The sequence below is a fragment of the Sycon ciliatum genome, chromosome 5 (genome assembly GCF_964019385.1).
Source record: "Sycon ciliatum chromosome 5, ocSycCili1.1, whole genome shotgun sequence".
NCBI classification, from domain to species: Eukaryota; Metazoa; Porifera; class Calcarea; order Leucosolenida; family Sycettidae; genus Sycon; species Sycon ciliatum.
This window is the reverse complement of record NC_088647.1, coordinates 21953814-22025902: the sequence shown is the minus strand read 5'-3', so window position 1 is coordinate 22025902 and position 72089 is coordinate 21953814. Positions and strand designations below refer to the sequence as shown.

At 47.4% G+C, this 72089-nt stretch overlaps 4 protein-coding genes and 1 long non-coding RNA gene across 5 annotated transcripts in view; 2 read left to right on the top strand and 3 right to left on the bottom strand.

Moving 5' to 3' along the window:
- LOC135818048 (GTPase HRas-like) overlaps positions 1-8123 on the bottom strand; it is an 11103-nt gene extending 2980 nt beyond the window's left edge. The window contains exons 1-7 of the mRNA XM_065331369.1: positions 7850-8123; positions 7657-7705; positions 4143-4171; positions 3649-3698; positions 3347-3381; positions 1166-1268; positions 339-387 (exon numbers count right to left, since the gene is read on the bottom strand). Coding sequence (XP_065187441.1) covers positions 339-387; positions 1166-1268; positions 3347-3381; positions 3649-3698; positions 4143-4171; positions 7657-7705; positions 7850-7883 — 349 coding nt within the window. The 5' untranslated portion in view covers positions 7884-8123. The remainder of the gene's footprint in view (positions 1-338; positions 388-1165; positions 1269-3346; positions 3382-3648; positions 3699-4142; positions 4172-7656; positions 7706-7849) is intronic.
- A 2962-nt stretch (positions 8124-11085) lies between these two features.
- On the bottom strand, positions 11086-18723 carry LOC135818047 (ras-related protein Rab-11A-like). Its single transcript, XM_065331367.1, has 6 exons — positions 18564-18723; positions 18317-18478; positions 18192-18225; positions 17884-18077; positions 15533-15613; positions 11086-11961 (listed from the first exon to the last, which is right to left on the bottom strand). The coding sequence occupies exons 1-6, from the start codon at positions 18601-18603 to the stop codon at positions 11819-11821; spliced, it is 654 nt and encodes a 217-aa protein (XP_065187439.1). The 5' UTR covers positions 18604-18723; the 3' UTR covers positions 11086-11818.
- Positions 18724-42444: 23721 nt separating this feature from the next.
- LOC135818046 (uncharacterized) lies at positions 42445-44810 on the top strand. The gene is made up of 3 exons (XR_010553616.1): positions 42445-42659; positions 43184-43314; positions 44260-44810. It is a non-coding gene; the product is annotated as an uncharacterized LOC135818046 (long non-coding RNA).
- A 14359-nt stretch (positions 44811-59169) lies between these two features.
- Positions 59170-66072, top strand: LOC135818045 (CD109 antigen-like). Its single transcript, XM_065331366.1, has 2 exons — positions 59170-59557; positions 61258-66072. Exon 2 carries the CDS (start codon positions 61324-61326, stop codon positions 65848-65850), a length of 4527 nt encoding a protein of 1508 aa, XP_065187438.1. The 5' UTR covers positions 59170-59557; positions 61258-61323; the 3' UTR covers positions 65851-66072.
- Positions 66073-66720: 648 nt separating this feature from the next.
- LOC135816906 (uncharacterized) lies at positions 66721-70770 on the bottom strand. Its single transcript, XM_065330007.1, has 2 exons — positions 70312-70770; positions 66721-70047 (listed from the first exon to the last, which is right to left on the bottom strand). Exons 1-2 carry the CDS (start codon positions 70768-70770, stop codon positions 66721-66723), a joined length of 3786 nt encoding a protein of 1261 aa, XP_065186079.1.
- Positions 70771-72089: the final 1319 nt, after the last annotated feature.

The window sequence follows — 72089 nt, the reverse complement described above, 5'->3', positions numbered from 1 at the left end:
ACACAATACGAACTTAGACTCGTTGGAGCAATCAACTTCATGACTCCGTACACAAGTTCAAATAATTACAGTAAACCTATGTTATGCAGTACGAACACCAAGGGACCGATGGTATTGGTTCTCAATTACCAGAGTTCTTCTTATCCATGTTCTATCTATCCAGGAGAGCTATGATTCTTCTAAAGCGAAAGTTTGCCTTATCAGTGTTGGAGGTTTCACTGCATATGTATGTTGAACCATGGCTTAATCGCTGGGATGACTAGTCACCAGGTCTCATACCACAGGCGGGTGATCTGCTCTGCAGCAACTATTCATTCGGCAGATTCCACTGCACTTACGAATCATCGGTACGCCTTCGTGCTCTGCCTTGTCCTTGACACGTAAGATCTACACAGAAGTGACATGTACAGTTGTGGCAAGTGAAATCCGACACTTGCCATAGGGGACAGCGCCACAAATGGACATCAATGATGTAATGCACTGCACCTAATTTGTACTATAGAGCCGTATGCATCCCAAACAGATCGAAAGGTCACAGCATAGATAAACACAGTACACAAATATTTTACACATAAGGAGTATTGGTATCCAATCCCCATTCATTTTTGCCAGCACCTTTTGAACCTTGACTGTGATGAGTACGAGTTTTGTCATCAGACAGATAAAAGTTGTATGTAACACATGTACTGTACGTATGCAGGGCTGCAGGGGCTGCAGACTGCATGGTGCAGTCCCTTATGCCAAGTGTCGGATTTCACTTGCCACAACTGTACATGTATACATACAGCTACACAGGCACACACGTGCGCACACAGACACACACCATGTACACCCATCGCAAGAGAAGCACGCAAGTCTAAATGTGCGCGCCACACACACACACACACACACACACACACACACACACACACACACACACAAAAGGAGCTGAGGACAATCACCGTTCACAAGTTGAAATAGTTCACCTGATCGAGACAAACAGGAAGACAGTTTCAAGATTTGCCTGCAGCGAAGTGCCTGCAATGTGTCCGCTTGAGGAAGGTCCAGATAAGTGGCCCTATACAATGTACTAATGGCAGGGGCGATCATATTTCACATACTGAAAACAGTACGGTTAAGCTACATGGGACAGTAGTATGAAGAAAATTCCAACTCTTGGACTCACCTGATCGCGGAAATTCCTAGCATCTTCAAAGGACTTCCGGTCGTTGAGTGCGAACACAATGAGAAAACCCTCGCCAGTTCTCATGTACTGATCACGCATAGCACTGGAAAGATGCAAAGCAATAGACATGTATGCTGATAAGCAGTGAGTAGAACATACTGGCATGTAAACGGTATTTTACTACTCCTCACTGATTACTGTAAAGCGACAAACTTTCACGGCATGCGAATTTAGCGTTTTCATAAATCGGGCTGGTTCACGATGAGAAACGTTTGCGATTCTATCTCCTCAGTAGGATTTTGAACTGTCTACAATTATTGTATGGAGAGGTTTGGGGCGATTTATATTTGTGAATGTGTGATGGTCGCAAAATAGCGAAATTTAATCTCTAGCGAAGTTTGTCACTTAACAGTAGACGGCTTTCAACATGCCGAATGACATGGCTGGTATTGGTCATTTCTCAAGATACACAGCCTCCTCAGATCGAAAACAGTAAACGGAACAGTGTACATGATTGTGCAGTACCGGAGTGGGAGGAAGGGGATCCGCATCAAACCCGGGGGCCGGTTTTCTTCTTCTTCTTTTCGTTACGTACTACAGTGACAGTCTATTACTATTGCGACTTACTGTAAAGCGTGACATTTTCGCGGCGTTTTTAGTTCGCGTTTTCAGAATCCGGACAGGTTTGCGAGGTTTTAATTTTGCGATTGCAGAATTTGCTATTGTGGCATTCATGCTAAACCTTTTATGGATCTCCTTTTCGCGCTGTCTAAATTTCGCGATTTCCACGCGGTTGCGAATTTCGCAGAAATTAGACCATCGCAATAATTTCAGGGCTCACAGTTGCGTAGAAAAGCGTTGATTAGATGGGGGCGGTGCACGTGCTCCAAAATGCCAGCTTGGCCAATCAGCAGTCAGCATTTCGTCGCATTTTTGCTCGAAGTAGGGGGTGTTTGAAGGAGTTAGCAGCACTTCAGCCTGGTTCTACGAAGCTGAGACTTGGCCCAGGCACAGTTGACAGGTGTTCCAAAAGATTTACCGAAACAAATTTTCATTACTCACACGGGTATGCCAGAGCATATGCGTAAACTTCGTGAGATATAGTACAGCATTCGAAAGGAATATCCAGAAACGTCTCGGTAAATTTCTTTGCCAGGATCTCCTGAAAATTTTGAGCCATAGATTGTCCAAATCGACCAAGGGGGAGATGCTCTGTACTAATTTTAGTAACCCCGAGTCCCAGCGGCGCGCAACCGCTTGCACGAAAATGTGTGAAGATCAAACAACAAGAAAAACGCATGCATGCAGCAGAACAGCAACGCGTGCCGTCGAAGAGAAAATCATTGTGCACAGATTGTTCAGTGTTCTCTCCTCAGTTCGCCCGCGGCGTTGGTTGCTGTGCTTTCGTTCTCGCTGGAGTTCTTGTGGCAGCGCAGTTCGCCATCATGGAGGAACTGGCACCCTGGGAAACCTGGTCTTCAGTGGCCCTCGACAAACGCCCGGTGGATTTGCTGGTCCCGTTCACCTCCATCCGATCACCAGCTCCGTGTGGTATTATCATGTTCTCGGCGTTACCTGCCTGGCGAGCTCTGACTCGTTTGTTTGTCTTCTTACCTGTGGAATCATCACGATCGCTCATTGTAGGATGAGCTCTTGGTCGAACATGGCATGTTGTTTTTACTGGGACTAGCACAGGTTGCGTTTCGCCTTCTCCTCCAAAATATCGCGAACATCGGCTCTAAAACTACGAGAGCAGTACACATGGTCCAAGTACAACTCGGGTTCTTTCCCTTTTCTGTGTGGGATGTACACACGATCGGTACTCTCCCGGGGTCACGCGACTCACGTGCACCAAACCCGCCCTCGCACGACGCTTTTGTCGATCCTGCATGCCTACTGTGAGCCCTGAATTTCACGGTTTACAGTATCCGGCATAACATTAAGCATCCAATCACGGAAATGTTCTCCTTACAGGTGAGAAAGAATACGGCTTCAGAAACTGGCGCACACGTGCACACTCGCCACAGACGGACAAACATGCTCACACATACGCAGAGAAATGTTCTCCTTACAGGTGAGAAAGAGTATCGCTTCAGAAACTGGCACACACGTGCACTCTCGCCACAGACGGACAAACATGCTCACACACACACGTAGAGATTTGTTTGTATGGAAACCTACCAGTACTCCTCCTGTCCGGCAGTATCCAGAATGTCCTGAAAATGGAAGAGAAAAAAAACCAAAAACTTAGAATGGATTTCCCCATCACAGTACGTAGGGGCAGGGGAGCAGCATTAGAAGTGAAACAAGGACTACAGTGTATGCAACGATCGGCTAGTACTATCTGCAGATGTTCAAACTTCAAAGCCCGACAGTGCAGCACTAACAAAAGCTTCAACCACAGGGATGTTTCCAGGAAGGGACACAAGATGAAAACCCCTGAGCACAAGTGCAATGCAGTAGCAGCAGCACAACAGTCATACCAATTCGCATGTCTCCTCGTCAACCAGCAATCTCTTCTTGTACGAATCCTCTGCAACAAGGAAGAGAGAAAAGCAAAATACTGTCACTTCAGGCCAAATGAAGGCGCCAGTAAATATATAAGAAGAGACTTGCCTGGAAACAAGTCAACTAAATCAAACTTTATTATCAAAAACAGTTCTTCTCCAAATCTGAGCTCAGCATGTCATTCCACTTCACTTCAAATGCACGTGTATTTCCCAACATACGGTCTTCTGCGGGTTGCATGCCTTGCGCCACCTCCCTGCAATATAAGGTACAGACATGTATGGCACGACATTCTGCTTCACGAATTGTCCACACTAATCACTTGGCACCGCAAAGGAGGAGAAGTAAGGCCAGGAATTGCCATTCCGGTCAGAAACCAAGGGGAGCAATTTGGGCAATCAATTCAAAAGCAGTGCGACTGGTACATGGCACAGCAGAAACAAAACACAGACCAGACTACGGTGCTCACCAATCGTGGGATCATATTCGGCGACGAATCTGCAAGGGGCAGAAGAGTAGGACATGACAGCTTAGCAAGTTAAGTCACAGGCCCATGGCATCGCACATCCATGGGTCAAGGCGTTAGCCAGCAAACACAAGAGAAACAGAAATCCAACAGCAAGGAGTAGCCACCTTCTTCAAATATTACCGCCAGTCACAGTGTCCTTATGCACAGTGTAGTACATACATGACCGTATCAAATTGACAATGATTGTGGCGGAGAAAAAGAAGAGAAGAGAAGAGAGAGAGAGGGAGAGAGAGAGAGAGAGAGAGAGAGAGAGAGAGAGAGAGAGAGAGAGAGAGAGAGAGAGAGAGAGAGAGAGAGAGAGAGAGAGAGAGAGGAGAGTAGGAAGAGGGATAGGATAGGGTGGGGCTGGGGGTTGCTAGTACTAACAGCAGCAGCAGGGTAACTATTCACCAGGCATCACTGCCTAATTCTAACATGACAAATTGATTGTATTTATTTTATTAGAATCATCATTGTGCAGACCCAAGGCAGGTACAAAATTATATTACAAAACTACAAATACCCAGTTCTGCACTAGCCAGTGTGCACATTAGTGCATAGTGAAAACAGCAGCTGCACAGTCACTGGTCACAGTCACTGGTCACACTAGAACACAGTCACATGACGCTCATTGCACTGAACTACAGTAACTCAAAAAGCTTCACCTAAGAAGTAGTTAGAACCCCTGACATGATGCATGGCTAGCTAGCCTGCTGGATGCTAACAAGAATGGTGTACTACTGCACACGCACCTGACTCCAGCTTGCCTGCGCAGCTGCTACCAATCCATGCAATAGAGCCACCTAGTACTAAGTCTTGTACTTGTAGCACTGACACACAGTGCTCTATGGGCATTACACAGCAGCATTCAATCACCATCACTTGGCCACCTAAAATTTGGCTAAAGTAATTTTAGTCTGCCCCCCCCCCAACACACATACTTGAAGTACAAACACACAACAACAGTGGATGCATAGCAAAACCTGCATGCCACTTGACCCCACTTTAGAAATTCAGCACTCCGTGACAGTTTGGCCAAAGGAACTAAAAGGTGTAAAGCAGCGGCCTGCAAAGTAGAAGCCAGGATGTGCTGAGTCAAGACGCCACTGGCTCACAAGCCGTCCCAGCACCAGCACCAGGAAAATCCGCTTGTATCCTTGTATTGCCTACCCATTTGGAATGATGACCTAGGCACACCAGCCGACCCATGCAAACTGCCAGTACATGTACAAGCAAAGAGTCTTACAGCCACCACATCTCAAGGAAACGAGTATTCGTTTAGGTAACATTAACCTCAGTTCCAACTTGCTTCTGGAGTGCTTTTCCATGTTGTCTATTTTCCAAGGGACATTACACAGCCTGATCCGAGCAGAACTAACTTCTCGAACGTACACAAGAACACATGTTGCAGCATACGAAACGTTACAATTTTTAAAAACAAAAACATCACAATCAGCATACACTGTCATTGACATAACAACCTGGTAGCTGAAGAAGAAGAAAACCACTGACAGGCCTACAAATAATTGATGACGGGAATATAAATCACCAGCGCCAGGTGCCATACATTATAGTACTCCCACAGTAATTGCAAGCAGTCATGGGTCAACAGACTCAACACACATCTCAAAGCACACTGCTATTCACTCAAACGTCTCCAACGTTCCACATACTACAGCCTAACAGGTGACCTTCTTACCTGACATGATCTACATAATTATAGTACATTTGAAGTGCATGTACAGGTTGAGAAAATTTCACTGGATAATAGATACCGTAATTGGATCATAAATAAGACCGGTTATTACGAGCACACTTGAAGTCCCTGGAGTAAAAGTTGATTGCTTCATAATAAGGGGGGGGGGGGGGGGACGAGAGACAAAGTTAGTTTGTTCAGCAAGTTTCTTCAAGGAGTAAGCTGATAAGATTGTTGAACGCGAAAAGAACAAAGAAACTTGAAAGGTTATGCGACAAGCGCGAGATGATCGTTGTCGACCTGTAATTGCTGCAGAGATCGATCCCAGTCTGGTAGTCATACACACTGTGTGGGTGATCTAGATATAAAAAGTTAGCCGGTTCTACCCGCATTGAACTTCGCTCGGCTCTTGCGGACATTGGTGGTTCCCGTTTTGTTACAGCAAGGCACGAGACACACTCAAAAATGGTCCCGGTACTGAATCCCAGTACACACACACACACACACACACCTCAGACCTCAAGACATGCCAATCGCGGAAGCGATGATAGCGAACAGCTATGTTAGACATAGCAACTTGTGCACACACACACACACCAGTGCCCCAGTGCAACCCTGCTGCAGACCCTGAGTGAACCAACCCACACCATGCACAGGGGGGAGGGGGGGGGGGGGGGGGCAGCCTTGCACCTTACAAGTACAAAGCTGCCCGCCATGCACCACATTCTATATTGTTGACCTCTACCAAGAGTAGATGAAAGTGTGCAGCTCAAATGGCTGTCAGGGTGAAATTCCTGGAGCCGACCATTTCAGTGATGCAGTGCGAGCGAGCAAGACTCCAGCAAGCCTCCTGCCCCACAATTGCAACTCAATTGTACACACTACGCCACTTCCCGCCATCGCCTACTGGCATTAACTACGAAGTCCCGCAGAATATCGCCGCGACATAACCCCATGCGGAGCCTGCACACTCTGGCTCTCGTGCACACTCGCGGCTACTCGCCACAGCCCGTCCAGTAACATGCGGCGCCAGCGGCACCCATGTGCATTGCTACGTGGCTAGCACGTGTTCGACGGGTCAGAAAGCTACATCACAGACACTATATGAGATATGTACATAAGCACGTTCTGTATTCTAGCCTGTGAAGGGCCTAGTTCCCACACGCACATGTCTACATGCACTGACACTTTGAGCATTTTTTTTTCAAAAACATCAATAACTCCGAGAGCACCACTAACACAATAGTTCACACTACCAAGTATTTGTTTGACACGATTATGGTGGTACACGTCTGTTCACACATGCACGCACACACACACACACACACACACACACACGCGCGCACACACACACCATGTACCACACACACACACACACACACGATTATGGTGGTACACGTCTGTTCACACATGCACGCACACACACACACACACACACACACGCGCGCGCACACACACACACACACACACACACACACACACACACACACACACACACACACACACACACACACACACACACACACACACACACACACACACACACACACACACACACACACACACACACACACACACACACACACACACACACACACACACACACACACACACACACATCAATGTACTAATAAATTTACGGTTCGACTGAGCTGAAGCCATCATGTTGCTACGATGGAAATTTCGTCACAAAGATTAAGGTCCGACTGAGCTGAAGCCATCATGATGCTACAATACAACTTTAGTTACAAAGTCATTTATTTCATTGATAATCCTTACTCGTTCTGGACAAGCTGGATCGTCAGTGCACTCTTGCCAACACCGCCAGCTACATGTGAAGAAAGGGCAGAGCGGAAATCCAAAAGAACGAACTTATATCAGACACTATCGAGCAAAGTGTATCTACACTATACCACTAAAATTAAAATTAAACCCATAGAGTGTGCGGAGAGGGGGACAAAACAAACCTCACCTCCCACAACAACCATGCGATATTCCACAGCCATTTTGAAATGCGGTGCAACTAATACTTCAAGTTCTACTGCGGACACTACTCCACCTCGCAATCAAACAGGAAAATATGAGGCTACTGGTGGTGGCGAAATACGCTCTGCCGCCTAGTTTCCAGGTTTATAACTGCTTGCGACTGTGCTTGCAACAAAGCATCAGCTTGCATTTGCGAAAGACGATGAAGTGGGTTGTGTTGACTTGTTTGTTGGACTGATTTACAGCTGCAGTACAGAGTAGTGTAGAACATCAGTGTGACTGCTGGCGCGAGGTCTTGCCAACTCTTGGATGAGCAGTCTGTTGCACAGTCATGTCAATCAACGATTTGCACCGGTTTGAGAGACGTTTTTGGGTTTTTTTAAGGTTTCCAGGCTATTTTTAGGTACCACCTCGAAGAATATGCAACACGGCATCTGCCTCAATGTCCGGGCGCGTGATGTCGCTTCCGTAAAAATCACCAGAAAGTTTAGAAAATGTAACAACTTACCTGGCATTTGACACAACACAGCAGATTTACCTTCGGCGTATCGCGTGTGACCTGTCTCCATTTTCGGACTCTGACATCATGATGTAACATGTTGTTCAGCTCACTTGAGCTCAGATGCAGTCCCACACGTCATCATGGTACTGCTCTCTTCTCGAAGACGATCTTGAACTGAACAGAAGTCTTTGGCATTGTGTCCAAAAATAGCTGTCTTTCCTGGTTGTGATGGCCGGCCTGGTCACCAACTAGATCTACATGACTGTACATGTACATGTGGACGAAACAGTTCTGTCCGCAGATTGAGTATGTACATGTATACTATAACAGTATAAAGCCACACGAGCGAGCTGCATGCCTGAATTATGTACTCGACAATTATTATTTTGATAATTTTTGCAATTTTGATGTTTCAAAGACTCAAAAGTGCTGCACTGGCAGATCTACAAGTACGACACTGTGACAACGTTAATAAAAAAATATGCAACATTCATTGAGTCTTTACTCGATGACGATTGCTGGATTTAATAGTACATAATTACAGTCATGTACATGTACTAAGGAGTAAGGTAGTCGACTTGTTTTTATTCAAAGCCCCACATTAAGTGAAGAATAGCAAGAAGGTACAAGAGAAGAGCTAGAGAGAAAAGGGAAACCAAGGAGGAGTCCAGGTGGAAAAGGAAAAGTAGTAGCAAGAGTTCATAACCTCTTGGTAGTAGTTGTAGTAGTAGTCAAAGAACTTTATTGAAAATCCATGATAATGTGATAGGAAAGATGATTGAAGAAAATCCAAACTGGATTCAAATCCAGGCAATTATTAGCAGTCACTACTATCAAAGCAGATCATTATAGCCAATAGCGCAAATAATTACTTGGAAAGCCGGGCCAAAACGGAACTTGAGATATTGAAACTTTAACCGAAGGCCTCCGCACGCAGCACATGGAGGGCCATATATTCCCACTCACAGCTGCAGCAAACGGCATTGGTCCAGGAATGAAATTGCTACACGTTTCGGCAGTATGAAGCTCTGCACCCACGAAAGCAAGTAATCAGCCAGCGGAGCAAAATAAAAGAGATCCTGCAGCGCAAATGCGACATTACTATTGCATAACTAAGCTCTGGCTGCTTCTCGACAATGAGCTGAAGAATGTTCTTTAGAGCACGGGTAGTAGTAGTACAGTGTAGTATTATTTCAGTTGAGTATTGAGTGTTCTATTTATTTCCGAAATTGGGTTGTCTTTTTGCTTTGACTCTTCCTTCATTGTGTTGTGAATAAAACCGTTCTCAAGTAGTAGTAGTAGTAGTACAGTGTAGTAGTAGTACCGGTACTAGCAAGAGTACTCTTGGTACTAGCAAGAGTCCATAAACAAAAAAACTGTTTATGGACTCTTGGTAGTCTACTTACTAGCAGTCTTGCCGTCTTAGTACTAATATAAAAATTTTAGTAAGGGGCCGTCCGGGGTTACCGATTGTTTTTACAAAACGAAAAGTTTTAGGGTGCGTTCTTAAATCCTCTCGGAAAAGTTGGAGACTCTCCGAAAAGTTCGAGAGCTGTTCTTATAATCCTCTCCGAATTTTAGGAGGCTCTCCAAAGCTCTCCAAGCTCTCCAAGCTTCAGAGGTGGTTGAAACTTGGAGATTCCCGCGGTTTGGGATCAGCGCATGCGAACTAGGCTAAAAGCCACGTGTTGATCATGAGTGTACGCATTTCCCTTTTCGCATACGCACAGCGCATACTATTTTCGTGGCACTCAAGATCGCGGCCCCTTTGGCGCTTCATTTTGCTTGACATCTGCAAAATATCTCCGAATTCTTCGAGACCCGTTCTTGAAGAATCCCAGTTTCTTCGACTTCTCTTTTCTTCTTCTCCTAGAAGCTAGAGAATTTAAGAACGCACCCTTAGTATTTTTCAACCCCCACCCACCCACTCACCTTTTCTGCAGGTACAACGAATTCCAATAAAATATTGATGTGATTTTTTGACACCCAGAAGTAACTGGGCATTCTCCATCTGCAATCAATAATTATTTTCAAAACGAAACTCCCTCAAACCCACCCACCCCCAAACGAAAACTTTTCGTTTTGAAAATATTATTGGTAACCTTGGACGGCCCCTAATCCATGCAACAATCGTATCCAGGACTACTACACTGTAGTATACAGTCAGACCTCGCTTATCCGGTCCTCTTTTATCCGGAAGAAAATAGCTGGTTACATATTTACAGCATACGTGATGCATCCAACACAAACGGTGTTCGGTTATCCGGTTCCCTCGCCTATCCGGATGTTTTTGTGGAAAACAGATGTGTGCGGTTATGCGAGGTCTGTACAGTATTCGAGCGAATAATCAGTCATGGAAATCTGCTTATATCAAGACTCTTGATACCGGTAACAATCCAGAACTGCAGAAGAGCAAGTGACAGGCACCCTGGAAGCTTATTAGGCACCGCGTACCGGCGGATTATGCCAGCAGAAAAATTGGCAGAATTCGGTACTTTTTCTGGTCAGTTTCCTGCATGTTTGGTATGTGAATAAAGAAATGGAGCAGAATTCGAGGAATTGCCCGCCAGAAGGTTTGTATGGTAGAGTTCGCACGCCACAACAAAACTGGAGCACACACACCACAACTACTCTTGCTACTAGTAGTACTAAGACACAGCTACCCAAACGGGTCACGCCGCGTGTACATACACACACACACACTTGTCCAAGCACAAGGCTGAGTTGTATCGACTTCTCACATCCATCAAAATGCCAACAGATATCAAAACTGCAAATAGAAGAATACAAGCGGGCTGAGGCAGTTCATATCTGCGACAAAGCAGCTAAAGCAACCAGTCAGGGCCTAGTTAATAACTAACATGTCATTAATGTTTCCCGTGAGAATTCAGCGAAAATTTACATGGCGCCTACAGGAAACGAAAAGATGAAATTTGAAATTATACATTAATACAATAATTGTATGCCAGCTGCATAGCTACAGCAGGCATGCAGCACGAACAAAGTTAACGCTTTTGTGCAGGAGAGACATAGAGGAGAAACCACCATGGACAAAGTATCATAGCTGGGGGACTGTACAAGAGAGTAATGATAAATGTGGCCTGGACATAGCGAGAATTTGGACCAGCGTGAAAAGGGGGCAAAAAGGACTGCGACACAAAAGTAGAAATGAAAAAAAAGGAACCAGTAATATTCCTAAAAACCAGAAGTCACAAACCAACGTTGAGCAAGGGCTTAAGCCTGCAACATCGGAATGGAGCTGTGCAATAGCAACACAACCGCAGGCCCGGAAAAGCAGGTTGCTCATAAAAGACCAACTGCAAGGCAAGCAGACGCCAGCTACACCAGTGAATCATGAGGAAAGGGGCATCTAGCAACACATCGAGCACGGCAGTATGGCACAGAGGAAGAGAAAGATATAGAAACCAGAAAGGCAAAAGTATGTACGGCTCTCTATTTAAGGCCACCACAGCACTTAGACTTTTGTGGGTCTTCCGTTGTTGGAGCAACAGTAATAGTCTGTACATCATTGCTTGGCTGGGGACCGTCACCATCACTGTCCCGGATCTGTTTCTGAGACACAATGTGGTAAATTTCTGCAAAGCAAGTCAAACACAAAGACAGAAGGAAAGAGCAAAGAAGACATTGAGGTACGGGTCATGCAAGCACAATGCACACAAGTTCAAAGGCAGTGCAGTTTTCCTTAAGTATAAGCCACACTATTTGCGGAAAAAGTGGCATGAAACCAGTCTCTTGGCAGAGGATAGAAGCCAGATTTGCGCATGCAAGACTGAATTCAATCTCAAGGAGGAATGCCAATTCAGTACATGCAAAGCCAATAAAGCGAGTACAATTTCTAAACCAATAGAGCGCATACAATTGTCGGAAACGTGGTGAAGGACGAGGAGAACAATAAAACGCTGGACAGCGAAAGCTGGCCGTCCCGGGTGAGGGTGAAACCGGGGCCAGGCAACTGTCCTAAAAAGTTTACTTGGAACTATACACACACTACTGTACAGGCATAAAATTTCGTCGGTCAATAATTTCGTCCAACTCCAAAGAAAGTTAGTTCGTCCGGTTGAAAATTTAGCCCATGGACCAAAAGAGTGTATTGAAAAGGTGGACAAATCAACATCAGTCCGGCATTCAATTGTCCAAAAGCTCCTTGGACAAAAAAAAAGACGAATATTTCGGTTTATACAGTACTTGCACAACCACAAACAGCACTATCTTCCTGCATCCCAGAAGTAACAGACACACACACACCTGCAACGTAGGGACACTGTCACAATAGCTTTACAACCATGCACCCAACTTCATGTGTCAGCCGATCTCAAAAAGACAGTGGGCGGGTGACTCAATCGGTCTTCCTCTCGGCATCCCGAGACACGGGAGGTGTAACGGAAATTACCATCCAAGCAAAGCATAATCCGTGAGAAACCAGCAGCTGCTCTTTTTTTGAAGTCCACACGACATTATCTAGTGACAGTTGTCCCTACAGGTATTACTACCCCCTCCGTTCCACATGAACCCCTCAGTAGATCTGCTAGTCCCATGCCTGTATGCTCAACTGGATTAGTTTGTGTTCTGGGGGCAACCAGCAAGGATGTGATAGCCATAGACCGCTTCCACCAATTTCTGCATGCCTCTTAAACGCGCAGTACTGTCACAAGGCCGATTGTTTGTCAGGATGCCTTAAATGCACCTAAATGAAGGTATGAGTTGGTGTGTGTCGCTTCCTGGTCACCCACCGGTGCTTCTGCCAAATTAGGCAGATCTACCATAATCTCCCAGTTACCAATGCTGCTCTGGGTGATCTTTCGCTGGCCAGATTCTTATTGATAGTTGCAGCAGACCAACCAGCGTATACTATCAACATCAATCTGGGGCAATTGCTTGAACCCACACACTCGACAACATGCTCAGCTCGGCGTAACTGGTGTGTTAAAAGTCGCCACCATTTACTTGTACCCAACGACATTGCCATTCACCGTCCATTCCATGTACCGTATTAACGCACATATAAGCACATGCGCTTATAAGTGAATTTTGCTACGAATCCAATTTTCAAAAATGAAATATTTTCACCTGAACGCGCATGCGCGATCACAGTTCGTTTGCCAGAATCTTTGTGTTTGACTAGGTCTTGTAGTGTCAGTTTTATGGTTCCTGTGTGCTGTTTACAGGCTTTTATCCGTGATTGTGTCAAAGTGATAATTTTGGTAGTGCTTTGCTTATAGGTGAGAGTGCGCTTATATCCGAATACAGGCGCATGCGCCTATATGTGCGTTACTACGGTATTTATACGAACATAATCTAGGGGTCATTTGCATGAGCTTTAGCATGAGTATAAAACCACGAGGAATGTGCAACTCCACTATGGGTGCTGTCCCGACCGAACTCCACAGTAACATCAGTCTGTTCTAAGATGCAATGTGCAGCATTATACACTTATTACCAGACGTATTCTGGACATGTGGCGGACAAATTTCCATTTGATAATGTACAAACTAGTTCAAGGAAACACGCGTGACACGTTGACACACCGTAGAAACGTAAATTGGGGGTGATGTGCATTGCACCAGAAAAAAATGACGTCAACTTGAAATTCAGCCAGCACAGCAGAGTATGTGGGAGTCGCACACTTGTGGGGGTTATGTACTCGAGGTTTCACTGCTACCTTGAACGCACACCAGTACACAGCAACAAGTACAGCCAAACATTATCAGGACGAATACTGATATAAGGTGAAATCTGGAATTGCACAGACAAGGGCCAATCCTATTGTTGGTCAGTCATGAAATCAAGTCATAATTGTTCGGGCCTCTTACGACGAACACGTGTAACACGAACTTTCGTGAAGGCAAGCTATTTTCAAACGGGATTTGAATAAAATCAGCGCGCAGTACAAACTATTGGGCCACGTGCACATGCAAGTCATGTATGTAGTCTAGTGTAGCGCACTTGACGTACATAGGCATTGCACTTTACAACTGTGAGTACAACATCATACAACCTTTCCACAGGGCTCAGCGTATGCGTCACTGGTGACTGGTTTACATTTTCTACAGCATGCACTTTAGCATCAATACAACCCCCCCCCCCATGCGAAACTTCCTAAGTTGGTTGTGTTTCTCAACGCAATTGTATAGCCGGTGGTAACGCGGACGTGCAAACTTTACTTTTTTACAACCCCCCCCCCCCCCCCCCCCCAGTATGTACATGTACTCTTGGTACAATCCATGGACATGTATATCAACTTTGGGGTCAGATCTGGACAAGCAGAACTCCAGACAAGACAAACAAACTTGTTCAGTCCCTTGAAGTTGGTCTCAAAGAGGATTGACTGAAACTGATCTTTTTTTTTACTGACAATAACACCAGGCCAAGAGGCCACCTGGTCTGCAGTACCACTATTCTTTGACACCAGACGTATGGAATGAGCAAGGGCAAGAGTACCCCCTCCCCTCAAAAAGTGTGCAACTCCCGCATAAGTTACCCTGCTGCCACGACAGGATTTCAAGTTGACGTCATCTTACTAATGAATGTATGGTGCAATGCCAGTTGCATCAGTGATTCACGACATTTGTACAGGGTGCCAACAAATCACACGTGTTTCCTTGAACTAGTTTGTACAGGATCAGATGGGGCATTGCCCATCACAGGTTCAGAATACGTATGATAATTATCATACGTAGGCAGTACAGTGCGCATCGCAACATTCTTGGCAAGGGTGACCCAGATTTAGAGACAACATACACAATCAAAGATCGTGCTAGCTGACTCCATGGGTGGCTGCTGAAACCATGCTCTACCAGAATGTTCCCTGCACTACGATCAGATTTACACCCCCCCCCCACATATTGTCGAACTATGGCACCAGCATCGTGTCAAACAACACTACAGAACACTAAGAGGCGCACTGTATTGTTATTCCAAAGTTCTGTCATGTGTTTACTGCTTTCGACATGAGAAAAATGGAGATGAAACGGCAATATCACATGCGGTGCACAGACCAGCATGACGCCACGGCTCATTTTCAAATACGGGTTCGAAGCACTCAGGCATTATTACTATCTCCTCCTCTGCCCCCAGCATGAGCAAACCACACTGTAATAAAACAGGAATTAGGGCAAGCATGTAAGTGAATACACAGACATATCTTACCTGTCAAAATATTTTGAAATGCAGTCTCAACATTAGTCGAATCTAAAGCAGAAGTCTCAATGAAGGACAAACTGTTTTTCTCTGCAGACACAAACCAAAAGCAGGGAAAAAGCAAGAGAACTGGTCAGATTCTTTGTCCACAAGTCACAAAAGGAACGTTTCAATACGGACTTGATTAGCTGGCTCAAAGAGCACAACAAACCGAAGCACGTGGAGGGTTGAAGTATGCCGATCAAGATCGGCAAAAGTACATAACCCCAAGCGTGTGCAACTCCAACTATGGGGCCTGCGAAGGCAGAACTTCACATCAAGTGACAAGCTCGTACACATTACTTGCACCCTGTGCATGATAGATACAGAGGTGTATGCAACTCTCCTGTGGTCACTTCGCACTGATTGCGAGCGTGACCCATTGAACAATGTCACAGGATGTGAAGTTCTGCCGTCGCAGCACTGGATAGGGGTTGTGCAGGCAGTCTTGGGGTAATGTACTCTTGGTATCGGAAAGACGAGCCACACAATAATTCAACCAACACCAGCACAGAATCACAGATGAAAAGCTGAAAGTTGGTCAAATACAGAATGAGCACGCAATGGCCACTGACATTTGCCCCTTGCGAAAGCCATGCCTGAGCACAGTTCAGTGCTCAAAGGGCAGGGTCATGTATCCAGTGCACAACGCTGTTTTATTAACACCGATAAATGTCCAGCGAAACCCGGCGCATTCGTCGTGAGGAGAGGTATGCATTGGATAGCAACTAGACGTATAAACATGCAATGGCCCAGTACAATTTACCTATTTTCTACAAGCAGGATAAGGTCGAAAATCCGAGAGTTCGAAGATGCCACCAACTATGGACAGGAGTATATGACCTCCAAAGTGTGCGCAATTCTGCATAGGGAATCTCCAACAGCGAAAACTCACATCACCTGCACAAAGTACGCTTCGCACTACATACAAGAACAGTTAGCGTGGATGTAGTCCAGATATCCCGCCAAGATCATGCTGATAACCTGGTCAAGGTGACTGGGTTTCTTTCAGGGAGTGCCACTTCACAGATAGATGAAAACTAGTGGTGAAACAAATGTCAAAACCTAGTAGCCGAATATTCTTTGGCTTAACGAACGAACGCACGAATATTCTTTTGGTAACACAGATGACATCACATGCCCTCCTCTCAGTCATTTGATGGATATTGTCATTACTATTAGGCATGACAAACAGTAGTGCCACATAAAATGCACCAGCATATAAGGCTACTTCGAAGTTCATACATGTTATGTGCAACATTGGCAGTCCAGTATGCACATACATGTGCAAACATGCAGTACAAAGTCACAAGCAGGCTGTACGCACTGTCTGTACTGTGTTTGGCATGCATGTATGTACATTCACTGCGTTTGAAGTGACGTCACGAATACTCGAATGCGACTTAAAGAATATTCGAATGTGACCAACCGAACGAACGTTCAAATGTTCGAATATTCGTTTCACCACTAGTGAAAACAGATCTGCACCCAACAAAGCAAAAGTGCACTGCGTGATGCGAGTTTTCGCCGGCGACGGAATATCGGGGGTTATACGATGTGTTTACCATGATACGCTGGAAGCGCATACTCTTTGTATAGTACAAGGTACATGTATGTACATGACATTGTACTGTGCACTACATCACTGATGTCCATTCATGGCGCAGTCCCTTGTGGCAAATGTGTGATACCACTAGCCACAACGGTACTACACCTACTTGTAGACAACAGCTACTACTAGGCAGACCCCAACCATGGAATACAAGCGTCAGTCAAATATTCTACAAAAAAAGAACGAGTTTAGGTACTGATTTGTGACGGCACATAGATACGTTCCAATGCTATGGCCAAAAGACCGTCCATCGTACTATCGATGCTGATTCCACCCCGGAAACATTTCATAAATACTTCTAACATCAGTCCAGGATGCCAGAGATTCAATTTATGTGTACAGATTCCAATCCATTTATGGATCACTGCAAATAATTGCAGAACATTCTCCATCAACGTAGAAACAGCTTACACAGCTGCACTGCTCTTCTGCCCTGCACATAACTACGGAATCACAGGAGCGCCATTATCAGCTTTTAGGAAGGGTCTCCTGCACCACTTCAATTCCTGTCGCTTTTCCAGCTTGAGAATCCACAGAAACGATAAATCACCTACTTCTCTCCAACTGCTTTGTCTGACAAATCCAACGTCCAGGAATCACTACTTGCATTGGCCACAAAAGTGCAACAAGCACTCACTGGCCTTGGATAGGCTAGGCTCCTTATTCCAATAGTACTGTGCCATCCACCAACACCGTCAGGAAAACTCACCAGCGAAGTCTCGTGCCTCGTCCGTAGGCACAGCTCGTAAATGGCGAAGATCGCTCTTGTTACCGACAAGCATGATGACAATGTTGTTATCGGCATGATCCCGAAGTTCTTTTAGCCATCTCTCAACATTTTCGTAGGTCAAATGCTTTGCAATATCGTATACCAATAGAGCACCAACTGCACCACGATAATACCTGAAAGCCAGGGAAAGATAGAAGTTCAGAGAGACGACATCAGCAAGTGAGAAAGAAGAGAGAAAAAAGGGAAGAAAAAACCAACGTGCATGAATACTGTCAAAGAAAACTCACGCGCTGGTGATAGCTCTGTACCGCTCTTGTCCAGCTGCAAAACACAACAAAATGTTGCAGACGATGATCAGCGCTGAGGATCTGAGGGCTGCCAAGAATTATAGATTTAGAAATCAATCACCAACCTGTATCCCAGATCTGCGCTTTTATCGTCTTGCCGTCCACCTGAATGCTTCGAGTGGCGAACTCAACACCAATCGTAGATTTGGACTCAAGGTTGAACTCATTCCGTGTGAACCGGGAGAGCAAATTAGACTTTCCAACACCAGAGTCACCGATCAGGACAACTGCACAAGAACGCCCCGGATAAAAATTGGCACAAATCCATGAGCCAATAGAGCCTAGCAGGAACTACATGCAGCTCATAAATACCTTTGAAAAGGTAGTCATACTCATCGTCCTTGGTACCCATGCTGCTCCACGGTATTACCGGTAAGGTTGCTTCAACAAAAAAAAACTTCTCCTTCCTTCTCTACACAGCAAGGCACGCCAAATAGCCTTGTCAGAGGTGCCTTTCCCAACCGCCTCTCAAAAAAGCGAATGTGTTGGCGTAGATCCGCTGTTGGCTGTCAGAGCGCATGCGCCCGGTATCGTGACGTAATGTGAATCCCGGCAGTATTGGAGTGTTTCAGACGGTTTCCCCCCTCCCATTACAGACAAACTCGCATAACCCTGGTCTAAACCTGATTCCAAGCAATAAATCTCTGCTGAATTGATGATTCCGTCTGTAGAATATGAATGAAACTGGAAGGTTTCGCAACAACTCACGGACCGTTGCCGTTGGCAGGTGCCAGCAGCCAGGGAGCCCTACACGTGACATACCGGTATGCGTAGGGCTCCCTGGCTGGCGTCCGTGTGGACGTGGATCTACAGCCTACACTGACTGTCTGTAGTCTGTAGATCTACACTCAGTACAGACTCAGTGCATGATGTACAGGTGGCGATCTGGGGTAGCTGGTACTTGGTAGTTTGACTCAGGGAGTAGTACTATTGTACTACTCCCTGGTTTGAAGGAGGGGGCTAATCTTCTCGCAGAAAAGGGGGAAAAGGGGAGAAAAAGGGGGAAAAAGAGGGGGAAAAGAAGAGCGGGAAATTGAAAAAGAGGGGGTAAAGAATGTTTGACTTGTGCCAGTTGAGGAACAGTACCTGGTGCCGGTAGTACAGTCAGTGCTGGCTGAACTTTTCCAAGAAGATTATTCAGTGGAAGACTGAAGTGAAGGCTTTTAGTTTTACTTGTGTGAAGTTGTGATTGACTTCTTCAAAGTCTTTCTCTTCCTAAAACGTAAAAAATTCTGTACTGCAGTTTAGGCACAGAGTAATCAGTTGACTTGCTGTGTAATAGTATTAGTATCACTGGGTTTTGTGAGAGCAGGACCTCCATACGTGAACTTTTTATCATGGCTGCAATTATTTTGCGGTGTCCGGCCGCCGATCTGCTAGTGCTACCCCAGACTCAGCACCTGTGTGAATGAAGCAACGGCTGCATGACGTGACGGTGTCTCTTTTCACGTGGGAATTGCTGATCTGAGTGATCTCCGACCCCGAACAATCTTTGTGGCGTGTAGATCTACTACTACATGTACTAGTCAGAATAAGGTACTTCTACTTCTGGGGTACAGTCATGTACATGTATGATGTATGGTCCAGAGTGCATGGCCGTTTGAGCCGTCGACTCTTTCTTACTGCTCAAGCCGTCAAGGACTACTATAATAATTATTAATTTTGCTTATCAATCGCCAGTGTCAGCAGTTTTCAAGCAAAAGACACAAGTCCTGTAAAGGTAAGATATCAGGAGGAAACTCTGTGTAAATGATGAAATAAATTATTCAAATAATTGATGCCAGCTAGACTCCACATCTCCAGTCAGCCCCAGTACATACATAGTATAATGTAGAGGCGACGGTTTCAAATAGGAAATACGTTGCAAACCGGAGCGGACTCAGTATTCACTTTCTCTCTTGGTATTTTGATTAGAAAACATTGTCATGGTGGGACTACGATGTGTTTTACTCCGAGCCAAAATTCCATGGTTCTGCGATGAGCAGAAGCGCCATACCAAGCAAGTGAGTTTTTGACGTGTTGCTTCGCACTGCGACTTGAGTTTTACGTCTTTTGAAAAATCAACTTCTTGTGGCGGGTAAACAGCGGTTCGCCTCTCGCCAATAAAGCACCTTATACCAATGAAAACTAATGGAAGCACACACAAGGCTTATTGTTACTCTGTACTGGCCGTCATGGAGCGATAGCAATTACCTAATTTCAGAACTCAGAGTGAATTTGACGTGCACTCTAAAACCTTTCCGGTTTGGAGCCACCTCTGATTTGAAGCGAAAAATTGGGCAACTTGGAGGCAATGGGCCAACACAAAGGAGTGGCTCAGTTCTCTGCCTCAGAGCAAACTTCAACATGCCAGTTTCCTTTCACAAACATACATGTATTTCGAGTGAACAATCCACGCTGATGATCGGTTTGGGTCAATACAAATTTGGCTGTCGAGCTGTTCCGGTATTGAACCGTCCCCGGCCTCTACCGTGTTGCAGTTTCCTGCAATGTCTACAGCACGGTCCATTCAGAAAAAGATGGATTTCTAGCTTTGGGCCATAAATGGGTCAAACGTTGAGTTTTTTAAGAATTTTTTTCTGCAATCCCCTATGGAATCCTCTTCCAATATATTATTATGTTTCTGAAGTCTACTAGTATTTCTCCAAAAAGCAGGCCGTAACAAGAATAGAATTTCGGCCAGGTTTTGCCCCAAGAGCACTGAATTGGGAAAAACCATCAAAATCCAGGCCGTTTGACCCTGCCTGCAACAGTGCATTGTGCGGTTCGAACCCCAGTTCAGGTGCCCTTTTTGGACCCTTTTTCAAAATTCAAATTTCGCAGCACTGCACTGTGTACGATAACATCTTGAAAATTCGCCAAATACGGGAGCTCGCCAGAGCCAGGGCCCGTCTTTTTCTGAATGGACTGTAGTAATGTGTCATTGAAAGCTCAGTCAGCGCAGATGTGAAGATGAATACTGAATGCAGCCCAGTGTCATTGCTGCATCCGTAAACTTGAAGGTGACTCTGTGGCATCTCTGTGACATCATCCTGCAGCATACTGTACATGCAGGGACGTCGGAAGGTATTTTAGTGTGGTACGGTCAGCCATCTGAAGTACAATTTACTCATGGGGGAGTGGTGGCTGAGCCGAAAATTTTGGGATTTTAGATCCCAGATCAGTGTATTTTGTTGATTCACGGGGTAACTGGGGCCAAAAGTGGTACGGTCAATACCGTAGTGACCGTACCGTGTGCGACGCCCCTGACATGTATAACTATAATTAATATAATTATACCGTATGTCAGCGCCATGCCCTTATATTCGAAGCACCGCTGCTTTCCTTGATATATTAGATGCAAAATGACTCATCCACTACGCCATGCCATAAAAGTCAAAGTCCACACAGAAATGTCAATATAAATCCACTTGTTCACCTTTCCTGCTGGGCTGTATTTTTGTTGGCCTAGTACTTACCGTATTTTACCGGTTGTAAGTCGACCCCAGTTATAGGTCGACCCCATATCCGGAGGTCTTAATTCTGCGTTGTAAAGCTTTCACCCAACGAAGCACTACTAACCACTCCCTTCTACTAACACAACAACAAATCATGTAAACATTCCTTAGTGGAGGGACAGTCAGGGTATATTCTAGGACGAATTTCCAACCGGTTACGGTCCAATGAAGAGTCGGGGGGTCCCCCGGATTTTTTTCAAAATACAACCCAAATATGACACTCGACACACAAACCGTACAAACTCGTGACCCTAGTACCAGCCCACGCGGCTTCGCTGGAAGTATCCGTCCAGAAAAAAAGCTTTTGACCATTCACAGCTCCATTCACCCACAGAAAAGTACGGGCGGTTGGAACTGATTTGTAACTTTTCAACCGGTCGCCAACAATTTCAACCGGTCGAAAACCGGTTGGGGCGGTTCTAGAAAATTCCCTGAGGGTATAACGTCCCAATCCTTGAAAAAGGCCAATAAACTGGCAAAAATGTGTACAGATGGTGCACTCGATCGTGCATGCAGTGCAGGTCGTTTTTTGTAAGATACTGATAGTTCCCGGTTATAAGTCAATCCTTGAAAAAGGCCAATAAACTGGCAAAAATGTGTACAGATGGTGCACTCGATCGTGCATGCAGTGCAGGTCGTTTTTTGTAAGATACTGATAGTTCCCGGTTATAAGTCGAATCCCGGTTGTAAGTCGACCCCACCCTTTCTCCTTCTATTTTTAGTCATAAAAGGTCGACTTACATCCGAAAAAATACGGTATTCCTTCATTTTTGCAAAAGGTACTTCAAACCTCATTTCATTTCTGAAGCCCATGGCTTTATAACTGAGACCAAGAGTACATAACCCCCCCCCCCCCCCCCCCCCCAGAGTGTGCAACGCCTGATCCAGCTCTGCATAGGCCATAGGCCTTGGTCGAGCGGAATCGGCTCTTTGCGTCATAATACCGTACACATCTGAGGGGAACCCGGGGAGTCGCGGGTACTCTTGGATCAAAAACAATGGTGCCCTGCCTCGAGACCGGCCTTTCGCTGGTGTGAAGTGTACGCATGACATCAGAAGATCCGATTCCGCTCGACCAAGACCCTACACAGAGCTGGATCGGCGTTGCACACTCTGGGGGGTTATGTACTCTTGCTGAGACTGGCTTTATAATCGAATATACCGCCATGGCTTTTAAGGTGCGGACATACGGTACGTTATTTTCGGTGTATTATAAAGTAAGTTAAATTGAAGAAGAGGTTGGTGCGACTTCGGCGATACTTGGGGACTTGTGTGTTGCTCCCTACATGTACGTGGGAGTTGGCAAACTTCCTGCCGACTTGAATTGTCACTTGACTGACTCACGACTGCCATCCGGAGATGTCCATCGAACCTTTCACTTGGCAAACCTGCAAGAAAGCACCACTCCCTACTCAATACACAGTGTTTCGGGGAATTCACCCCTCATCAGTTGAGCTTGAGTAGGCTGAGGAAGATTGTGCCTGAGGAGCACCGCTTATATAGTGCTCTCCAGGCACAAACATCACCAGGGATACAAACTTACAGAGACACTCCGTTTCCAGTACGACAAACAGCTCGTGAACATCAGATAGCAGCGTGAGTAAGTGTCGCTCATGGAGGTGCTGAACAAACGCTGAGGACCGTTGGCCATTCACAAAGAAGCTAGGTGTCAGGACGTCGAATGTCTCAGTACTGTGTCAGTTTTGTGCCTAGTTGTTGCACTTTCTGACTGTATATAGTATCTAGTTAAAGTGGTGGAGAGTTACTCTCAACTCGTTTCCATATGTTCTTTTCCTTTCTACCAAGAGTCCATAACCCCCCGGGGGGTTATGGACTCTTGTTTCTACTTTTATTATTGGCTCAATACCCGAGTTTCAAATTTACAATAATAATAATAATAATAAAACGTAGCCTGTAAAATGTAAAGCAACCAACTATTACTTCTTTGTGACGTGTAAACTAGCGCAACCTATTCCTGTGTACCTCTCCTTCTCATTGTGATTGATTTAGCACTTGTGATAGTTATGTCTGGTAGGGTTCACAACACCTCCATTCTGCACTATTCCTTTTTGTGTTGATTTGTCACATGTGTGAGTTAGTTGAGTGTTCACACCTTGCGCCGGTATCTTCTCTATAAAATAGCATTATTCCCGTAGCTATGCAGAAGACGTTACTTCAGTAACGTCTGGCGCTAGCCAGGGTCCACACAGCTTTAATTTGGTGTTTGTTTGTTTGTTTGTTTGTGTCACGGCTGGAGCTATCCCGTATCTGTCCCGTATCTGTCCCGTATCTGTGACTACAAAGGCTCTACAGGATTGTACATAACAGCTGTCCACAATCTTTGCGGGCCCCTGTATCTGTCCCGTACAGTTACAATATTCGTCGTATTATGTATACGACTCCCTGATGTAGAGGGAAATTTGGAAAGAAAAAGGGAGACGAGGAGGAAATTAAATTAGAATAGACGCCGAATAGGTGATAGGATGTGTTGTGAAATGATGTGTTGTTTTCCTGTGTGATGGCATTCCCCAAACTGTCTCGTCTAGTCGCGTGCATGTGTGATATGAGCATGCGCGATTTTGTAGTCGAGAGTCCTTTTGTCAGTCTTCTGGTTCGTCCCTTTGAGTGTTGTCTCCATTTCCGTATTGTCAATAATAATTATGTAAACCAAACTAGTCTTGTCCTTTGTGTCCTGCGTCCCGGGGAACGGAATGGCTGTGATTCCGTTACAACGTGGTGCCGAAACCCGGGACGCAGAGGATGAGTTAGTTTGTAGTGAGTCTGTTCGTCGTCGTCGTCAACAACGAAGTAACTGTTACTTTGAAGTAAACAGAGCATGGGAGCGGAGGAGGTGAGGAGCTGGTGGGAGCGGAAGACGACGCGGAGAGGAGGCAGAGAAGGTGGTGGACTAGAACTGTGGACTGGAGCCTGAGACGGCAGGAACCGCGACGGAGCGTGTGGCCGTGGCTCGCCAGAGGACAGTGGACGAGTCTGGCGTCACCGACTGTGTGTCGTCCTTGTTGTTCGTCTTGTTGTCTTGCTCGCTGTGTTGTTCTCTCTCTGTTCAGTTCGTTGCTTGTTGCTGTGTTGTTTCAGTTTGGTTGTTGTCGGTCTGTTGCTCTTCTATTCGTTCTGTTGTTCTCCATTGTTTTTGTTGTAGATTTATTTGGTGCGGCTGTGCGCATGTTATTATTTTGTTGGCCTTGTGTGGCTGTTGGCCTTGTGTGGCTTGTGTGGCGTGGCCTGGTTGTAGAGCGTCGGCTCTAGGTTTTTGTTTGGCCCTGTTTCGTGGCCCGGATATTATTTTAGAGCGTCGGCTCTAAAGTTTTCGTTTTTCTGTTCTGCTGTGGTTCCTTTTGTTGTTGTGCATGTGGAACGTGGTGTCGGTTTATTATTTTGTGGAATGTCATCAAGGGGGCAGGTGTTGTGAAATGATGTGTTGTTTTCCTGTGTGATGGCATTCCCCAAACTGTCTCGTCTAGTCGCGTGCATGTGTGATATGAGCATGCGCGATTTTGTAGTCGAGAGTCCTTTTGTCAGTCTTCTGGTTCGTCCCTTTGAGTGTTGTCTCCATTTCCGTATTGTCAATAATAATTATGTAAACCAAACTAGTCTTGTCCTTTGTGTCCTGCGTCCCGGGGAACGGAATGGCTGTGATTCCGTTACAGATGCGTCAGCATAAACATACTTTGGAAGAGAGATCCCGTCGTCTCCAAAATAAGCGTGAACGAGCGATTCAGCGCCGGTCACAGGAAACGTCGGAAGAGAGATCCCGTCGACTCCAGAACGCCCGTGATCGGCAGAGTCCGCCGGTTCCAGGCAACGTCAGGACAGACATCCCGTTGAGTCCAGAACGCCCGTGATCGGCAGAGTCTAAGCCGGCCCCAGGAAACGTCAGGACAGACATCCCGTCGACACGCAGAAAAACTAAATCTGCAGCCTATTTTGCCGTCGGACAGGATACGTATTTTAGGAGACTGTAAAGTTATGTAATGTCCAAATTTCGACGTGAGCAGCAGGTCACTCGCGTTGATTTTTCGACGTGCGAGCCAAATAACGCGAGCTGAACTTTCGCATCGCAGACATCCCGTCGACGCGCAGAAAAACTAAATCTGCAGCCTCTTTTGCCGTCGGACAGGATAAGTATTTTAGGAGACTGTAAAGTTAGGTAATGTGCTCCACAGGCAACCATGCATTCGGCGTCGTCATTGGCTCAACAGGTCAATGTACATGTATTACTACAAAAAGGCCAGAAAATCCGATTCCTGTATTAAAATCAACTAATTTTCGCTGGCGATTTAATTTCGCTGATTTCGCCGCTTGGTACCAACCGGCCAAAGTAAATCGCAGGCCAAAGTTTGTCATAATTATAGGCAAATGATGCATGATTGAGCAATGGATGCATGTGAGAGCAAAAATACCGATCAATTTCAAATTTGACGTGAAATTGCGCGTCACGTCGGAAATAACGTGCATCTTAACCCCTCTAATAGAGAGGTTTCTATTTCTCATCGGCCAAAATTTGTTGATTTACAGTATAAGGAGATAAAAAGAAAAGAAGGAGCAAACCAAAAGTAGATGATTATTCCCGTAGCTATGCAGAAGACGTTACTTCAGTAATGTCTGGCGCTAGCCAGGGTCCACACAGCTTTAATTCCCGTAACTATGCAGAAGACGTTACTTCAGTAACGTCTGGCGCTAGCCAGGGTCCACACAGCTTTAATTCCCGTAGCTATGCAGAAGACGTTACTTCAGTAACGTCTGGCGCTAGCCAGGGTCCACACAGCTTTAATTTGGTGTTTGTTTGTTTGTTTGTTTGTTTGTTTGTGTCACGGCTGGAGCTATCTTGTATCTGTCCCGTATCTGTCCCGTATCTGTGACTACAAAGGCTCTACAGGATTGTACATAACAGCTGTCCACAATATTTGCGGGCTCCTGTATCTGTCCCGTACCGTACCAATATTTGTCGTATTATGTATGCGACTCCCTGATGTAGAGGGAGATTTGGAAAGAAATAGGGAAACGAGGAGGAAATTAAATTAGAATAGACGCCGAATAGGTGATAGGATGCGTCAGCATAAACATACTTTGGAAGAGAGATCCCGTCGTCTCCAAAATAAGCGTGAACGAGCGATTCAGCGCCGGTCACAGGAAACGTCGGAAGAGAGATCCCGTCGACTCCAGAACGCCGGTGATCGGCAGAGTCCGCCGGTCCCAGGCAACGTCAGGACAGACATCCCGTTGAGTCCAGAACGCCCGTGATCGGCAGAGTCTAAGCCGGTCCCAGGAAACGTCAGGACAGACATCCCGTCAAGTCCAGAACGCCCGTGATCGGCAGAGTCAGCGCCGGTCCCAGAAAACGTCAGGACAGACATCCCGTCGACGCGCAGAAAAAACTAAATCTGCAGCCTCTTTTGCCGTCGAACAGGATACGTATTTTAGGAGACTGTAAAGTTATGTAATGTCCAAATTTCGACGTGAGCAGCAGGTCACTCGCGTTGATTTTTCGACGTGCGAGCCAAATAACACGAACTGAACTTTCGCGTCGCAGACATCCCGTAGACGCGCAGAAAAACTAAATCTGCAGCCTCTTTTGCCGTCGGACAGGTTACGTATTTTTGGAGACTGTAAAGTTATGTAATGTGCTCCACAGGCAACCATGGATTCGGCGTCGTCATTGGCTCAACAGGTCAATGTACATGTACATGTATTACTACAAAAAGGCCAGAAAATCCGATTACTGTATTAAATTCAACGAATTTTCGCTGGCGATTTAATTTCGCTGATTTCGCCGCTTGGTACCAACCGGCCAAAGTAAATCGCAGGCCAAAGTTCGCCATATAGGCAAATGATGCATGATTGAGCAATGGATGCATGTGAGAGCAAAAATACCAATCGATTTAAAATTTGACGTGAAATTGCGCGTCACGTCGGAAATAACGTGCATCTTAGCCTCTCTAATAGAGAGGTTTCTATTTCTCATCGGCCAAAATTTGTTGATTTACAGTATAAGGAGATAAAAAGAAAAGAAGGAGCAAACCAAAAGTAGATGATTATTAGAGAAATAACAATCCGCAATAAATTCTGCAAATACTTTTGCCTAACTCATAATGTTCAAACCGATTGAAACGTTTTTGCAATACAGTGATGTGGCCAATCAACGGAAAAAGACATTTCCATCAGTTCTTATAACATGTACGATGAGCTAGGCAAAAAAGCATAAAAGCATAGCGTAGGGCCCTGAGCTTCCAAGCTCTCTCGTTCAGCTTAAACCCTTCGTTCAACAACTGGCTTCTCTGATGAGTTCCCCGTCATCTTTATGGAACGAAACAAGACTTGTCAGGAGTAATACTACTTGCTTTCGTGAAGTGTGGCTGGTGAACTGTTCGTGCTGTGGCCTGCAAGCGTCGTGTGGCCTCGTCGGGTCAAATGAAAAGCCTATTACTACTATTTGACGGACCTATGGAAGATGGCAACAAAGAATTACAACTATTACTTCATCCATCAGTAATGCTCGAAGGATCTCAGCGGCTCTGGCCAATGGGGGAACACTGGGCCTAGATTTGACTGGGCGAATGTGTACTAGTAATTGTGTTCTGGTTAGATTTTCAAAGTGGGACTATTCTTCATAACGCTTCAACTACTCTTCAACTCATGGCATGCATTAATGTACGGGGCAGATATAGTAAGACAATAGTCCTTTGAGCATCCTTCTGCGGGGCATACTCCATCAGGGGCCTGACGAATGCCTTGTAGATAGTCGTTCGGCCAGCTGACGTTAGAATGTGAGCTGCTCGTAGGAGAAAGCCAAGGCGCTGCTGGGCGCGGATGTTCCCGGTCCTGAGGTGACTAACGAAGGACAATTAATTGGAGTCAAATCGAACTCCAAGCAATGATATGCTGGTTTCCTCCGGTACAGGGGTGCCGCCAAACAGGATTGGGGGTAGCTCTACTCTAGGTCAGTGCATCAGAGGGTAGCAGTCATCTGGTCATAGCCTGCGACTTAGTGGGCTCGAACGACACTTTCCACCGGCAACCCCACTCATGCATGCGGGTTGTAGATATCTGCAAGGTCTGTGCAGCGTCCCGAGGACACTGAGCTGAGGGTACCAAACTGTATGTGTTGTATCGTCAAGTAGGCCTCAAGTTTAGCATTGCCAACAAGAACATCGGCAGCGTCTTTCGCATACACGTATATTTAAAAAACAGCGCAGGGCCCCAAGGTACTGCCCTCGGCTGGGCACCCCTGCAGAGATTGGGTAGAGAGAAGAAATCTGTCCTCCGACTAAGCACTGGATGGAGTGAACGGTCGCCGAGATAGGACGATAGCCAGCTATGGAGAGTGCCTGTAATGCCGAGCTGCTGGACCTTGTAGAGGAGGCCGCTGGCCCACGTGGGAGACCCAGCCAAAGGGCCTAGCGCCTGGCTATTATCAACTGCGAGAATTCGTGCCGCGCCGCCTTGGCCAACGATGCCCACCCAGGCGTCATGAAGTGCCTGTAGTGCGTCTGCCATACCGAGACCCCTACGGAACCCAAACTGGTGGTGAGTGAGGAGCTGCTTGCGCTCGAGATGGTTCATTGGCGATTGCAAAATTAATAGTTTCCATCACTTTAGACATTATGCATAACAGCGAGACTGGGCCGTAGTTTTTCAGAAGAGCGCGCGAGGACGGCTTGTGGATCGGCGCCACGTTAGCTGTCTTCCAGGATTTTGGTTCAACTCCACACCTGAAACAGAGAGCGAATAGCTGGGACAAAGGCGTTCGCAAGCTCTTTTGCACATTCCTTCAAAACCCGGGCTGAAATCATTTCAAATGCAGTTTAGGACCAGTCGCCTTTGATGTGTCGAGTCGCGCTAGGAGATGGTAGACAGTTGCCGGGCGAAAGCGAACGGCTGCTACCGTTGGAACAAGGTCAGGTAAATCGTCGGAAGTAAGATCCCGGCCAGTGACACTGCACTTCTTGGAGAAGAAGGTGGCAAAGGCCTCCGATTTCTCAGGGCTTGTTGCCTACTCCCGTCCGTCCGCATCAACAATGAGAGGAATGTCCTTGTTACGTCCGTCTCCACTAGCATACTTTAACTTTGTCCACCATTCTTTGTCCTTGGCTTGAGTGAACCAGTGGACATGCAGGCTGTGACGGATACTGGCCTCTTCGGCTTCCTGTGATCGCCTTAGGATGTTGACGGCTGTGGTGGTAACGGAGCGGAGGAAAGCTTGTTTGAGTGGAAGATCGTTCGGGTGTTTTCTCCAGGAACGCCAACGCTTGTCTTTTCCCCTCATAATAATCTTTATTTCAGGATTACCCAAAGGCTCATAGCAGCTGTACATTCCGGTGTCCACCATTTTGGATCACTCGGCATCGTGGCAAGTTCCTTAGATGGGACAATACTACTCGAAGTGGTACATGTAGTGGTATAGGCAAGCTTGCTGTCGCGTCGGGAAGTCATCAGCCAGCTCCTAACCCGTGAAAAGATGAAGAAGCGCCAGTACCATGAGTACAGAGAGCGGGTGACAGCATTGGACAGAGGTACATTTACTCCTTTAGTTTTCTCTACCTCGGGCATGCTTGGCAGAGAGTGTTCAATGTTCCTGAAGACACTAGCATGCCTGATTGCGGAAAAATATCGTCGACCTTCACCCATCGGCATCATGGGTCACCTCCGCTGCAGGCTGTCATTCTGCCTTATGCGATGGGCAGTCACCTGTTTGTGTGGTTCGAGATCATCATACCACCGCAACAGGATGAACTTCACGACTCTGTGCCGACTGAGAGCTACCTGAGCGGAATGGTACTTCACAGATACATGTATAATACTATGCCGAACATTGTCCCATGATAGTGAATTCTTGAGTTTTTGAACATTGTATTGCATTGCTGCTCCATCTATTTGTTTTCACATCTCTATTTCAATTTTCCTAATAAAGATTGTGTCAAGTACATGGTAGTACAATAGAGTCTCCTTTACTAGTACAGCAACCGGTCTGACCACCTTTGAAAATTAAACGAGCTGCCATTTATTGTGAATAATGCGGGTACTTACTGTAGATCCTCGGGCCCCTAGTCCTGTGCTGAGGCTTAGTAACCAAGTTTTTGTTTTTTTGTTTTTTATTATTATTATTATTACACGCACGTCCGCGTTTACGTCAACAGTAAGTCCACGTATTCGCATGTGCCAGAAGACAGGCAGAGTGGGCAGGGAGGAAAACAAAAATAAAGTTTTTTTGGTTTTTTTAACGCAACCAAGCCTCTTGTACGGGCAAAATAAACACATCAATTATTACGAGTGCAGCCTCAACAGCACCGGAAGAAAAACGAGCAAAAATGGCTGTGAAAACAGTCTAGTACTGCAGTCTAATGTCATAAAATGGCTGTGAATACAGTCTAATGTTAATAAGTAAGTAGGCTTAGTAACTGACTTTGTAATTGGGTGTCACTGTAAGTATTACCAAGAGTACATAACCCCAAGAGTGTGCAACTGCCTGCACAACCTCTATGCTGTGCTGCGACGGCAGAACTTCACATCACGTGACATGGTTCAAAAGGTTATGCTGGCAAACAGTGCAAAGTGACCACAAGAGAGTTGTACCCAAACTCCCCAAAGCTGGGCTGCGTACAACCCAGTATCTATCATGCACTAGAGTGCACGGGTTCATCACGTGATGTGAAGTTCTGCCGTCGCAGACCCCATAGGCCATAGCTGGAGTTGCACACTCTTGGGTTATGTACTCTTGGTATTACAGTCACCATTGTCACATAGTAGATTGGTACATGGTCGATATGCTGCACACCGAGGACTTGAGCCTTGAGGTACAATCATGTACTAATGTAGATCTACAGCCTGTACGGGCTTGGCCCGTAAGTTGCCTGACACTGTACATGTCAACACATTTTTTGTAGTTTTTTACTCGCCAGCTTGTCAGTTTTAGCTAGCGCTAGAGCTACATGTATCTCTAACAAGTAACAGCTAGTGCAGTGGTAGGAGTAGATCTACTGCCTACTAGTAGTCTACTGGTGGAAAAGGAAAGAAAAAGGCAAAGTCGTAGATCTATGTATCATCCAGTAGCGTCTAGTAGCTTACGGTCCATGCAAGTACAAGCGAGTGACCAACTAGCCAACAACCCCAGCAACGGCTATCATTAGCCGGTGCACTAGTTTTCAGCAGCCCACTGACTACTGTAGACGTGGAAACCACAGTCCATTCACAGTGCTCAGCGAGAACTGTTCGGCGGGCCGCCAGGGAGAAGTGTGAAGTAAACGTAAGCTAGTCAGGGGTGGTGGTCACTGCCTCCTGCATAGCCAATGATGGCGCAGGCATCCGTAACATTCGGAAAATATGTGGAGCGCGGCGAGCACCCGGACCCGGACGAGTTCGTGTCGGTAACAGATGTTGGTGCCATTCATTTTGCTCAAACCCCAGTTGAGGCGATGGCTGTGGAGACGGAGGGAAGAAAGTTGTTCCAGAGAAATAAGAAGGGCCTTCACTCACTTATCGACGCCAGCCATGCTTGTTTTATGCAGCATCTGCCTCTCGTTCTGAGCCCAGACATAATCTGGCTGACGATTGCTCAAGGGTTGTCGCAGCATATCAACTCTGATCCGGAGAAGTTCAGGTATCGCTTTGTGGAGCATGAAGGTCAGCTACAGCTGGACGTGGAAAGACATACATTTGTCCGTGGTTCTCCATCCAATGACTGGCCCGGTGTTTTCAAAGAATTCTCCGGCAAGATTCGAGAGTACATTGGAGCTAAAACTCATGACCTTCTTGTACCGACGTTCTCCACCACAACACCTGTGTCAGCAGCAGCTGCGGAGATTGTACTTCTGGAGGCCATGCAAAGTTACTTCTCGTTTCATTGTTTTACAGGGTGTTCCATCCCATCCTTCACCATCTTGGGCACGGTGGACGACTGGAGATCAATACGTTCGCGGGTTCTTGGTTTCCTGCAAATCGACAAGGACCTAGAGTGGTGGACAACACCTCTCGTGTTCGTACTTGATCATTTCATCCTGGCGGCAGAGGACAAGGCAGATTTGGAGTTCTGGAAAAGCTGGTACAAGTTTGAGTCCTGGTCGGGAGGGAATGCCGTCACAGGAGCAGTCCTCGCATTATTTCCGTACATCGACTCAAAACGCAATAAACATGTGGACTTCCGACGTGCAGGAGCAGAGATTGCCGACTCCCAAGGTGAAGGATCTGAGTCCTGGAACTTCTTTGGCCAAGTAGTTGATAGCAGCGGCGTTGGCTTGAAGCGTTTCTCATCCTCATTGTCCAAGGCACCGTTCACATGGCACTATCATAAAACCGACCTTTCAATGTTGTTCGTCTCTGGTTTGATGGGCATGACGTACGATGAAGACAAGGGCGTCAAGCCAGTAATCGGCTGGGCAATCACTGACGCGAATACCTCGGCCTCTAAAACCTAACATTAGAATGCATAGTCAGCATCCTCCCAGCATCCTCTATATACGGAGTTAAACTTGATGGAAATCTGGGATGCTCACCAGTATCATTCCAAGTTAGTGAATTCCTGCACATGAACTTCAATTTCTTCACATTTTTCATCGTTTTATTGCACATTGTCTCCACAGTTTTACAATACATGAATATAGTGTACACAAATGTCGATCCAGCTTGTATTACTGATTGCGGTTATCAAATTGTTGTCTCCTCGCCGTTTGTTCAAATATTTTACAATCATTTTAGTTTATTTTTTTGTAAATATGAAGTCCACACGACTAGACTGTCACTGTAGTGTAGTGAGGGAAGAACGCATGCGTGCGAGGACATTGTACATGTGCATGATTGTACATGTACTTGAGTATGTGCGTTGGATCCAAGCAAGGGCATGCAGTCGTGAGCAGAAATTTCAAGAAAAGAAAGTGATTTGGGCCGGAAAGACACTCAACTCTACGACTTTTGGTGTTCAGTATACTGAGGTCCTCGTGCGCATGGGAGCAAGGGAACACTGAGGAACAGCGTGTTATAGCGAAAATTACGCTATAGCGGATTATGTTACGGCGAGGAAATTTTGTACAGAAGTGATGCGGTTTCGGCAGGGACATTTGCATTTCATAGTACCCCAACACTGTATTTGGAGTGGTTTTTTACAGATAATATCTGTAAAAATAACTAATATTATTATGTAAAAAGGCGACGTGGAGACAATAATCTTAATAATGCAATGAATATAACTAAATGCGCACTAATGGTTGATACATATGGTGGTAAAGACACACCTGGCAATATGGCGGTAAACACACGCCTGCCCACACACGCTCTCTAGGCTGCAAAGTTCTGGCACAGAGCTCTCCTTCTCACCATATTCATGATATTGCCAGGTGTGTCTTTACCACCATATTTATCAACCATAAGTACAGCTGCAGTGGTGTCTTCGACTTCATTCTCCCGAGTCGAGCTCCGTATGAAGACATCCAAGAAGAAGATTGCCTGATGAGTCCAGCGGAGACGAAACGTACGTCGCAATCGAGCTATGTCGTTGCTGTGTCATCATCTATGTGCCATGCGCTACTTGATGTACCAGCCTGCTATGCCGGATACCGCCAGCCATGCATCGACCAGGCGCCAGGCGCGAACTGATGGTGGTGGTGGTGAGAAGGAGAGCTCTGTGCCAGAACTTTGCAGCCTAGAGAGCGTGTGTGGGCAGGCGTGTGTTTACCGCCATATTGCCAGGTGTGTCTTTACCACCATATTTATCAACCATAAGTACAGCTGCAGTGGTGTCTTCGACTTCATTCTCCTAAATGCGCACTCATATCACAACCATGGGGACGAATAATGTATTCCAGAACGTTTTCTTGTCACAATTATCAATGGAATTCGTGACTAAAGAGAATGATGAAACTACAATAGGATTTATACACTTGGAGTGAAACAGATGGTGTGAAGGACGGTGGCGGTCAGAAACCCAGTGAAGGCGGAGGCGGTGAGAAGAAGAAGAATACATCGGCAATTCATTGCATTTGTTGTCTAACCCCGTGTGTCGTGAAAGTTATGATGATTCTTGGTTCAGTGTTGTTCGTTCTTCAAGTAGTTTCAAGCAGTTGAAAGTTCTAGAAGCAGTCTACATTCGCATTCGTGATCCAAATCTTTGTAAACAAAAAGAAAATGTCACCGCACTTACGCTATTCCAGTAAATTCGCACTCACACACACTTGCACATGCATGTCCATTGTCACACTGCACTTGCTGAATTTCCTATCATTTCTCACCTCACCTATAGTTTATTACCTGTGCAAATTGTTCCTAGGTTTGTGCTATTTTTCTTACTATGCTTGTATCCTCGCTGTTTCACTCCAAGTGTATAAATCCTATTGTAGTTTCATCATTCTCTTTAGTCACGAATTCCATTGATAATTGTGACAAGAAAACGTCCTGGAATACATTATTCGTCCCCATGGTTGTGATATGAGTGCGCATTTAGTTATAATTATTCATTGCATTATTAATATTATTATTTATTTTATAAGAAGAAAGAGGACCAAAGAGCTACGCAAGTTACGCTCTATCCTTGGCTCTCCGCCCGACTCTAACTACTTTATTTATTCATTTTTATTTACACCCCGTCCGTGGCAGGCGATCAATCTCGCTAGAATCAATAAACGTACACATCACCATTGCCGGTAGTACTACAAGTAGTAGTATAGTCTTTAATAGTCTCCTTTACTACAGTACTGTCAGCAACCGGTCTGACTACCTTTGAAAAAGTAAACGAGCTGTGCATTTATCTTCTATCAACACTTGTGCAATATTCGTTTCTATTACTCTCTTCGATATTCACCCTTTGCGTGATCACTTTACTTTATGACTTCAGTTCCGTTTTTCCACTCACGATTGGAGCTTGAAAAAATGATGAAAATCGATCTTGGAAGTACGTTCATGTATTGTAGACCTACACAATCATTGTAAAACCTCTAACAAGTAGTGATGTGGTGTTGTGTGCAGCACTCACACTTTTTACATCTCTATTATTAATTAAACTATGCATTTCTTGGGGATAATACGCGTACAGGTACTTTCTGTAGATCCTCGGACCCCTGACGTTGTGCTGAGGTTCAGTAACTGACTTTGACGTATCACAGTAACCACTACTACACTAGTAGTGTAACTGTAAGTATTACAGTCACCACTGCACTGGGCATTGTCACATTGATTGGTGGATATGCACGGGTTATATCTACTAGTACATCTTGGCTTGGACCTTTACAATACAGTAGGCTCTACTAGTCAGTGCTTGATAGATCTACACTGATACGATACTATAATATTATCTACATGTCAACACATGGCTAGTCTTTTACTCGCCAGCTACCTAGCTCTAGACGTCTAGCAATAGCAAAGCAGCTACTGCGTAAGAGTGGTAAGTGTACTGGTGGAAAAGGAAGATACCGGTATAAAAAAGGAAAAAAAAGGTCGTATCGATCATCCAGTAGAGCAGTGCAAGTGCCGGCAAGCGAGTGATCGACGGGCCAATGGCTATGGAAGCTAGTTGACTACACATAGTCTACGTTATAGTAGTCCACTGACTGCTCCTGTCTGAGTGTTGATCTGGTCCATTCACAGTGCTCAGCGAGAACTGTTCGGCGGGCCGCCGGGGAGAAGTGTGAAGTAAGTTTGGTTGGTGGTCACTGCCTCCTGCATAGCCAATGATGGCGCAGGCATCCGTAACATTCGGAAAATATGTGGAGCGCGGCGAGCACCCGGACCCGGACGACTTCGTGTCGGAAAAAGACGTTGGTGCCATTCATTTTGCTCAAACCCCAGTTGAGGCGATGGCTGTGGAGACGGAGGGAAGAAAGCTGTTCCAGAGAAATAAGAAGGGCCTTCACCCGCTTATCGACGCCAGCCATGCTTGTTTTATGCAGCATCTGCCTCTCGTTCTGAGCCCAGACATAATCTGGCTGACGATTGCTCAAGGGTTGTCGAAGCATATCAACTCTGATCCAGAGAAGTTCAGGTATCGCTTTGTGGAGCATGAAGGTCAGCTTCAGCTGGACGTGGAAAGACATACATTTGTCCGTGGTTCTCCATCCAATGACTGGCCAGGAGTTTTCAAAGAATTCTCCGGCAAGATTCGAGAGTACATTGGGGCTAAAACTCATGACCTTCTTGTACCGACGTTCTCCACCACAACACCTGTGTCAGCAGCAGCTGCGGAGATTGTACTTCTGGAGGCCATGCAAAGTTACTTCTCGTATCATTTGTTTACAGGGTGTTCCATCCCATCCTTCACCATCTTGGGCACGGTGGACGACTGGAGATCAATACGTTCGCGGGTTCTTGGTTTCCTGCAAATCGACAAGGACCTAGAGTGGTGGACAACACCTCTCGTGTTCGTACTGGATCATTTCATCCTGGCGGCAGAGGACAAGGCAGATTTGGAGTTCTGGAAAAGCTGGTACAAGTTTGAGTCCTGGTCGGGAGGGAATGCCGTCACAGGAGCAGTCCTCGCATTATTTCCGTACATCGACTCAAAACGCAATAAACATGTGGACTTCCGACGTGCAGGAGCAGAGATTGCCGACTCCCAAGGTGAAGGATCTGAGTCCAGGAACTTCTTTGGCCAAGTAGTTGATAGCAGCGGCGTTGGCTTGAAGCGTTTCTCATCTTCATTGTCCAAGGCACCCTTCACATGGCACTACCATAAAACCGATCTTTCAATGCTGTTCGTCTCTGGTTTGATGGGCATGACGTACGATGAAGATGAGGGCGTCAAGCCAGTAATCGGCTGGGCAATCACTGACGCGAATACCTCGGCCTCTAAAACCTAACATTAGAATACATAGTCAGCATCCTCCCAGCATCCTCTACATTCGGAGTTAAACTTGATGGAAATCTGGGGTGCTCACCAGTATCATTCCAAGTTAGTGAATTCCTGCACATGAATAGCACTGTGCAAATGAATAGCAACTTGCAGGTGAATTCTATGACGGCTCTCTCTTGACACGTACTTGCATATTTCACTTTGTGGACTACAGTTGCCAACCTCGCTCTTTAGAGAGTTTCACAGCATCATGCGTGATGACATCATCATCGTCATCATTTTGGGCATTCTTTTTTAGGCTTTTTTTGCGGCATTACAAGTAGAAATCACAATCTCTGCTTTGCCACTCTCTACACCTCATACAGTGATGTATTTTGCCTGTCCACTGTACCACCGCACTGCTTATTCCGACCTCATTGTGTTTTGCCGACTGCAGCACCAAGCCGGCTCTTGCGTGGTACATGTAATATTTTGATCGAAGGACTGTGCTTTTTTCTGCACGTACGTGTTGATGTCTGTGTGTTCTCCATTCTCCTAACCCTCCAAGATGTCAGCAATGCACACAGAATGTATACACAGCATGCCATCACTGCATTTCATCATACACACTAGAACAGGGAGCCCTACACATACACTCTATGTGTAGGGCTCCCTGTTCTAGAATGTGTGACGGTATGCACAATGTGTTGAAAATTAAATTAAAAGTACTTCGAAGTTCGAAGTACACAATATTGAAAGGATTGGGAGTACCCCCGCCCCGACTGATCCTTTGAAGTACACAATCATTAATTTTAGTTTATTTTTTTGTAAATATGTGCCAAGTCCACACGACTGTCCCTGTAGTGAGGGAAGAACGCATGCGTGCGAGGACATTGTACATGTGCATGTACATGTACTTGAGTATGTGCGTTGGATCCAAGCAAGGGCATGCAGTCGTGAGCATAAATTTCAAGAAAAGAAAGTGATTTGGGCCGGAAAGACACTCGACTCTACGACTTTTGGTGTTCAGTATACTGAGGTCCTCGTGCACGTGGGAGCAAGGGAACACTGAGGAACAGCGTGTTATAGCGAAAATTACGCTATAGCGGATTATGTAACGGCGAGGAAATTTTGTACAGAAGTGATGCGGTTTCGGCAGGGACATTCGCATTTCGTAGTACCCCAACACTGTGTTTGGAGTGTTTTTTTTTCAGATAATATCTGTAAAAAATAACGAATAATTACTACAGTACTGTCAGCAACCGGTCTGACTACCTTTGAAAAAGTAAACGAGCTGTGCATTTATCTTCTATCAACACTTGTGCATTATTCGTTCTATTACTCTCTTCGATATTCACCTTTTGTGTGATCACTTTACTTTATGGCTTCAGTTCCGTTTTTCCACTCACGATTGGAGCTTGAAAAATGAAAATCGATCTTGGAAGTACGTTCATGTATTGTAGATCTACACATTGTAAAACCTCTAACAAGTAGTGATGTGGTGTTGTGTGCAGCACTCGTACTTTTTACATCTCTAACTGTGCATTTCTTGGGGATAATAATACGCGTACAGGTATTTACTGTAGATCCTCGGACCCCTGACGTTGTGCTGAGGCTCAGTAACTGACTTTGACGTTTCACAGTAACTGCTAGTACTAGTAGTAGTGTAAGTATTACAGTCACCACTGCACTGGGCATTGTCACATTGATTGGTCGATATGCACGGGCATATCTACTAGTACTAGTACATCTTGGCTTGGACCTTTACATGCAGTAGGCTCTACTAGTCAGTGCTTGATAGATCTACACTGATACGACGATATCTACATGTCAACACATGGCTAGTCTTTTACTCGCCAGCTAGCTAGCTCTGGACGTCTAGTACTATTAGTATAGCAACTACTGCGTAAGAGTGGTAAGTGTACTGGTGGAAAAGGAAGATACCGGTATAAAAAAAAGGAAAAAAGGTCTTGTCGATCATCCAGTAGAGCAGTGCAAGTGCCGGCAAGCGAGTGATCGACGGGCCAATGGCTATGGAAGCTAGTTGACTACACAGTCATAGTCTACGTTATAGTAGTCCACTGACTGCTCTTGTCTGAGTGTTGATCTGGTCCATTCACTGCTCAGCGAGAACTGTTCGGCGGGCCGCCGGGGAGAAGTGTGAAGTAAGTTTGGTTGGTGGTCACTGCCTCCTGCATAGCCAATGATGGCGCAGGCATCCGTAACATTCGGAAAATATGTGGAGCGCGGCGAGCACCCGGACCCGGACGACTTCGTGTCGGAAAAAGACGTTGGTGCCATTCATTTTGCTCAAACCCCAGTTGAGGCGATGGCTGTGGAGACGGAGGGAAGAAAGCTGTTCCAGAGAAATAAGAAGGGCCTTCACCCGCTTATCGACGCCAGCCATGCTTGTTTTATGCAGCATCTGCCTCTCGTTCTGAGCCCAGACATAATCTGGCTGACGATTGCTCAAGGGTTGTCGAAGCATATCAACTCTGATCCAGAGAAGTTCAGGTATCGCTTTGTGGAGCATGAAGGTCAGCTTCAGCTGGACGTGGAAAGACATACATTTGTCCGTGGTTCTCCATCCAATGACTGGCCAGGAGTTTTCAAAGAATTCTCCGGCAAGATTCGAGAGTACATTGGAGCTAAAACTCATGACCTTCTTGTACCGACGTTCTCCACCACAACACCTGTGTCAGCAGCAGCTGCGGAGATTGTACTTCTGGAGGCCATGCAAAGTTACTTCTCGTATCATTTGTTTACAGGGTGTGCCATCCCATCCTTCACGATCTTGGGCACGGTGGACGACTGGAGATCAATACGTTCGCGGGTTCTTGGTTTCCTGCAAATCGACAAGGACCTAGAGTGGTGGACAACGCCTCTCGTGTTCGTACTTGATCATTTCATCCTGGCGGCAGAGGACAAGGCAGATTTGGAGTTCTGGAAAAGCTGGTACAAGTTTGAGTCCTGGTCGGGAGGGAATGCCGTCACAGGAGCAGTCCTCGCATTATTTCCGTACATCGACTCAAAACGCAATAGACATGTGGACTTCCGACGTGCAGGAGCAGAGATTGCCGACTCCCAAGGTGAAGGATCTGAGTCCAGGAACTATTTTGGCCAAGTAGTTGATAGCAGCGGCGTTGGCTTGAAGCGTTTCTCATCTTCATTGTCCAAGGCACCGTTCACATGGCACTACCATAAAACCGATCTTTCAATGTTGTTCGTCTCTGGTTTGATGGGCATGACGTATGATGAAGACGAGGGCGTCAAGCCAGTAATCGGCTGGGCAGTCACTGACGCGAATACCTCGGCCTCTAAAACCTAACATTAGAATACATAGTCAGCATCCTCTACATACGGAGTTAAACTTGATGGAAATCTGGGGTGCTCACCAGTATCATTCCAAGTTGGTGAATTCCTGCACATGAATAGCACTGTGCAGGTGAATAGCAATGTGTAGGTGAATTCTATGACGGCTCTCTCTTGACATGTATAGGTATTTGTATATTTCACTTTGTGGACTACAGTTGCCAACCTCTTTCCTTAGAGAGTTTCACCGCATGATGCGTCATGACATCTTCATCGTCATCAATTTGGGCATTCTTTTAAAAGGCTTTTTTGCGGCATTACAAGTAAAAATCACAATCTCTGCTTTGCAACTCTCTACACCCATACAGTGATGTATTTTGCCTATCCACTGTACCACCGCACTGCTTATTCCGACCTCATTGTGTTTTACCGACTGCAGCACCAAGCCAGCTCTTGCATAATAGCACATTGGTCATATGGCACGTAGATCTACGGTTCATGTTGGTGTAAGCAAGAGAGAGAGAGAGAGAGAGAGAGAGAGAGAGAGAGAGAGAGAGAGAGAGAGAGAGAGAGAGAGAGAGAGAGAGAGAGAGAGAGAGAGAGAGAGAGAGAGAGAGAGAGAGAGAGAGAGAGAGAGAGATAGAGAGAGAGAGAGATAGATAGATAGATAGATAGATAGATAGAGAGAGAGAGAGAGAGAGAGAGAGAGAGAGAGAGAGAGAGAGAGAGAGAGAGAGATAAGTGTATGACTGCTGAGTCCAGTATTTGATATGGGTGAACCAGTTCTCATGAATTATGACGGGGGCGGCCATGGGGTCTCGATCCGGGCACCATTTCATCCAAGAAATAATGTGCGTAGCTGTCATGATGCCTAGTTACATGTACATGGACATGACCAAACCACTTCATTTAATGTGCTTTTGAATAGTTGAATCAAGGCGTGTGCATGTGAATGGGCAAATAGCATTTTTGACTTCAAGCAGAACGGACTGATTTTGTGCGAGAACAATAGCAGTTATCAAGCGTATTTTTATTTTGAGAGATATCGTTCGGCAAGTCCATAATGTATTGTATTTTATTGTGCATTTTTTGTTATTTTACTTGGGCATTCCCAGCAGACCCGAAGGCCTTCTTACAGGGTGCCCAAGGTGAACGCATGTGTTAAGTTCCTGGCGAAATGAATAATTGGGGATAGGATTAGTGCGGAGGGCCCATATGATTCGGGAATATCTTTAGCTCCTGAAGCTTTGATGCTGCAATCGCCAGTCTTTTCTTGACTTCGATGTCAGATGTTCCAGCTGCACGGATGGTCGCTCCGAGGTACTGAATTTTTGCACCCGCTCCGATGGGACACCATCCACACTCACCCGGGAGTACTGGTTTTTAGACCATTCGTGCTCAGTTTTAGTACTCCCTGATCTAACTGGGAGAGCTATATCTATGTACGAGAAGCATATCGACATTGGAATGATCCATCTATCAGCTACTTTGACCAGGGCCTGACCGTGGAAAGCAACGCACCACAGGACTTAACCTACAGGGCATTCGAGATGCCGGCAGACATTCAGTACAACTCATCACAGCTTCACTATGATACGTACTTCTATGTTGTGTTCCGATGGGAAACGAATTCGATCCGAGCAGTTTGACAAGGACCACTGACTACACTGATGTGTACAGTAACAATCCTGGCCAATCAGCCACACTTGCTGCCGCACTAAATGGAGATCTATCAAGCAACGTCGTTACACTGTCGCACAGTGAAGTGCAGATTTATTTTCATCTCAATGGGTACTCCCCCGACTGATATCGGTTTTTCGGGATCCTTTGAAAGTAAGTCATTGCTGCTGATGTTTTCTGCCATTGCTGCTGCTGCTGATGATGATGTTTTCTGCCGTTGCTGCTGCTGCTGCTCAGCGTACTGATCGACATGACTTCTGATGTTGTATTAGCTGAACCCAGCCTGTCTGTGATTCACAGCATGGATAATACCAAACGTCATACATAGAGCAAACATATAGTCAACTTCGCTAATAACGACTGCGGATATAACGACAATTCGCGAATAACGACAGCATTTCCATGCCCAGAGCAAAGTCCCTAGGCCCTTCCAACTGTAATACATAATTATAATGAGACTTCGGGTATAACGACACTTCGCGAATGAGGACACTTTTTTGATGCCCCGCCGAGTGTCGTTATAAGCAAAGTTGACTGTACGTTAATAAGTATAACCTCAGCAAAGGCGCGGTGGTGTCATGTTCAAATGGGCCGGGTAAGCACCGACTGTAAACGCCTTGTTGAGAGGTGCCGGTTACTAAGTATGTGGGCCGGTCTGCTCTTTGTGTGCACCGGAGGTGTTTGTAGTTTGCGGCGGAGGAGGAAGCGAGCAGCCGGCCAGAAGAAGCGTGCCATGCGCCGCCACAAGCTCCGCAAAGTATACCAGCACAGTGGAAGACTGTCAAAGAATGAAACACACATCGATCGAGTAAGTGATTGGCAGTCCTGCCATCGGATAGCAGAGTCTATCCGAACCACTTCTCCTGGCAGTGTTGCGGGAACTGTTGCACAATCAGATTCACCAGTATCTTGCTTATTATGTGTTAGTGTTGGACAAACTACGGCCCGGATAACATGTACTGCACCATGTTCCGGGATCAGTGTTAACGGCACCGGGGTCTAAGCCGCACCCCCTTTCGGGCCCAAAACTCATAATAATCTCTTTTGGCATTCGGAGTACGAGCCGCACGTCCAATTTTGAATTTTTGGCTATCCAAACTTGATGGGCATTAGTACATTCAAGACGTTTACCAATGGTTATTAAAAAAAACCAGCTGAGAAGCACGACTGAAGTTCTAGCAAAAAAGTTCTTTGTTTGTCCCTGACTCTGAGCTGACAATACAGAAGTATCGTACAACTGCAATGATGGATTTCTGTGCATGAAAAGTATATAAAACGTAGTCCAATGACATCGTACATGCATGTTATGCATATGGCACGCCATACCACCGGTTGATTCGTGGCCAGCATTCGGAGTCTCAGCCACAGGGGCGATTTTGAGTACTTTTAGGCGTTGCAAAGTGCGGCTCACACCCCGGAATATACGGTAACCCTTTGGGTCTTTCTTTTCTATTATAATGCGTGGCTCTCCATGCGAGTCTAATATACAGTAACTGTTGTTGTTGGTACTTCTGAACTGGTAAATATCAGGCTTCTGTTCGTGAATGCACACTGAGGCGATTTCCAACACCTTCAACTGAGGTGAAGGAGAAATATTGGAAGAAGTGCGAGGCGACGGTGGGAGTGGGGGAGGCCGGGAAGGAGTCATGAACTTGGCAGATGGTGCATATATACAGGGGCCTTTGAGAACTGCTTCCGGATTTCATCTGAGTACTTGTTCTTTTTGCGTGCGTGTGAATTTCCACTTGTGCAGAGCAAGTACGAGCACATCATGAAGTTCAAAATCGCAATGCTGCTGGGGAAAGTGTCCATGGCCGAGGCGTGTGACAGCAACTGCACCACTCGACAGCTCATGAGCATGCACAAGTGCTGCGAGCACTGGCAAAATAATGGTATAACCCCGAACGCATGCCCAGGCCGCAGGCCATCAGCAGCTAGCGACCTGGAACTCTGCTCTCCGCACTACCCTCTTCAACAAAAGAGCCGCCTGCATAGACACGATAACAGCCAGAAGCATCGCAATCGACTCAGAAAGAGGCAGCAGAAGCAAGCAATGGTGATCGAAGCTAAGCCACAGAAATGAGCCAAGAGACTTCGCTTGCAGCGAGAGCGGGCATCACGGCGGAGGCCACCCCATACGACACAACTCACCTCTCCAATCTAGATGCTCCAGTCATGTCGAACCATGCGCTGGCGGCTTTCCAGCAGCCAGTGCCTTCGGATATGGCGTGCAATTGACCTGCAGATTCACTAGCCGCTGACGGGCAGTCATCTGTATGCACCCTGACTTCTATTTAAGCACACTTTATAGACCGTGTTTCTGTCCGAGCGATAGCAACGTTCACCAAGTACTGGGTACATAACTTAGGTAACACAGACAGATGTGTCGCTAGCTACGCCATGTAAGCTAGGCACATTCGATTATCATTGTGTTCAACTATTCTAAGCATACACACACACACACACACACACACACACACACACACACACACACACACACACACACACACACAAACACACACAAACAGATATAGCAGCAAGTAGCACTGAAACCGTACACTTCTCTGGCTGGCAACATGAAGCAATCGCTAGCTACGAGCACAGCCACACCTTAGCTGCCATGTGCACAATCCGAATTCTCTGTTTAACGTTTGACTTAAGGTACTCTCTGCCACCCTTGAACGAGAAAGTTTCATGGCACAGTTCATGTTATTTGATGAGGAGACAATGCTGAGCACTAGCTGTAGTGCATGACTGCTCGGGCGTAGTTTACCTTCGCTTTCTTTCATTCTGTCCCAGTCAACCTATCACATCATTAAATATGCGGAGATTGGCGGTGCTTTCATTAAGTAAGAGTATCTATTGGTATACATGACATACTTCTAAATACTTGTAAGTAGCTGAATAAGTTAGACAGTGTAGACACACATTATGTGCTGCTCATCCATTTAAAATGCTTGCTTGCTTGGAAGAATGACGTGCATATGCACAACTAAGCTACGGAGTGTTTGGCAGCTTTGGTGGGCCAGTGTGACAGTCGTGAGATCTTCTCAAGCCGATTGTCTTCCAGGAATGGTTCCTGTGATATTGTTGGTGCAATTGGCATGACGCAGCCGGATCCTCGAACTATGTTAAAAGCAGGGGTTTGCACTTGAACTGAGCTGCCGGTGTTAAAGTCGTAACTGGCGCATTCGCAGCCACTCCAATCCAGATAGACGCGAACGATCAGTATGTCAGTGGATTTTTTAAACCGAGTGTGTCAGCCGGCTTGCACTTTTGGAATACTAGTACCCACCGGTTGTCTCGTTCCCCATCCAGGCGTGTTGCAAACGAGAATCTCAGTGGTGCAAGAGCAAGTTTGCCAGTTGAGCGGACGACCCACAGCATGCCAACACCCAAGTATAGTGTTAAGTGACCAATGGAACGTACAACTGTTCTGTATACAACGCCAGGCTCGCCCCCCCCCCCCCCCCCAGGTGTGTGCATGTCACAGTTGAATTCCATCAAAACCTGTATTCTAAACGTAACTGCAACAACTAATTGCTCAAGGACAACTCCGCATCGGTCACTAACTTCACCAGAGCAACCTACCGCTATACCCCGTCCTATCCTACAGAAGTGGGAGATACACACTTCACAAGTCAGTTAGAGGACAGTGCACATCAAGAATCTCAGCCAGCCAACACCGTTGTCATGGTAACTAGAAAACATAGTCAGAGGTGTCATAGCTCGGCATAAAATAAAGTACTGAGAGTCTGATACTGAGTATGGTCGATGACCTGGCACCGTCCTGCTCCAACAAATATCCAATGTGCAAACCAACTCGGAAATATCAGACAAATGCGGAAGGAGATGACTTTGTGAACGAACTGCATCAAATTGTCCTTTCTTCTCTCTGTATTTATTATTGGCTCAGTGTCCGAGATCAATTCAATGTGGCTTCCTGTACCATTGTCCTGATCATGTTGAAAGCCAGGAGTAGGCACCGGCGGATAATGCTAGCATAATAACTAGCATAATGACCCATGTGGGGAAGACCGGCACTGCCCTAGCATAAAGCCTCCAAATGTGACCTTGTCTAGCACAATCGATGTGTGAAACTAGCACTACGTCAAGATGAAAGTGTATGCTGGATGCCACCGTTGCCAGAAGCGTGTTTGGCACTGTTTACTGCGTTTACGGAGTTGTTCAAACTGCACTGACTTGTACTTGGAGCTAAATATAGCATTGTGCACACTTTTTGCAAATTTGATTTCCAAATTTGCAATGCTTGTCTTGAAGTTCAATGTCAATGATACGGCGAGTCTTTTCCAAGTAAGAACGGTAGTTTGTAAATATTTCGGCCTTCAACTTTAGCATGTTGAGTCGTTGTTGACAGTGAAAATAATTATAAAAGTGGTAAGTCCTTCGCTATAAGTGAGCAAACTAGTTGTACTGTCGTAGCTTGTCGTAATTTGTTGGCCCGATGGCAGCTACGGGAGACGGAGGCTCTGGTTTTGAAACAGAAGATGAGAGCAGTGAGAGTGATGGCTTTGTTTGCGAAGAGGGAAGCTCTGACTTGGAAAAGAACGCGGCAGCCGACAGTCTTCCAGCAGCACAACCAGCTGCTATTGCCCGCAAAAGGTCGTTTGCAAGAAGTGGAAAGTCAAGCGACTCGAGCCAGAATTCGGAAGCGAAGCGCGTGAGAGTGTCAGCTGGGAAATCCACCGCAGCTCCTCGACGCAGCACCCACGATCGGATAGCAGAATTCCCAGGCGAGTACCTCTCAGTTTCTGCGGGGAAACTCTACTGCACAGCTTGTAACTTGACGATCAGTATCAAGCACAGCATTGTGAAAGCGCATGTGAATAGCCAACGACATGTGCAAGGAAAGGAGAGTAAGAAACGGGCGAAACTTCACCAACAGGCAATAACTATATTGTGGAAAAAGTTTTCAAGTGAAAGCACGTCTGACCTGGCGGGAAGCGGTCTGTCACAAGCTGTGTCCGAAGATGTTGTTCGGCGGGCCAACGTTGTTGAGACTTTCCTAAAGGCTGGAATTCCGCTCAGTAAGGTGGATTACCTGCGCCCTCTCCTGGAGAGTGGTTACGGACGTTTAACATATAGCACTCACATGGCTCAGCTGATTCCATTCCTGCACTGCAAGGAGGAAGATGAATTAAAGAAGGAGATATCAGGTGCACCGTATGTGGCTGTCATATTTGATGGAACTTCCCGCCTGGGAGAGGCACTTGCAGTGGTTCTGCGGTATGTGGATGCAGATTTGAAGATTCATCAGAGATTTGTTCGCTTCCATGTACTGGCAAAGAGTCTGGCAGGTCTGGAGTTGTCCTGTGATACTGCCATATTCCGAGTGACTGCATAGGGAAGTCATTATTTCCCACCGTATGGATTGACATTTTCGTAGCACTATCGGCACTGCTAGCATTATAACTAGCATAATCGCTCCAAATAACTAGCAGTGCTAGTAGCACAATTTCCTCATATAACTAGCATTATCCGCCGGTGCCTAGCCAGGAGCCCTCAGGCGTACGCCCCTCGGGTTAACTTGCCAGGCACAAACACGCCTCCCAGCACCACGCACGAACCAATAACATGACATTGTACTGATATGCAGAGTTCCACACTCTTGGGGCCCCAGGGCCTTGATCGACTGCAAGGCGCCGCCAAAAATGGTCACTTTGCATGAGGTACAATGTACATGTAGATGATGTGTGCAGCACAGCGTGTCAGGTAGGTAGGGGTTTCCAGATTATCTTTTTGAATACCGTATTTCCGCAAATAGTAGGCCGGTCTACTATTTCTTTCAAACTCGTCCTAACCCGGCCTTATAATTGAGAACGGTCTTGTATTGGAGGACGGTCTTTTACTCTTTCAACCCAGTTTGATCCCCTGTCTTCTATTTTTCGCCACACAGTTTTACCCCCGTTCTTCCATTTTCTTCTACACAGTTTGAGCACGGTCTTCTATTTTTCTCATCCTCATTTAGTAGGCCCGGTCTTCTAATCGGAGCAGTCTTGTACTTTTCAATTGCCCCCTGCCCCGGCCTTGTATTCGAGGAAGGCGTTGTATACGAGGACGGTCTTTTATTTGCGGAAATACGGTAATGGAGTGTTTTTTGGATCTTTGGAATTTTTTCGAATTTTGCTGTTTTTCCGTGATTTTTCGCAAATTCGACAATTTTTGGAACATTTTGCCAAATTCTACCTTTTTTAGACCTTTTTTCGAGGTGTGTTGGAAATCTGATCAGCTGAGGGACCAAAGGCACCTATCACGTGCCGCGATGGGCCTGAAAATTTTCGACGTCAGTGCACGCGGCGTCTGATCTGAGCTCAGCGCTCTCATGCATATGTTACGTCATCGTTGCCATGGCAACGGGTAGATCATTTTCAGGTTTTGAGTGACTTTTGAATATTTTTTTGAAATTTTTGCATAGCATCATTTTTTGGATTTGAATCTTAATGCTCGAGAACAATATCTTGTATCTCAATAATACGCAATTTCTTGCGAATAATCTGGAAACCCTTACAGGTAGGACATACAAGTCATGTAGATGTGCCACAGATGTGCCATCGCTCAGTCCCATTCCGGAAAAAGAAGTGCATGACAGATACTAGGTACACTGTACTAGTAGTACATGATTGTACTTCAATGTATACATGCGAACACCCTGTGGTTTCCTATGCATGGGTCATTTTCGAGGGGAATTATTATTTTCATAGCTGGCATGCTTTTTAAAGGGGACGTTAAGGCTAAAATCAAAATTTCACCAGTTGTAGTCTTCGGGGTGCTGAGTCGAATGGTCGTGGTCCGAGGAAGCTGAGACGCTCCCTTCCTACTTTAATCCCAATCGAACTCGCGCACTTCCACCGAAACTGGGTGACTGCGCCCTACTAGATGGGGGATTTATTATTATTATTATTATTTATTAAATTTTTAATAGGGCATTCCCATGATTTGTATGCAAAATGTCACTAAAAGCGCCATGTCGTTCTTATAGAAGCACGGATGACCGCGATTGGCCCTAGGCCTTGACGGATTATGCTAGCATAATTTTTCGCATAATTCCTACCAAAATCGAATAATCGCATAATTCGAGGCAAATTGCATACGAATCGCATAAAATTGTAATAATCCGCCTGTTCGCATCAAATTCCATACAGTTGTTGTTGTGTTGTTGTTGTTGTTTTTTTATTTTACTTCACCAGAATTACAGGCAGTAGAGTGCCTTCTCACTAGACCAGGTCTAGTTCTCACAAATGATGAAGAATGTGAATGAACATGCTAAAGCTAATGAAAAACAAGAAATAGAAAAAGATGAGAAAATCTTGTGTTTTATATTAAATTTTTATGACGGTATTTGTATGTGAGTGACAGTGATTAAATGACAATGGAAAGAAAAGAAAAAGATAGAAAGAAAAGAGTAAGGAATAAACGAAGCAGATGTATGAAATAGAAATAGAGAAGTTGAGATATTTGAGGAGAAAAGTCAGGTTGTCGATTAGAGACCAAACCAAAAGATTAAAATGCACATGTCTGACGAATGAGTCAAGACAGAGAAAGCGTGTCATGAACATCTGGGCACAGCAGGGCTTTGAAACCCAGAATATCTTCATGGCAACGAATATTTGCCGGAAGCCTGTTCCAATACACGCTGCCCACGAATTGCATGGACGCTCGAGATGCTGGTCCACGAACGAATGGAATTTGGAGAAGACGTGAGACCTGGCCACGTGTAACACGGCGTGTGCTTTGCTCAAGACCAGGTTCAGCGATCAACAGAAAGAAAGGCGAAAATAGCATGCTTGCATTGGAGGCAAGACATCTATGGACAAAAACAACAATCTTGAGCTTAAAATGGTGGATCAGTGGGGAAATATTTAATCTAGAAATGAGAGGTGCGGTCGGTGTTTGACGAGGGAGCTGAAACACAGCTCTGACTCCAGCCTTGCTGATCTTGCCCAAACGGTCGAGAAGCTGAGCTGTGAGGCTTGGGTAGAATGCTGCTGAAGCATAACACAGCTGGCTGTTTACCATACTGGTGTACCACGACCGTCGAGCTCTAAGCGTTAGTGAACGCCCGTGTCTCCACAATTGCCCTATGGTTTGTGCAGTTCTACGTGACACATAGTCGACATGTGGCCTCCATGACAATTGGTCGTCAACGATCACACCAAGGTATTTTGCGGTGGCCGTCAGTTGTACATGTTCTACAAGTACAAGTACAAGTAGATGCACTAGGAAGTTGTAGGTTTACGACTCCCTTGATAACATGTCCAGTCCACTACAATCAGTGATGGTTGTAGCTAGGTCGGACGGTGCGTTGACCCCGTTGAACTTTTGCTGCTACAGTACAACGCCCTCTACAAAACAATTCCCCTGTTATTTTGCACAGAACCATTATGCATTAGCAGCATATGTGAGCATAATGCGGCATAATATGATAACTTTTAGCATAAAATAGCATAATTCTGCAATTTTTTCAGCAATGCGAAAAGCATAATTTCACGAAAATATTAGCATAATCCGTCAAGGCCTAATTGGCCCATATGTTGTAGTCTTTTGGACGCTGAGTCGACTGGTTTTGGTCCGAAAAGGCTGCGATGCAGCGTTCCTCCTTTATTCCCAATCGAACATGGTTGAACAAGCGGTCACGTGCTCCTGGGTGCCCAAATCACCTGGTCACCGCGCCAGCAGGCGACAACTTTCACACCAAGGTTCACACCAAGGTTCAACTCGAGTTCAACTCGAGTGACAGGACTGCACCCAAAAAAGGTCAAACAGGCTAGTAAGTTGTACCCTGCAGGCACGGTGACCAGGTGAATCCCAATCGAACTCGCGCACGTCCACCGAAACTGGGTGACTGCGCCCTACTAGATGGGGATTTGTATGCAAAATGTCACTAAAAGCGCCATTTCGTTCTTGTAAAAGCACGGATGACCGCGATTGGCCCGTATGTTGTAGTCTTTTGGACGCTGAGTCGACTGGTTTTGGTCCGAAAAGGCTGCGATGCAGCGTTCCTCCTTTATTCCCAATCGAACATGGTTGAACAAGCGGTCACGTGCTCCTGGGTGCCCAAATCACCTGGTCACCACGCCAGCAGGCGACAACTTTCACACCAAGGTTCAACTCGAGTGACAGGACTGCACCCAAAAAAGGTCAAACAGGCTAGTAATTAGTTGTACCCTGCAGGCACGCTGACCAGGTGACTGGTGTACGCAGGAGCACGTGACCGCTTGTTCAACCATGTTCGATTGGGAATAAAGGAGGAACGCTGCATCGCAGGCTTTTCGGACCAACACCAAGGTTCCTATCGAGTTCAACTCGAGTTTCCACTCGAGTTCAACTCGAGTGACAGGACTGCACCCAAAAAAGGTCAAACAGGCTAGTAAGTTGTACCCTGCAGGCACGGTGACCAGGTGACTGGTGGACGCGGGAGCACGTGACCGCTAGGCGGATTATGCTCGCGAAATCAAGGAATTATGCTTTCATGGATTCTCGCATTATGCTCGTAAAATCCTCATATTATGCTTTGGCACCCGGGATATATTATATTCACTTTGTTGTACTTATGGAGCCTCAAAGTTCGGGAACTTGTGCCTTTTTTCGTACTTGCAAGTTGCAAGTGGCCATAAGTACAACAAAACACATGTACCGGTACATGAGTATCCCCATACCAAGGTGTCCATGCATGTACATGTACATGTACATGTACATGTAAGAGGCTGACCGCTTGTTCAACCATGTTCGATTGGGAATAAAGGAGGAACGCTGCATCGCAATCGCGGTCATCCGTGCTTTTATAAGAACAAAATGGCGCTTTTAGTGACATTTTGCATACAAATCCCCATCTAGTAGGGCGCAGTCACCCAGTTTCGGTGGAAGTGCGCGAGTTCGATTGGGATTCAAGTAGGAAGGGAGCGTCGCAGCTTCCTCGGACCAAGACCATTCGACTCAGCACACCGAAGACTACAACTGGTGAAAATTTGATTTTAGGGTATACTTCCCCTTTAACTTCCCCTTAAATACCATTAATTTTTATCATCCTGACTCGCTGAAAAAAGGTTCAATTTTTCCTAGCGGGTTGTAATTGGCCTTAGTTGAACCCACTGGCCCGCTCTAGAAGCTGATCACGGCGACCTGCCTTATTTTAGCTGTGCTTTAGAAAGGTCGCATGATTTCTGTAAATACATGACTTGTACTGGTCCACGGTTGAGACGGTCGCTGCAAGAACGGGTATCATCCCAGAAATCCACTGGACCCATCTTCATGTACAGTGGTGGCCAAAAGTCTTGTCCGCAGGTGGATTTCTCGGTTATATTCAACAAAATGGCACAACAAGCTGTACACCTGTCATTTTCTAGAGCAGATACAAAGTTTAGAGGAGAATATTCAAAAATATTTCCCAAAAGTATATTTTCTGTGTCCCTATCCCTAAGTATGGCAATGTGCGGCCGGACATCACTTTTGGCCAATATTGCACAATCTACAATACGCGGCGTAGAGTCAACTATTTCTCATCTAAACTGTTCTAATCCCTACAGAAACTAAGGCCAGACTCTCTGGAGTCAGCCTGTACCAATTTACTGGGCCTCCTTTGTTCTTGATCATAGCTGCCATGCGGCGCGGCATCGATTCAACGAGGCGGCGGCAGATATCCAGTGAAATCGAATATCATGCCTGCTTGCACTCAGTGAAGAGCTCACCATCGTTTTTTGCCCTCCTGCTGCCCTGGCGGTGCTGGCTGAGCATTTCCCATAGATTCTCAATGGGATTCAAACCTGGTGACTGTGGTGGCCACTCCATCACCGTCAAGTCTTGCGTCGCGCGCCATGCTTTGGTTGCCTTGGCAGTATGTTTGGGGTCATTGCCCTGCTGAACAATAGCCTGTTCATCAGCAAAAAGGTCAGTCATGGACGGCAGCATGACATTTTGCAGAATGCCCATGTATTGGTTGGCTGTCATGATGCCCTCGACCTTGAAAAGCCGTCCAACGCGCGTCGCCGACAAGCATCCCCATACATGATATCTCCATCTCCATGCTTCACAGTACCACGCAAACAATTCAGGCTGTGTCGTTCTCCAGGCTTCCTGCGAACAAACCTCACTCCATCAGAGGCATGGAAGTTGAATTTTGACTCATCAGTCCACAGCACACGACTCCAATCTGCCACTGTCCAGTTCCTGTGGGCCTGGTCAAACTTTAGTCGTTTTTCAAATTTTTAGCCTACATGAAAGGCTTTTTCACTGCGATGCAGCCCTTCTGGCCTGCGTTCTGAAGCCTCCTGCGCACCGTTCGTCCAGACACCCGTGAATCCGTCTGCTAGGTCGTCTCAGCTCTCAGTTTCGGGCTGGTTTTGAATCTATCTGCCATATGGAGTATCTTTAGACAATGGTCTTAGCTGGCCCTGGTCACCCTGGGCCGGCCAGAACACTTCTAGTTTTCAACACGTCCATCGACATTATGTTTGGCAATGACTCTACGGCACGTACGCTCGTTCAGGTCCAAAATCCTGGCAATCTGACTAGATTTTTCACCATTCTGACTCAGCTTTACAATGGCCAGCTTCGTGCTAGCATAGAGCTCTTTCCTGCCAGCCATTGGGGTCAAAACGAAATCTCTCGGTGACAAATTCACGCCAGGACAACTCCTGAAGCTCTGTGTTTGCAAGATTTCAAATTCCCGGCATGCATTGCCTGTCAAAAACTACGGTAGTACGGTATTATGTGCGTACGCATTTTTGGCCAAAAGTCATGTCCGCACGTGGCAGCCATTTGTGTGACGTAATAGGTCACGTGACATATATGACGTCATGCTTTCCCCCGAAAATCGATTGTTGACCGCATTGCAAGTCATTGAAAGAATCACCAGGCCAGAATAACCAATCTCACTCAACATTCACCCATTTTTGGGTGCCGGACATCACTTTTGGCCACCACTGTACATTGTAGATCTGCATTGTAGACTAAGATAATACAGTCATGACTCTTCATCTTGTCGAGCTGGACCAGCCCGCTGCCGGGCCAAGGCTAGCTAGCCCTGCGGGAATTTGCGGAAAAAACTCTCGAAAACTTGCGCAAGAAATTGTGGCAGAAAGTAACACAAAATGCAACGAAAAGTGCGGAATGATGCAGAACTTGCCAGGAATTCACGGAATTATTTGCAGAAAATTGCGGATTTGGGCCAAATCACGAAATTTCTTGCATCGTATATCTACTCAGGAGTCGTAGGTGCAAAATACAGGATCAGTCTGCTGTCCTCGCAAACGCGGAGGCTGCATTGATTTAAAGGGGAAGTGCATCGATTTTTCAAGTAGGGCTCAGATGAAAGACAATTGGATATCGGTTCCGATAGTATATCTCTCGCTTGCGTACGGCAAGGGAAACTTGCCATATCGCCGATTTCCTGATCCCGTTTCCATGGCGACTACAGGTGATGACGCACATTCTGCTTAGCTCCGTGAGAGAGAAGGTCGCTCAGTGAAGAATTGTGTCATTTTCAGTTGTCTTCTTGTATTCACGAAGTGAAAGAAGTACTGTGTTCAAGGCTGTTAGTGCCGTGAACTGTTTATTAGTAGTCCTCTCCGTTGTGTACTGGGACGTGACACCGACAGGGGAAAGCTGGAGTGCGGAGACGTTAGCTGGCAAGCGAAAATCGTGACGAACCAAGTGCTGAAATCTTGGTTGGGACAAATCAAACGTTCAGCATTTACCTCAACCAAGGACCATGCCGTTTGCTCTTTCCACTTCCTGAAGATGGATGCGCTGCCTGCTGGAGACTCTCCTATCTCTCGTAACATCTTCTGAAGCCAGGTGAGACGACGAGTAGCGGAGATTAGCGAACGAAATAATGTCGTATGTTTTGAAATTTTTGCTGAACATATCTCAGGAGAGATGGCATGTATGAACTTAGTTCATGTGAACTCAATCAGCCCATGAACTAACCCATGAACAAATGCTTTCCTTGCAGACGTGCATGTGTCTATCCAATCTACACGTAGAGATCATTCCATGCCCTCAGTGAATGGCCTATTTATATATTATTTGTCCATACACATCATCTGCATGTTGTCTCTTTGGAGAAGGGTATTGTTCATTTCAAATGAAGAAGTTTGGGCAATAGATCCTTTCCTCTGGTACAATTCTGTTGACCTGATGTTCTTTCTAGCTTCATGGGTAGCTTACGTGAGGTACCATCACCATCATGTTTACATGAGGGTTAAACACTGCACCGTTCTTTGTTGTGATATGACGTAAGTTATTGTAAGTGCTCGCAGACTCCATACGTTCCAGCAACACCTAGCATGGTTTTCCGTGAACGTTGTGGGTGAACAAATTCTGTCCAACATATTTATACAGACATGCCAGCACACAAAATGCACCATACACACACTTGCCCTGTCGAGTCACTGCCACGTAGGCCCGGAGGGGGAGTGGAGAGAGAATGGGAGAACGCCGCCCCATGGCGCCCGGGACACAAAAACAAGAGTTTGTCTACGTAGGGAGCAACACACATACATATACATACACCACACACACACACACACACACACAAAATGAGAGTTCGGGTCATCTGCCACGAGACTGACGTACGGCCGGGGAGAGCTTCAGCAGCGGTGTCTATTCCTGCCCTGGACCAAACGGAAGCAGCGGTTGCAGGACACACAGTATTCACCACAACACGGCTCCACCATCGTTGGGGGCTGAGCCACACACTTGTGACGAGCAAGAACGCCACAGCTAAGAAAGCAACGGCCACAGCGATCATACTGGCATGCTCCACGCTGCTCCTGCACACACACTCTCTCTCTCTCTCCCCCCCCCCCCCCACACACACACCCACACACACACACACACACACGTGCGCACATACTGCAAGAAATAAAGAGAGCATGAGTGTCAGATTCTTGCATAGGAAGTGTTTATCAGCACACACTTATACATGCACATGCAGGCACTCAACGACCAACTATGCACCATGCCGTATGTTCGTCAAACATAAGATTGCAATACCAAAGAACAACAAACAAGATCACTTACTTCGTTCTCCTCCAAGTGTGTCCTCCCCAGCCAGGCCATCTCCTGCATTTCCCTAGGCGGAATGTAGCCTACGAAATGGTTTCTCTAGACTTGGAGAAGATGTTCGGTATTCGCCATCTCTCCTGAGAAATGTTCAGCAAAAATTTCAAAACATACGACATTATTTCATTCGCTAATCTCCGCTACTCGTCGTCTCATCTGGCTTCAGAAAATGTTACGAGAGATAGGAGAGTCTCCAGCAGGCAGCGCATCCATCTTCAGGAAGTGGAAAGAGCAAACGGCATGGTCCTTGGTTGAGGTAAATGCTGAACGTTTGATTTGTCCCAACCAAGATTTCAGCACTTGGTTCGTCACGATTTTCGCTTGCCAGCTAACGTCTCTGCACTCCAGCTTTCCCCTGTCGGTGTCACGTCCCAGTACACAACGGAGAGGACTACTAATAAACAGTTCACGGCACTAACAGTCTTGAACACAGTACTTCTTTCACTTCGTGAATACAAGAAGACAACTGAAAATGACACAATTCTTCACTGATCGACCTTCTCTCTCACGGATCGGAGCTAAGCAGAATGTGCGTCATCACCTGTAGTCGCCATGGAAACGGGATCAGGAAATCGGCGATATGGCAAGTTTCCCTTGCCGTACGCAAGCGAGAGATATACCATCGGAACCGATATCCAATTGTCTTTCATCTGAGCCCTACTTGAAAAATCGATGCACTTCCCCTTTAACTTTCTTTGCAACTCCTGCAGTCTAGGTACTGAGTATCATTGTTATATTGTGTGTGTGTGTGTGTATGCGTGAGTCAACAGCTTTGATAAAGTTAGTTATTGTGTTTACCCCTCTTGTTTTCTCATCATTGTGTTGCTTTTAATTTTTAATCTTGCCCGTAAAAGAGGCTGTCATATACACAAAAAATAATAATAATAACCTACAGGATCATGGAAAGAACTGCGTGAAAAGTGCATAAAAATGTGAGATATAGTGCAGAAAACAACAAAAAACGCGGGAAATCGCGGATTTTGCTGAAAATCGCGGGTTTGGGCCAAAATCGCGAAATTTGTTGCATCCGTGGAATCGCGATTTCCTGGAGGGACAGCCAAGGGCGTTGATTCTATTCCGATTGAAAAGGCTGAGTTATTACTTTTGCATTCCGAATTTCGGTACAGCGTTCTTCGGTCATTTGTCGAACATCAAAATGTCGAATTTTCGCACCAACGTTTGTTTTGCAAGTCGAAAATGATGTGTTTTCATTTCGTGAGCCCCAGCATCAGCAACGTCCTGTCCCGTGCTCCATTTCTTGCTGATTCCAACGAACTTTGATCGCCCAAAGAGTCGAGGGCCAAACCTGCCCCCTCAGTCGCCTCAGAAAAACCAACTCCATGCCCAAGTCAAATGTTATGCGTGTCGCCATAGTCTTTTCAGCCACACAGATGACGGTGAGGACACTCCAGGCGAAAGAGAGTAGACAGGCAGTGGAGAGGAGCAATCAAAGGTAGCTGACGATGCTATGTCGCCAAAGACGCCTGCCAAGCGATGCCGAGATAAGAAACCTCTTTGAATAAATCACGCGCTAGCGCTCTTCTACAAGAAAATGCATCCGAAAAATATTTTCGGCAAAGTGAGCTTTTTCCGAACAAACACGCCGAATCTTCGTGTGCATTTTCGACCTCGCTCCCGCGTGCCGAATCTTTTTGCCGAATTTCGGAATGCAAAACCTCGCTAATCACGGCTGACGGGCTCAGCCGCTGTCTCCGACCCTGTGCCATCATCACCTTCAAATGCCGCTCAGCGGTGGCGGTGGCCACTGAGCTCGGCGATCCATTTCACCCTCGGACATGAACTGAGTCAGTGAGTGAGACTGAGAGAGTGAGGGCCACTGCACCAGCAACTACGAGTCCTACACTGTCATGTAAACAAGGACGTGTTATATATCTTAGTTACTTCAATAAAGTACAAAAAAATAGGTGTTTGCAAGATAAAAAGAGTGCGAGATCGCCTAAAAAATCTGCGCATGCTAGCTGCTAGCTACATGCAGGCGCTAGGCGATAGTACATACTTGTAGACCTACTGTCTTTGTTGTTGTACGTGGTGACATCGCTTCTTTTCGACAAGCGACAAGGGAAAGTCCCTGTTGGAGACACAATAAAAATTAAAATTATAAGGGGCCGTCCGGGGTTACCGATTGTTTTTACAAAACGAAACGTTTCAGTATTTTTCAGCCCCCACCCACCCACCCACCTTTTCTGCAGGTAAAACGAATTCCAATAAAATATTGATGTCAATTTTCGACACCCAGAAGTTACTGGGCATTCTCCGTCAGCATTCAATAATTATTTTCAAAACGAAACTCCATCAAACCCACCCACCCACAAACGAAAACATTATTTTCGTTTTGAAAATATTATTGGTAACCTTGGACGGCCCCTATAGGCCTAATGTACGGACGGTACTTATCCACTGATTTGAAAAAGCGTCACGTCAGCACGCGATGGTGCAGTTTCGTGCTACCCAGTCCCTGGAACGATCCGCTTGCCACAACGACATGTCCATCTTGTGTGCAAAAACTAAAAATGGATTGATACAAGTTAGTCATGTAAACATGTTTTTCGATTTTGACAGCATGTTACAACGAAGACGCGTAGTGCTCCTGACTACAACCATAACCCGGTTGGCAGAACATGCTGTCAAAATCGAAAAACATGTTAAACTACCAAGCAAGGCTTCTGTATACCAAGTCATGTAAAATAATACAGATTTGGAGAGATCCCCAGCTTTACCTCAACTCTCTGAATGAAATTGTTTTGCAATCGGGCAGTTTAGTGCTGGGAGCACCTCGCGCTGGTGAATCTTAGTCCGTATGACCATGGCCTATTTGCAATAAGTACTACTAGTAGGAAGTATTTTCTGAGATCGATTTCATAACCGTTTTGGATCGGTGTGCGAAAGTTCGTGAACACTATCGACTGGAGGAAACTCATCGCCTCGCTTTGATCCTATTTCAAATTTACGTAAGTCGTTTGCAGGTTTGGTCCACCGTAGTTCAACTGTTGTGTCAATAGTGCATGTGATCTACTGTGGGGATTCGTATAAAAAACCCTGATGTCATCATCATACATATCATACATGTCATGTAAGTAAAAAGTAAATTATCGTGTCCGTTCCCGAAGGGAACTCACGACGGCCGCTAACACCCGGTAAACCCTAGCGGCAGATGCAGCGCCTAACGGTGGGGGTGAGTGGGTAAGTCTCACAACCACTGGCACAAGTGCCAAGAACGACCCCATTAGCTGCATCCATGTACCCCTTGTGCCTGGCCACAAGTTCCCAGTTGACTGTGGGTAGCAGCACATCATGTAATTACATTAAAACTCCCTAAAGACGGGCAGGTTGGGACCGAGTACTGCCCGTAACTAGGAATTGCCCGTAACTACAATTATTATAGGAACATACATACATTACTTCATGCAAGTACACATTTTTATGCCAATCAATAGCTTTTGGGGCCATTTTGCCAATTTTGTGAGTCTAGATGGGTCAGAAAGGTGCCCTGTAGACGGATGTGCCTGGATTAGGCTATTCAGGGCAGGTTTACTGTCTGTATATGTACCAAAATTAGGGGTGTCAACGAGTAGTAGGGTACCCGTGCTACCCGTAATTTGATCGGGTAGTCGGGTAGCAATTTGCTCCTGAGAACCCGATCGGGTAGTTGGAGTACGGTGTTTTTGCAACAGTGCATGTGACCAGCACGGCTACGTGCTTACTGTACACTTTCTATGCAGCGCAAGTGCACACTCACGCTACAAACTGTGTCGAAAAATACCCGATAGGGTACCCGTGCTACCCGGATAAAAATACCCGAACCCGTTACCCGGCCAAATCCCTACCCGTTGCAGCCCTAACCAAAATTATGATGTTTTTCTGTAGACTGACGTCTGCAATGAATCACATTGCCCGAAAGTTAGTGCGGGTGTGATGACTAAATGCGATAGTATGTACTTACTTATTTACAGACTTTTACCATAGTTGCAGAATAGCTCAGACCATGCAGTGTTTGACAGCTACTCTGGATTATATGAAAGGTGTGGTGTGGAATATACCAACTGCAGGCAAACTGTGCGATACAGCTGTAGTGAAAGTTATGTTTTCATCTGTGTCCAGTCCACCGGCACTGCCTTGCTGATTGGTCTCAGTCAGAGATTGTGCGAGGAGAATGGCCATGCCGTCCATGTACTCTGTGCCCCCCCCCCCCCCAGCCCCGTGTGCTGCTGCCGCCACTGCTGTTGCTGTTGTTGCTGCTGCTACTGCCACCGCTGCTGCTGTTGTTGCTGCTGCTACTGCCACCGCTGCTGCTGTTGCTGTTGTTGCTGCTGCTACTGCCACCGCTGCTGTTGTTGCTGCTGCTACTGCTGCTGCTGTTGCTGTTGTTGCTGCTGCTACTGCCACCGCTGCTGCTGTTGTTGCTGCTGCTGCTACTGCCACCTCTGCTGCTGTTGTTGCTGCTGCTACTGCCGCCGCTGCTGCTGCTGCTGTTGTCACTGTCTTCACGCGCACACTGTACAGTAAAATGTACAACTGCACACTGGAAACACTGGAAACACTGCATTGATAGGCAGCGTTGACTGTTTTGATTACAAACTAATGTGTCTGTGTGTTATTGATGATTTCATCTATGCTGTTCCTTTTGTATTTCTTTGTTGATTGTGTTCAGTTTAACTGCCGTCATCGACAACAGCCAGCACTGTCAGTTGATGGCTTTCAAGTATTGGCGTGAAAGATGGTGCGTGTTTCTACCAGAACTGGTGGGCTGCAGCCGCTGCTGACCATAGTGGTGATGGCAGTGGTACTAGTAGCTAGTCACACTGCCACTCTGTGCAGTGGTCAGCACACGTACGCCGTCACGTTCCCCTGCACCGTGCACCCGGGCCAGGCAACGGTGATGAACGTCGCCCTGTTCGCCGGGAGCAGTGCTGTCAGCGTGCGTGCCGAGCTGCAAGCGGTCGGCGGCAATTCGCTGGCAGCCGCGAACGTGGTCATTGCTGCACGCTCTCATGCCCAGGTGTCACTGCCTACGCCTAGTAGTGTTAAGGTTGGCTCGTCAGTTGTGCTCCTTGTGACGGGTACCGGTGGCCTGATGTTCACCAACAAGACCACCGTCATGGTCGCCAGTAGCTTCTCTATCTTCGTACAGACCGATAAGGGTGCGTATCGTCCTGGCCAGACCGTGCGTATGCGCGTAGTCACTGTGCAGCCTAATCTAAAACCATACAGCGGATCGTTCAATGTGCACATTGCTGATAACAGTAAGAATCGCCTGGCCCAATGGCTGAATGTACAGCCTATGAATGGGATATGGAGTGAAGACTTCCCCATCTCTGAATATTCACCACTGGGTAACTACACCATAGAGGTGAATGCATCCACAGCTCAGACAAGCACCCAGTTTGAAGTGCGTGAATACGTCCTGCCGAAGTTCTCCGTCTCTGTATCGACAGTGCCCTACGTTGCCAATGATGAGAGCTCGGACATTGTTACCTTCATCAGCGCTCAGTACACGTACGGTAAAGCTGTTGAGGGAACTGCCAAGGTGGAGCTGTTCCTCAACAATGTCTACCAGCGTTGCAGTGGAAGGAGCAATCCGAGAATCAGCCGTCAAGTGACACTCACCGCTGGCAAGAACGCTTCAGTCACGCTGACCAGGGCGCAGTTCAACAGTCTCTTCTGCTCGTTTAATTGCTTTCAAGGCTACTTCCAAGGTCACCAGCAGCTAGTGGTCAATGCCAGTGTCACAGATCTTGTCAGCGGCGAGACACGCCACTCCAGCAGCAGCGCAGGACTCTACTACTACGCCAAGCAGCTGGCGTTCGACAGTGCAGTGCCAGCGAATACCTTCAAACCCGGCAACAAGTACCTGATACGCCTACTGTACAGCACGCCGGACAAGAAGCCTATCAGCGGTGCCAGCATTTCTATTACCGTCAATAGCAACGGCGCGGAGCAAAAAGCCACACTGACAACAAGGAACGGTGTCATCAACCACGTTATCACTGCTCCCAGGAGCTCATCGTACATGAGTATCCGAGCTTACCCGACCCTGGGCGACATGAACAAGTACTACCGCCCCGTGTATCTAAGTCCCTCCGTGGCTCTTTCACACACTGGCTCTTTTCTACAGCTCTCTGCGACCAAAGCCAACTATGCTGCAGGAGAGATGGCAAGCTTCACTGCCACGGCCATTGTTAACTCGACATCGACTGTCTTCAATCAGGTAGTGTACACCGTGCACTCACGAGCTACTCTGGTGCACCACGGCGTGGTACTGCCGACCGCCGGCTCATTGACTGCGTGGTTCAGTTTCATCGTCACGCCAGCAATGGGTCCTTATGCCAATGTGCTTGCCTACTACGTGGCTAGTGGCGAGCTGGTGGTTGACTCGTTGTCGGTGAGTGTGAGTGGCGTGTTTGAGAACAATGTTCAAGTGTCCTTTGGCCGGGCAGAAGCTCGCCCCAATGACAACGTCACACTGACTGTGTCTGCAGAGGCTGGTTCAACTGTTGCAGTGTCCATTGTTGATCAGAGTGCACTTCTTGTCCGGCAAGCAAACACCATAACAGGGAGTGGTGTCAGTGAGGAGCTTGCTCGGTACGACAGGAGTGGTCGACCTATCTCGTACGACGGGCCTGTTTGGGCGCTCATCGAACCCGCCATCGTCAATCGCCGTCGTCGCCGCGATGTATTACCAGGCCCATGGTACTACTATGGCACTACGGCCGGCTCTATCCTGCGCAGCGCTGGTATATGCATTATCTCCGATCTCAATGTGCCAGACAATCCTTATGTGCCATTTTTCCGCGCTGATTCCCCTGATGGTGGTGGTATTAACCCCGAGGTGGCTTCCTTTGATAAATCTGGTGGGGGGTCTTCAACGCCCACAGTGGGCGAATCACTTGCCGTACCAGACCACACCCGTGACTTCTTCCCCGAGACCTGGCTGTGGGCCACTGCGAATGCATCGGCCAGCGGCACAGCAGAGTTTGAGACAGTCGTTCCCGACTCTATCACATCGTGGGTAGCGAGTGCCTTTGCTGTGTCGCCGAGCAAGGGCATGGGTGTAGCACCGTCAACCGTCAAACTGCGCGCTTTCCAGGAGTTCTTCATCTCGCTCAACCTACCGTACTCTGTGATTCAAGGCGAGGAGCTTGTCCTCCAGGTCAATGTGTTCAACTACCTGGACACCAGCCAAGAAACACTGGTCACATTAGACTCCACGCCCAGCCTGAAGGTAACCGGTGCCAACGCTGGACAAGCAGCAAGCAAGACTATTACAGTCCTGGCTGGGAAAGCACAGTCAGCCTTGTTTATTGTCAAACCGACCATATCTGGTCGTCTTCCAATCACCGTCACGGCCCGTGCTGGTTTAGCTGCCGACCGTGTCATTCGTCAGCTGCTCGTTGAGCCGGAAGGTGTTACAAAGTCCTACTCGCATGGTGTATTCATTGACCTGACCAACACTGGCTCAATGACAGAGAAACTGCTCCTATCACTTCCTACCGAGGGCTTAGTTCCTGGCTCAGCGCGGACGGTCGTTTCAGTCATTGGCGACATCATGGGGCCAGCACTTTCCAATCTGGACAAGCTCTTAACCATGCCGTATGGCTGCGGCGAGCAGAACATGGTAGCGTTTGCGCCCGACGTCTTCATCACACGCTACCTCACCGCCAGCAGAATGACCACGGGCAGCATACTTTCCAAGGCCAAGCGCTTCATGATGTCCGGCTATCAGCGTGAGCTGCGCTATTGGCGCAATGACTACTCGTTCAGTGCTTTCGGGCAGCGAGACAGCGTCAGCAGTCTATGGCTTACTGCATTCGTCGTCAAGTCTTTCTCACAAGCGTCGCCGTATATCTACGTGGACCCCAATGTCATATCCAAGTCCCTGCAATTCATCCTGGCGCAGCAAACCAGCTCTGGTTCTTTCCGCCAGGTGGGTATGGTGCACAGCTCGCATCTGAAAGGTGGTCTGCAGGGGGACGTTGCACGCGCCGCCTACGTTCTCACCGCCTTGGTCGAAGCTAGCACTGTTCAGAACCGGCCGTCGATTGCTCTCACCAGTGCAGTTGCTAAGGTGCAGTCCTACATTGAAGGCCAGTTGAGCCTCGTCACAGATAACTATACACTGGCGCTGAGTACGTATGCTCTGAAATTGTCCGACAGCAGCCTGGCATCGGAAGCTATCACTTTACTACTGGCACGTGCTGACCGCACTGGAGGCACACTCAGTTGGCGCGACAGCCGCAAGCAGATGGTCAGTTCTCGCTGGCGCGCTCCCTACTACCGCGCTCCAGCAGCGGATGTGGAACTGACGGCCTACGGTCTACTGGCGCTGGTGCTGCACAAGCGCATCGCCGATGCCTCTGCGGTTGCACGCTGGCTTTCGTCCCAACGCAACTCATACTCATTCGATTCTACACAGGATACTGTTGTCGGTTTGCAAGCACTGGCTGATTTCGCCATGCTGGTCTCTGCCACACCACCAACCATGAACATCAATATAGCCTCAGAGGGCCGTGCTGCATCGGCATTCTCACAGTCGTTCAGTGTGAACAGTGTGAATTCATTGGTACTGCAGCAGACGGAAGACTTCCCAGTACCGTCTACTCTTGCCCTCAGTGCTACCGGGTCCGGCACGGTCGTTCTCTCTATTGAGGTGTTCTACAACCAGTATACCGATGACGTCAATGCCTACACTATGGATACGGACTGCTCGCTGTGGAAGCAAGGCGAGAGACTCGGCGCTACTTGCAAGTACTGCACACGTGCTGCTGCCACCACCTACGCAGACGCGGGTATGTCACTGCTAGAGATTTCCTTGCCGTCCGGTTTCAGTGCTGACATGGATACGGTCAACCAAGCTCTTTCCAGAGAACCCATGGCTGGGCGCGTGGAAACTCCCGACCGCCGAGTTGTCTTCTACTTGGATGAGATCAGCTCTCGTGATACGTGCGTCTCCTTCGATATCGTCCAGAACTTGATTGTTGGTCGGCTTCAGGCCAGCGCCGTGCGTACTATCAACTACTACAACCCGTCGGTAAGCAATGCCAGGCTGTACAATGTGAGTGCAGAGGTGATCCCGCTGTGCTGCCAGTGCCCGACGTGCGATAGCTGCTCCAGCACCAGCACTACCAACTGTCCACAGTTCAGTACACGGCCTAGCGGCAGTAGCGCTGCTGCTCTGCCTGCTGTCACGACAACAACCACTGCTCTGGCCATGTTTTGCTGCCTAGCCATGACCGTGCTCTTCTGATAAGCTCTGCTGTGATTGATACATGGTTGATTGATACATGGTTGACTGATTGTTAGAGAACATGCAAGACTCATGTACCTCTTGTCCACCACACAGTTCCAGGACAGACGTCTTCTTTCTCACAACCAACAACCGTAGCACTGGGTTACTACTGACTGATTTTCTATCATGAAGCAGAACATTAGTAGGATAATACAATAAGATGATAGGTGAGAACCATAATGCATAGGGCGAGCAGAGTTCGGAGATCGTGCAAAATGGTGCAAACAGAACATAGCAAAGCAGGCAAGTCACTTGTCCGAGGTCATCACACAGATGGCAGACAATTAAGCCTGGTGCTTCCACCCAACTAAATCTATTGCAATGTTGACATTGCAATGCAACTTCCTTGTGCACAGGCACACTTGGCAGTTTAGATCACGTTCCAACGCCCTAATAATAGACATCACTAAGGCACAATGCAATCATTGCACACGCAGCATGTACCATTGCGGTAGTCTGTAACAAGGCCTGACCTCATGCCTCCACATCAACAAACCACACAAACCTGTTCCTGCTCTAGCAACTAAGCACACACGAAGCAATGCATATGTCACCAACAGCACGATTATACTTCACCCCTCCGCCTGGTGACATAGCTGTATAAAACTAGTGTGTCCTCCACTGTCAAACTAGATTCTGTAGCGGGCTGGCGGCTGAATGAGTTGGCGGTCACGGAGGCCCATCCTCCTGTCTCCATCACCACCAGCGTTGTCTCGACTACCTGTAGCTTCCAATTCACCAAGCCACAACGCATCTGGATCGTACTCAGCTTCACATTCATCAGGAACTGGCGCCTCCGCATCGACTTCCGCCCTCGGTATCACTGATTCAGGTGCCTGGGGCTCCTCCGCCTGCCTTCAAGAGATCCACATTGACGACCTTCTCCTGTACCTGGCCCATGTGCGGCTGCCGGCGCACCACAACAGTTGACGGTGATACCACTTTAATCACCAACCAACCGGTTTGGAATGGTGGGAGACGCTTCTGACGCCGGGACGGCTGCTTCAGTAGCACAGAATCGCCCACGCGAAACGGACAGTCACGCTCATCCTCCTGGCGATCCACCTTCGACAGCTCGGAATCTAGAAGATCACGAAGTCGGGCGCACGGTGCTGCATGCGCTTGCTGCCAGACAGTTGATTCCGTAGTCACACCCGTGATGATTGACTTTGGCTCCCAGCCAACCATGGCCAGCATGGGCGACACGCCCGTCATTCTGTGGGGCCGGTAAAAGTGCAGCATGACGGGGAGATCCTGCAGCCAATCAGACGAGTCCTCGGCCAGCTTCCGGATCATCGTCAGAAGGGTTCTGTTCATCCTCTCTGCTGTTCCTTGCGACTGCGGGTGTCGCACTGCCCCCGTCTTCACTGTCACTCCAAAGGCATCAAAGACTGACTGCACTACCGCATTCGCAAACTCACTGCCGTTGTCGATACGGACGGTGTCCGGTGGGCCCCAACGATGACATAGCTCGGTAAATGCTTCAGCAACCGAGGGCCCGTCATGTCGGCGCAGCGGGACGATCTCTGCCCACCGTGTCAGGACGTCGACTACCACCAAGACACATGCGAATCTGCCGCTGCGGCACAGTCCTAGCTCGAGCGTGTCCATCACGACTGTGCTCCACGGTCTCCCAGGAATCTCGTGTCGAGTTGGCGACACAGACTGACTTCCGGAGCTGTTGGCTGCACGACACTGCTGGCACTGGCTGACGTACTGCTGGCACTTCTCAGCCATGTGCGGAAAGTAACACTTCTGGCGTAGGATCTCATAGACCGTCTGCCAAGATGCATGGCCAGACCCGGCATGGGCCGCTCGAATGACGCCATCTTCCATCTCGCCAGGAAGAACTGGTACGAGTACCACACCGTCAGCAGGGACCTTCACACTCCGGCAGAGAAGGTCATCTTTGATGCAGAGCTGGGAACGCACTGCCTTGAAGTCGTCATCTGTCACAGGCATGCCCATCGACACTTGTTCCATGACGGCACGTACCTGGCCGTCGTTTTGCTGCGCCTGCTTCACCCCCGCCAGCTCGACAGGAGCGGAACCAGCGGGTACAGCGGCTGCCACGTCGTTGCTCGTCTTGGGGCAGCGAAATGGCACACGGGTCATCTTAGCCGCCACGTTCTGATATTTCGGCACCCAGACGACCTGGACCTGCAAGCCAGTTGTTGCGATGAGGTCGTCTACGATTTGCAGTCGGCGTTGCACGAGAACTTCATACAGGCCATCAGCTCGCACACGCCGTGTGCCATCGACAACTTGGGTCAGCCACCCTGCCACTGTTTTTGAGTCGGTCACCAGCTTCACACGCTTAGCCTTCCACTTGGTTACGAGACTCAGGCCCTTGATTGCTGAGTCGAGTTCAGCCACGTTGACATGACGCTTGTCCTGCTTTGGCCGCAGCCAGCAGGCGTCCTCTATGACTTCGTCGTGCAGCTCCAGGACAACACCGGTTGCGAGGTCGGACGCGTCACACCAGACCGTCCAGGCCGAGTCGTCGTCCGCTACCACATCCCAGCAGCCATGGACTGGGTCGTCCTCAGCAAGCTTCATACACAAGTTGGCACAGCATTGCACTGCAGCTTGGGATACCGGATCGTCCCACGCGCTTCCCTCTGGACTGGCCAACCGCTTGAGATAGCTGCACGCAGGTCGTAGCCAAGAGCATACAGGGTAGTGGCCTATTAGTCGCCCACACCATGCGAACAAGCTACGTTTGGTCAGCTTGGGCGGTGGCTCCAGGTCGATGTCCCTTCTAGTCCATTGGGTCCTGCAGTCGTTGTCGTCATCGTTCCTGAGCTGCATGCCAAGCACACGGGATTTCGTCAGTGGCTCAGCTGGCTTTGTTGGCAGGCCATATGCAGCCAACTCAGCGGCAACCTGCTCCGTTTCTCCAGCCGGGGTGTGGATATCGTCGACATAGTTGTCAACCGATGGGTGGTTGCGGGTGACCCACTGCACAATCATGTGCATGATCTTAGGCGCAATCGCTAGGCCGAAGCCCATTCTCGTCATGAGATAGACTTTCTCCTTCCACAGCACAGCTTGATATCGTGCAAGCTCTGGGCTGACGTGTACCTGGAGGTAGGCCTTCTTGATATCGAGCATCTTCCACTCACCACCGCTAGTCTGCCGCCACTTCCTGATCTTCTCCGCACAGACGGGAGCCTCGTAGCCCGGTTGCGATTGGATCAGCTTGTTCACGCCGCGATAATCTAAACATGGCCGAACTGGCGTACTGGCCTTATGCTCCTGAGTACGCGCGAGCAGTGGCAACACGCCGGCGATCGCTCCGTGTACGGCTTCATCGTGCTCGACGAGCCAGCCATTTTCCACCCAGGTGTCCACCTCGTGGCAGAATAGCTGCTCTTGCTCTGCAGTCAGCGATTCCCGTGGGTATTGCCCGCTGCCGTGGCCGACTGGGTGCTGTGGGGCCTTTCCGTTTTTCCACACCCACTTCAGCACCCAACGCTTCGTGTCATGGCACCAACGCACCTCGCCGTCGTCTACACACAACGTCACGTTGTCGCCATCTTGGGTGACCCGAACATGCCTTGACGGATGCGCTTCCTGGCACTTGGCTACAGGCTTGGTATGCACGGCGGACGCAGCACACGCATCAGTGCCAAACCTCACTCGCTCCAGCTCGCCGTCATCATCATAGCTGAGACGTAGACCCCTGCACCGGCTTACGACGGCCGATCCAATGAGCAAATCGGCACGTACCACGGACAGGTCCTCCACCACCAACACCTCAACCTCTGTGTCCGGCATGGCAACTGGGGTTGACCCGTCCAGTCGTCCTACACACACGCTGGCCTTGCCGATGATGCCCAGTGGCTGGCCATCTAGGGCAATGATGTGACTGCCAGACTCAGCTAACAGCAGTACTCCATCCATAGCACATTGCTTGGTCATCAGCGTGCTTGTGGCTCCAGTGTCGATGACCGCCACCTTTCGTTGCGCACTGTCCTGACTGCCCCTCTTCCAGACATCAACATAAATCCTAGGGAGCCTGGCACCTGCAGTCAGCGCTGGTACAGCAACAGAACAGAGAGCAGCATCGTCGATCTCAGCAGCAGCCGCGGCAGTGCCCTTACTTGACTGCGTGGCCTGCCAGGCCTTCCGTTCAGGACAATCAGCCTTCCACTCTTGTCACAAAAGAAGCACGTAATTCCGCGTGCGCGACTCGAGCTAGTCGATGGTCCAGGCTGCTTGCGCTGACCCTGCGGGCAATCACGTTTCATGTGGCCTTGCTCCTTGCACCGGAAGCATATCACATTCTTCATCGGTTTCGAACTCGAAGCAGGGCCAAGCGCAGCCGCACTTCCAGTTCCATACTCCGCACTGCTAGATCGACCGTCGTCACTAAACTTACTTGAGGGCTCGGACTAGTTCTAAGCACCCACTCACCGTGAGCGCCTTTCCTGCCATTGACAGACGAATTTGGCGAGACCAAGAAGACGGAATACCGGCCATTAGCTGCTCGACGATGACACTGTTGTCGTCCTTATCGCTGGACTCTTGTCCAGCTAGTTTGCCCAGACGCTGCAGGTCCGCAACAAATGCGTCGGGCGACTCGTCCATCTTCAACGTCCGACTCGTCAGCAAGCTGAAAGCTCGCGCTCGTGTGACACAGAACGCCTCCTGCATCTTCTTCTTCACTGCTGCGGAGCTCTTCCTGTCGTCCGCGGACATCCTGTTGAAGACAAGGAAAGCGTCCTTCTCCAGAAACAGCGGTAGCTGCGGCATTTTCTTCTCGTCGGAATCCCATTCCTTGATCGTCGCGAGCACTTCGAATTTGGCCCAAAATGTCTCGAAGTCATCCTCACTCCCGCGATACGGGCGTAAGTATCCCTGAGCTTTTGACATCTCTCCTAAAACTGGTTCCCGGGTTTCGGCATGTGATGATATTGGAACTATATCATTTGGTGCCATTAAATATCCCTATACATATACATATACAGTAACTATAACCTTCACATCCTCATATTTACACCTGTCCATATATGACATTAGAATAGCATGCTGCGTACTACTTCCCGTACTACCGGTACCTTTTCTAGTACTCACATATTGTACAACTTTACACACCAAGATAAAATAACAAGGATGACAGCCCTTCAGGGTTAGTTGTCGGTTAGCCGGACAAGAGTGGGTTGTTGGTGTGTCCTCCCCTAGGCACTTCACATGGTGTCAGAAGTGGTCCAGTCACTGTGTGTCAGTACTGCGTACCTCCGTCGTTGCTGAAAGTTTGCGTAATTTTATTTCTAGTTTTTCGTTTTTTCGAGTTCGTGGGGCCGCAAGTGAGCTAGCCATGGATCTCGAGTCGTTGGCGTTTGCTCGCCACGAGCAGTTGAGGGACATCTGCCGGGGGCTGCATCTCCCCACCGGTGGTGCACGCTCTGATCTTGTGCGGCGGATCCTCTCCGTATCGCACAGCAGTGCGCGGATGGATCGGGAGATCGACACTGAGTTCGAGGAGGTGGCCCCGGATGATGACGAGCTCACTGGCTTACCTGATGCTGCTACCAGGTCGACGCTCCCTTCTCCACCCATGGATTTGTTTCGTCCCGCACCGTCTCCGAAACCTCGCTTGCCGAAAGTAAGTGATAATCCTTATTTCGGCAACAGTATTGTGAGCAACAAATTAGATTACAACAGTGAGCAGTCCTTTGCAATGAACCAGTCGCAGTTTCAGGCCAATCAGGGTTCTGCTCCTACTACTACTACTAGTACTAGTACTAGTACTTACCATACGCATGACGCACCTGCACTGGCTTCCGCTAGCCGTCGTACTCGTACTGGGCGTACACATAGCCATACTAAGGTTGCATGCTCAACTCCGGAGCCAAAAGCGGTCCACGTCCACCGTCAGCCCGTACATGTCGCTTTTGGTGAGGATCCCGTGTATGGAGACCCTAGGCCTAGTAGTAGTACGCACGAACTGAGTGATCAGGCGCAGGCCAGCACTACTAGTAGTCGTACACGTACACCCGCAGGTCCGCATGCCCCGCACGTGCACATCGATCCTGCTGCTGAGAACCCTGAGCCTGAGCCTGAGGCTGAGGCTGAACACGAACAGCGTTCCGCCACCGATGTCGATGTCGATGTCGATGTCGACTCGCCGTCCCAGCTGTCGATGCTCACGCAGTTAGTCACGCAAATGGCGCAAGTGCAACTCACTCAGG

Excerpts from the sequence above, each read along its gene's own strand:
- LOC135818047 (XM_065331367.1), bottom strand. The coding sequence starts at position 18,603 with ATGGGTACCAAGGACGATGAGTATGACTACCTTTTCAAAG. Across the intron at positions 15,614-17,883 it reads CGAGGCACGAGACTTCGCTG|AGAAAAACAGTTTGTCCTTC; the intron begins GTGAGTTTTCCT and ends TTGTGTCTGCAG. Across the intron at positions 11,962-15,532 it reads ATTTCAAAATATTTTGACAG|AAATTTACCACATTGTGTCT; the intron begins GTAAGATATGTC and ends CTTGCTTTGCAG.
- LOC135818045 (XM_065331366.1), top strand. The coding sequence starts at position 61,324 with ATGGTGCGTGTTTCTACCAGAACTGGTGGGCTGCAGCCGCTGCTGACC.
- LOC135816906 (XM_065330007.1), bottom strand. The coding sequence starts at position 70,770 with ATGTCAAAAGCTCAGGGATACTTACGCCCGTATCGCGGGAGTGAGGAT. Across the intron at positions 70,048-70,311 it reads TGGCAGGAAAGGCGCTCACG|TGGAAGGCTGATTGTCCTGA; the intron begins GTGAGTGGGTGC and ends TTGTGACAAGAG.